This window comes from Eumetopias jubatus, unplaced genomic scaffold, assembly GCF_037043125.1.
Source record: "Eumetopias jubatus isolate StellerSeaLion01/CBP00866 unplaced genomic scaffold, mEumJub1_p1.0 scaffold_8, whole genome shotgun sequence".
In the NCBI taxonomy this organism is placed as follows: domain Eukaryota; kingdom Metazoa; phylum Chordata; class Mammalia; order Carnivora; family Otariidae; genus Eumetopias; species Eumetopias jubatus.
Genome location: NW_028274814.1, coordinates 118616929 through 118689017, shown reverse-complemented (window position 1 = coordinate 118689017; position 72089 = coordinate 118616929).

Genomic DNA, 72089 nt, shown 5'->3' with positions numbered 1-72089 from the left:
TCAAAAAAAAAGAAAAAAAAAGAAAATTTAAAAAATTAACTTTGAAAGACTAAAGAATCATGGAAAAAAAGCCATGAATTCTATGTGCTGTATTACCCTAGTGCTGGAGTTCTGCCATTCTCATTGACTGGTAAACTTGGTCTTGGCTGGCTATTCTTGCTTATCTTCTGGGGTAGGGGCCCGTTGCAGTGATTCTCAAATGTCTTTGCCTGAGGCGGAATTGCCCCCCAACCCTTGCCAGGGGCCGGGCTAAGTAATCTGCCCAGGTTTGCTCTTGGTAGCTTTTGTTCCCTGAAAGCTTTCCGTACAGCTTTGAAGGATGAGAAAGAAAATGGCAGCCTTCCAATCTTCACCCTGGAGGAGCTGGGAACTCGAGGCCCCACTCCTCAGTGAGCCCCCAGAGAAAAGCAGTCAATCACTCCTGTCTCCCCAGTCTCTAGCCACACTCTGTGCTCACCCAGCCTGTGACCGAGTGTTTCTATCTCTGGCACATGACCCCGTTTGGAGTCTCCAAACCCAGCAGATTCCTGAGGTGCATTCCCACACCATTCCTCCCGGGGGAGGAAGGGTAGTATCCCCGGATCTGCCACTTGTTGGGTCCCTGCTTCCAGAAAGTGGTCGCTTTTCTGTTCAAAGAGTGGCCTCTATTCTTTTCTTCGATCTCCTGTTGAGTTTGTAGGTGTTCAGAATGTTTTGGTAACTATCTAGCTGAATTCCTGGGACCAGAAGAAATTTAGCTCTCCTACTCCTTTGCCATCTTGCTCCTCCGCCCACAGTGTAATTCTTGATTGACTTACCTTCTTCTCAAAAAAGCCCTAAGTTTCTGAAGGGCAAGTATCAAAACTATTTTTACTCTATGTCCCCAGAATGTATCAGAGTGCCTGATGCCAAGACACAGCCTGCAGCAATTATTGAATGAAGTAGGCAGGGTAAGTATTAATAATCCCATTTTACAGATGGGCAAACTGAAGTTAGTGATTTTTTATATAAGGTCACATAAGTTAATATCCAAACAGTGTTTTCCTACTGTACTAGAATGCATTCCAATTAGAAAAGAACTATGATTTCAGGCACTTGAATATATCCTTCTGTTCCAAGCTGAAGTTTGCTCACAAATAGATCCAGACTTGTAGGAACAGTGCATGGAAGCCTGCTATGTTAGTTTCCTTCACTTAATTTAGGGTCTAGCACATATTCCAAAATCCTAGACAGTAGCTAAAGTACCCACTGAGTTAAGGAAAGGGCAATCTCAGTCTCTTTAATGTTGAACCACAGTCAGGTTTCTTCCTTTATGTTTATTCTTCTACTTCTTAGCTAAGCAATTTTTGGCAAGTTTTTATGGAGGTGATTGGTAAGTACTAAATAATAACTTTTATGCAACTATAACATTTAATATAAACAAATTTTAACTTTTCCTGCAAGCTGTAGATTTATTTAAATGATATGCAAATGGTTCATTACCAGATGAGCTGGAAAATACGATATTTTATAATATGTTATGCTATCCTAACAATAAACTCAAAAAAGACACCTAAATGTTGTATGAAAACTGGAAAGAAAATTATAAATCTCAAGGTTCACACCACCTAAGAGGGAGTTAGCAGATTTCCCAGAAAAGGTCCACCTCCTTCTCTTTCAACTCCTCTGACTCAGAAGAACCTGACCACATGAGTATTAATGCAACCAGGTATTTAATAGCACTCCTTAGGGTCGGCTGAACTACTCTCTGACTCTTGCCATTCATCCATCCATTTCCTTAGAAGTGGATGCTTCACACAACCAGAATGAACTTTTGCAGGTAAGTCAGAACATTTCACTCCACTGCTCAAAGCTCTCTAGTGGCTCCCATGACCTGCATAGCCCTACATTATCTGTTATCTGGTCTTTGGTTATTCCCATCCTGTTCTCCTACCTATGCTCTCCTCAGCTCATTCCAACCCAGTCTCACTACTCTGCAGGGTCATTGCATTTGCCATTGCCTCTACTAGGAACACTCTTTTCCAGGTACATCATGTCTCATTCCCATGATTCAATTAGGCCTGTTGTGAACAATCATCTTAAAGAGATCGACCCTGATCGCAAATCTAAGACAGCAGCCTCCATCACTCTCTCCCTACTTGCTCTGCATGTTTTTCTTCACAGCAATCATCACCATCTGACATTACATTAAACAGTTATCTATCCATCCATCCATCCATCCATTATTTGCTTGTTCATCAAACTTCTATTGTTTGTTTATTGTCTATCTTCCCACTGGAACATAAGCTTCATGAGGGAATGTACTTTGGTTCTCCTTTTCACTGCTGAACACTGTACCTGGCATGTAAAAGACCCTCAATAAATACTGACTGAGAGAAAAACAATTCATCCAACAACTATATATTCTATCTTAGGCCTTATGAATGTTATCCATACTGCCCCCGGCCTCACAATATTGACAGTTTAATTGGAAAAGAAGCTGCTACTATTTTTAAACATTCTGGGGGAAAAATCACTTTGCTCCTATTGTCAAAGGCTCCCTTACCAACATCAGAGGAACCATACATCTTAGGTTTTACTTGGTCTATTGTGTAGAAGGTTGAAAGAGCAAAATACCCTTTAGGAAGTTTATTTCAGCTTTTTGTTGATTCTTTTCCCTTTATGGTTTCAGCTCTCAGGCTATTAGGTAGGCAGAGACAACTAAGTCATCAAGTGGCTTCTCTTCCAGTTGAAATAAAAGAATTTGATTAACTTTAGCATCTAGTTTTAGAGTTATCTTAGCTGATTAATATTATCAACCAAATAACCAAGTATCTATAGAACACATACAGAAAGCATAAAATAATATAAATAGCAAAGAGGACTCAAGGAATCTTCTATAATAAATATAATAAAAATGACACCTATTGAGTTCTAAGAGCTACAAAAATAAATGCATTTACTATATCACAATAATCTTAGGAGTTATAGAACAGGAAACTGAGGCACAGAGGGATTAATAAGTTGCCCAGTGTCACACAGTATTTATTATATTAAGTGGAGGGGCAGGAATGGCACCACTGTCTGGCTTCTGTTTGTTAAAGTTGATGTATTTGTAGCTCTTCTGTCAGTCTTGGCTCCTTTACCAGTGGGCATGCTCCCACCTTAAGGTACAACTTTTTTTTTCCTGTTCTCTTTCGTGAGTCTTGGGACTTTTCTGTCATTCTCAGCTCTGCAAGTACATTGCTTGGCTGCTCTCGTTAGGTGACTGCTTCTGGCTCCTGGACTCTACATGATATTGCCTTTCCCTCTGAAACACTGATAAAGAGAAGAATCCCTCTATGCGTCTGTTCCAACCTGATTCCATCCCCACCTTGGATTACATTTGAAAGTAAGACTTTTATAGCTGTTAGTCTCTCTGTTACAACAACCAAATTTTGCAATGTTGGCGAGAACTGGCAGGGGATGCAAGTGTGGGGCCTTCTAAAGCATGCCTTCCCCTCACCCCTTCCCTGTGCCTTAGTTCTATTCTGCTGCTTTAGGATATGGATCAACCCATAGCTCCCCACTGGCTGTTCAACACATCACACTGAGAAAACTCTTTATATCCACTGTTTTTGGTGGAGGATGTGGAATGGCTGGCCACCTTGGTTGCTTTGACAAAAATTGTTTACTGTGGTAACTAGGCACATTTTAAAGGTCACCCTAACAAGCAATTAAACTATTATTCTTGGTAGTGCTGCTTCTCCCTACTTGTTTGAGGGGAAGACCAGAAAAGAGAATTCTACATCTTCCCCACATTCTAAGAGGACCATCTTGTCATTAGTTGGGGAAATGAAACTTGCTGATTTTTGAAGTGCACAGATCAGTCACGAAAGCAAACATGTAAAGTTCTCCCTCCTTCTTTCTCTTATACACAAGGTGGATAAAAAACACATTTGAGAATTTAAAAAAATGCATGGAAACAAGTGAAAATGAAAACACAACAGTCTAAAACCTTTGGGCTGCAGCAAAAGCGGTTCTAAGAGGGAAGTTTATAGCAATACAGGTCTACCTCAGGAAGCAAGAAAAGTCTCAAATACACAACTTAACCTTACACTTAAAGGATCTAGAAAAAGAACAACAAACAGTCTAAAGCCAACAGAAGAAGGGAAACAATAAAGATTAGAGCAGAAATAAATGATATGGAAACTAAAAAAACAATAGAACAGATCAATGAAACCAGGAGCTGGTTCTTTGAAAAAATTAATAAAATTGATAAATCTCTAGCCAGATTTATGAAAAAGAAAAGAGAAAGGACCCCAATAAATAAAATTACAAATGAGAGAGGAAAAATAACAACGAACAGCACAGAAACACAATTGTAAGAGAATATTATGAAAAACTATATGCTAACAAGTTGGATAACCTAGAAGAAATGGATAAATTCCTAGAAACATATAAATTACTAAAAACAGATACCAAACAGGAAGAGATAGAAAATTTGAAGAGATCAATAACCAGCAAAGAAATGAAATCAGTTAATCAAAAAACTCCCAACAAACAAAAATCCAGGACCAGACAGATTCATAGGCGAATTCTACCAAACATTTAAAGAAGAATTAATACTTATTCTTCTCAAACTATTCCAAAAAAATAGAAAAGGAAGGGAAACATCCAAACTCATTCTGAGACCAGCATTATCCTGATATCAAAACCAGATAAAGACACCACAAAAAAAGAGATTAATATCTCTGATGAACATAGGTGCAAAATCCTTAACAAAATACTAGCAAACTAAATCCAGCAATACACTAAAAATATCATTCACCATGATCAAGTATGATTTATTTCTGGGTTGCAAGGTGGTTCTATATTCACAAATCAATCAAAGTGATACATTACATTAATAAAAGAAAGGATAAGAACCATATGATCATTTCAATTAAATACAGAAAGAGCATTTGACAAAGTACAACATCAATTCATGATAAAAACCCTCAACAAAGTAGGTTTAGAGGAAACATACCTTAACATAATAAAGCCCATATATGAAAAACCCACAGCTAATATCATCACAAATAAATGGGAAAAAAACTGAGAGGTTTTCCTCTATGGTCAGGAAGAAGACAGGGATGTCCACTCTCACCACTTTTATTCAACATAGTACTGCAAGTCCTAGCCACAGCGATGAGACAACAGAAAGACATAAAAGGCATCAAAATTGGCAAGGAAGAAGTAAAACCTTCACTAATTACAGATTACATGATACTCTATATAGAAAACCCAAAAGACTTTACCAAAGAACTTCTAGAACTGATACATGAATTCAGTAAAGTTGCAGGACACTAAATCAATGTACAGAAATCTGTTGCATTTCCATACACCAATAATGAAGCAGCAGAAAGAGAAATTAAGAAAACAATCACATTTACAAATGCACCAAAAATAATGAGATACCTGGGGATAAACCTAGCCAAAAAGGTGAAAGACCTGTACACTGAAAACTATAAAAAAATAATAAAAAAAAGTTAAAGATGACACAAAGAAATGGAAAGACATGGGCTCCTGGGTTGGAAGAAAAAGTATTGTTAAAATGTCTATACTATCCAAAGCAATCTACACATTTAATGCAATCCCTATCAAAATATAAACAGCATCTTTCACAGAACTAGAACAAATAGCCCTAAAATTTGAATTGAACCACAAAAGACCCCAAATGCCAAAGCAATCTCAAAAAAGAAAAGCAAATCTGGAGGCATCACCATTCCAGACTTCGAGTTATATTACCAAGTTGTAGTCATCAAGACAGTATGGTACTGGCATAAAAATAGACACACATCAATAGAACAAAATAGAAAACCCAGAAATGAACCCACAACTATATGGTCAATTAATCCTTGACAAAGCAGGGAAGAATATCCAATAGGGAAGAGACTGTCTCTTCAACAAATGGTGTTGAGAAAACTGGACAGCAATGTGCAAAAGAATGATACTCGACCACTTCCTTACATCATATACAAAAATAAATTCAAAATGGATTAAAGACCTAAATGTGAGACCTAAAACCATGAAAATCCTAGAAGAGTACACAGGCAGTAACCTCTCTGACATTAGCCATAGGAACTTCTTTCTAGATATGTCTCCTGAGGCAAAGGAAACAAAAGCAAAAATAAACTATTGAGACTACAACAAAATAAAAAGCTTCTGCACAGCAAAGGAAACAATCCGCAAAACTGAAAGGCAACCTGCAGAATGGGAGAAGATATTTGCAAATGATATATCTGATAAAAAGTTTTTATCCAAAATATATAAAGAACTTAAAAAAATCAACATTCAAAAAATGAATAATCCAATTAAAAAATGGGCAGAAGACATGAATAGACAGCTTCCCAAGGAAGACATACAGATAACCAATAGACACATGAAAAGATGCTCAACATCACTTATCATCAGGGAAATCAAAACTACAGTGGGATATCACTTCACACCTGTCAGAATGGCTAAAATCAACAACACAAGAAACAACAGGTATTGGTGAGGATACGGAGAAAGGGGAAACACTCCTGCACTGTTGGTGGGAATGCAAACTGGTACAGCCACTCTGGAAAACAGTATGGAGGTTCCTCAAAAAGTTCAAAGTTCAAAATAGAACTACCCTGTAATCCAGCAGTTACATTACTAGGTATTTATTCCAAGAATATAAAAATATTAATTCAAAGGGATACATGAACCCCAATGTTTACAGCAGCATTATCTACAATAGCCAAGTTATGGAAATAGCTGATGTGTCCACTGACTGATAAAAGAAGTGAGATTTTATATATATAATGGGATATTACTCAGCCATAAAAAAGAATGAAATCTTGCCATTTGCAACAACATGGATGAAGCTAGAGAGTATTATGGTAAGCAAAATAAGTCAGAGAAAGACAGATACCATTTGATTTCATTCATATGTGGAATTTAAGAAACACAATAAATGAGCAAAAGAAAAAGGAAAAAGAGAATTAAGCAAACCAAGAAACAGATTCTTATCTATAGAGAACAATCTGATGGTTACCAGGGAGAAGGTGAGTGGGGGGGATGGGTGAACAGGTGATGGGGTCTAAGGAGTGCATTCATCATGATGAGCACTGGGTGTTGTATGAAAGTGTTGAATCACTACATAGTACACCTGAAACTAATATTATACTGCATGTTAACTAACTGGAATTTAATAAAAACTTTAAAAAAATAAAAACAAATTTTTTAGGGGTGCCTGTGTGGCTCAGTTTGTTAAGCGTCTGCCTTCAACTCAGGTCATGATCCCAGAGTCCTGGGATCGAGCCCCACATCTGGCTTCCTGCTCAGCGGGGAGTCTGCTTCTCCCTCTCCCTCTGCCCCTCCCCTCTGCTTGTGCACGAGCACGCTCTCTCTCTAATAAAAAAATAAAATCTTAAAAAAACACAAATTTTTAAAAACCACATTTGAGCAACAATTAAATACACTAGAAGTGAAAAATTGCAGATAGAGTTTGGAAATATTCACAGAGAATAAAAATTACAGTGGACTACAAAATACAAGAAAGGAAATCAATATAGTGATAAACATTGATTATAGTTGGAAGAAACTCATACTTACAGTTCTTTACAAAAAATAAAACATGTTCCCAACGATGAAATTCTTCCAATATATATCAAAAACATGATTCAAGTGGTTATTTATTTTGCAATCGAATTATGCTATCAAGAAACTGATAGTTTTCGTGTTTCAAGGCTGTGACAGGTTCTGTGCATCTGAATCTATTATAGAATCTCCTGGCAGAAAGGAATCGCTAGAGGTTGTCTAATCCAGGCCCTCTGATTCTGGCATGAGGAATTTTTATTGGACCACCCATCCAATAGATTAGATTACTGATTGCTTATCCTATTTAGTCCTCCAGGGATGTAGAATTGTCAACATTTTTTTAAATAGCCTGTTCAAATACTCATTATCACTTTGGTTCCTGGATAATTCTATGGAGCCACAGTGAAAAGAGAGACAAGAAGATTCAGGGATTACTGAAGTCAGTAACAATGACACAACAGGGGTGGAAGTGTCATGGGATAGAAGAAAATGACAGGAATGACAAGGCTATAAAAGGTTGGAAAATTTAGAGAATAAGTTAGTCTGAGAGTTCATTATCTGAAAAAGGAATAAAATACATGCCTTACCAGGGATAGGGAAAAGGAACCTGTGGAAGTAAATTTATTCTATAATATAAGGACTCAGAACAGGGATCCTTCTATATTTGACTTAGCTGACAATGGTGCTAAGCAATCAAACAGAGGAGGCTGGAAGGAGGAGGTGTTTAATCATCCACTGTTGTATAACCACTCCAGAACTTAGTGGCTTAAAACAATAACCATTTTATTATTAGTGCATGTATTTGTAAGCCAGGAATTTAGGCAGGGCTCAGCTGAGTGATTCTTCTATGTGGTATTGACAGAGGTCACCAGGTAGTCTTCATTCAGCTGGCAGATGCAGTGGTCTGGAGAATCGAAGAAGGATTAATTCACAAGTTAGCCTCTAGGCTGGGATGGTCCAAGGATTAGGCTCTGCCGGGTTTGTCAGTCAGGCACCTGTTATGTTGGCTCTCCAAAACGGTGGTCTCAGGGTTGGTAAGCATCTTACATAACAGCTCAGTGTTCTTCTAGGGTTTGAAGGGGTTCAGAAGGAAACTTCAAGGCATGATTGAGCTGTAGAAACTCCAGAATGTTATTTCTTCTATATTCTATTAGTGAAAAATGCCTCGATGGCCAGCCCACATTCAAGGGGCTTGAATAAATATAATAAAATGACACCTATCGAGTTGTCTCAATTAGACTCTCCCTCTAAATGGGAGGAGTGGTAAAGAATGTATGGCCTTGGGGCACCCGGGTGGCTCAGTCGTTAGGTGTCTGCCTTCGGCTTGGGTCATGATCCCAGCGTCCTGGGATCGAGGCCGGCAGCAGGCTCTCTGCTCAGCTGGAAGCCTGCTTCTCCCTCTCCCACTTCCCCCTGCTTCTGTTCCCTCTCTCCCTGTCTCTCTCTCTCTGTCAAATAAATAAAATCTTAAAAAAAAAAAGAATGTATGGCCTTCTTTAATTCACCATAGTCTTTAAAAATTTTTCTAGAAAAGCTTTTTGTGAAATATATATATATACATATATATTCAGTTATGACCTTAGGACTTAGAGTTCAATAACACCTGCTATGGCTATGTTGGTATCCAAGCAGAATTGCAAATAAGCTAACGGACTTGTGTAATAAATGTCTTTTCACCTGTGATCCCGTGGGCTCACCCAGAGTGAGAGAAGGGAATGAGTGAGGGTGAATGGGAATAATACACTCTAGTCCTTTAGTTGCTATTGAACAATTACTGAGTGCCTCTTCATGCTGGTCCATAGTATGTACTGACGATCTCTAAAAAGCAAAATGGTCCTTATGCCTAATAGTCCTCACCCTCTGTGGTATTAGAACATGGTTGAAAATCATACAGAGGAACTTATGATATTTTAGAAATTCAGAAGCCTTACTGATTTGGGGTATGATTAATCCTGAGTTAGGGTTTAGAGAAAACTTCACATAAAGAAAACACCTACACAAGGTCTTCATGGAGAAAGAGAAGGTTGTCACATGAACCAGAAAAAGCAAACAGAACACGCAAAGACAGTGGAGGCTGAAGAACCAGGACGTGTGTGTCCACGTGTCTCTGTGTGTGCGTGCATGTGTGTCTGTGTGTACTGCAAGTAGTTTCATGGGTTGAGAAAGGAGTGGGAAATGAGAGGAAGGCAGAGGGTTTATATTTTTAAGAATAATCTGGCATTTCATGTACTTGATTTGAAAAATTAGGGAAAGTCATTGTAGGGTTTTTAAGCAGAGATCTACCATGATCGGGTTTTATGTTTTAGGAAGACTTCTCTGGGCCATGGTAGAGAAGTTGGGAGTCTGACCTGACCAGGCCACCTCTCATTCAAAGTAAAAAGGAAGTGAAAGGCAGTTTAGCAATTATTCAGAAATCCCTTCTTATAACTAACTAAAATTCCCCTTGCTTGTAACCAACTTTTCTTGCTGGATTCTTGGAATACTTGCTCTTGATGCATCAAATTGTACTTCTGGTTTCTCTTTACCTCCCCAGATTGAGAAGCCTTTCCATCCCAATTGGCTAAGAATGTACTTTGCAGTCCTATTTTCTCTTCCAAGAAATATATATCTGATAGGAAATGCTCTCATTACAGCTTTAAGACCCCTCTACCCAGTAAGTTTTAAAAGATCAAAACAGAAAGAAATGCTTTGGCTCTGGCACAGAGCAAGTTCAAATGCTTGTTTGTTTGTTTTTATTATAGAATTTATTTCAGTTTGGCATTCTTTATGTTGTTGTTTCCTTCTACCATGTTATAAATCTTTCTTGGGCTGGAAACCACTTCCAAACCCTTCATAAGCTGCTCAGCCGTAAGCCTATGAAATCAGGCCATATGGGCTAGGTTCACATCTGAGGGAAGTTCTTTATATTAAAGATTACTTTCTAAGATTAGAAAGGACTGTGTCCATACAACATATATTCTTAAATGTACATATCAAAATGTTTTTATTCATAAATGTGGTTTTAAGTGAAATAACTGTAAATTCCAGAGGCATGTAGAATATCCTCAATCTCTTTAAAAAAAAAAAAAAAACAGCTCTAAGAAAAGATAAAGATTAAGCCTATATTCAGGCAGCATCAAATAATACTTTAAAAGCATTAAATATCTCACTTATGAACAAGTTCTTATTTCTAATGTTATGTCATCATAATAAAAATACTTATTCTTCAAATTAGCCATTTCAGGAAAAATAAGAACAATATATTTAGTGTAGACAGATATTAATCCTCTGTAATACACAGTCCACCTCAGATAGGAGATGGGAGAACGGCAGTCAGGTGGCTGCCCAGCCCAGCTCCTCCACAGGTTACCTAAGCCACAGTGAGGAAGCGTGGGTGTCTGATGAACTAGAATGGATTTATCATGCTGGACATTTTTCTGTCTGAAATATCCTTGTAGCTGACCCCCTTCAAGGCACCTTTTATTATACGGGAAAAAATTGCATTTGCCTTCAAGTACAATGGAGGATGCTTGGTAGAAAATTAATTTTATTTTTAATTAGGAGCTGTTCACATCGTCTGGTTCATAGCTCACCCTGTCAGCACACCACGGTCTGCATTCTTCATGAGCAGGAAAGTAACCAGAAGAGTTACTTTCTAGCAAAGATATATTTTACATAATGCCTATTGTGCTATGTGTGTGCAACACATTTCCTGAATATCTTATCCTTATATTTCATTCAAAAGAGTCCAAGGAGAATTAGAATAATATTTTGACATTTAAGCAAAAAAATAAGAAATAGAAAATAAAAGGAATTTCAACTCATTAGAACAGTGGATATCAATTTCTGGCTGAACATTAGAATCACCTGGAGAGCTTTTAAAAAATATATCATTGCCCAAATTGCACCCTTTGGTATTTTTCTGAAAGTAACCCAAGAGATTCTAGTGTGCAGTAAGATTTGACAGATCACAGCACCAGAAGGTTCTTTATAGATATAGAAGTTATAGAGAGAAAGGTTTGAATAATAATACTTGAGAAATATTTTTGTCACGGCTTCTTTTATTTGAGGCTCTCAAATAACATGTACAATACTATGTAAAATAGTTCTCCCCAAATCAACTTAAACTGAACAACTATTAGGAGCCCACTGTAAGTGTGACCAGTTACCAGATATTTTAGGTTTATATGAAATGGAGAAAAACTTATCTCAAGCACAGTAGGATTTACCAGAAAGCTGATGAGTTAAATTTCACAGCCTTCATTTGCACCGACCCCTTCCAAAGCCATGGAAAGGCTCTAGCTATGTGTTAACATATTCATATATTTTTATAAAATGTGCAAAAATCAAAAACCATAGATTGTTACCACTACAATCTTGTTCCCCTCTAATTTCCCGTCATACTTCTCCCTGCACCTGGTGGTGTCCGTGGTGGGAGATAACTTGCAGAAAAGGGAAGTTGAGTTGAGAATACATTTAATTTGGTTTAGTAAAATATATTTCCATGGTTTATTGTCATATCTGTGTATACTTAAGTTATTGCTAGCTGTCCTGATACAGGAATGACTTGCAGAAATATTCCTATTGCCTATGCACTGATTCACCCAGACTAGTGACAAAAAATTTCAGGGCTGACAAAAAACTCATCATGACATTGATGAAAAACTGGCTAATGAATGTTGTCAATTCCAAGAGAATTTGTGATTAGTCACTTCCCATGAAAAACTTGAAATGACCTGAAGTCTTACAGCTCATCTCTGGAAGAAATTTAATAGAAGCTTTCACAAATTCAACAATAATTCTAGTAATGTATCTGACATTACCAATAACAAACTTTTAAGATGAGAAAAGCTTTAGGAATCTTTTAATAATGAACACCAGAGGAAAGATGGGATTAATTTTTATTTTTTCCATAGGAAATATTTTACAAAATTGTTGTCAGATTAAAAGTTAAACTATACAGACCCAAAAATGTATGGGGGAAAAGCATTATAGGTATATGTCAGGAAGTCAGAGGTGTTTTTTAGTGAAATTTATTATTTATTTTGTTGGGTCTTATGAAGTTTGTGGGCTTGGGAAATTTTTTAAAATTTTAATCTGTGACTTATTTTCTCATTCTAAATAAATATTCATTTTCCTATGTATTTTTATATCTGTAATTATGAATTCTTTTTCTTAAAGAAAGCCCCTCAAAACTTCAGTCCTCACCTAGATACACCCTTGCCTCAGGAAACTCTCAAGTATTCCCATTTTGCCATATTTGCTTCCTCTCTCAATCTCTCCATCTCTACATCCTTATTTTGATAGAACCATTACAGAATTACAGACATCACATCACTCCAAAATGCAGCTCCTGAAATAAGGACACACTGTTACATAACTATAACACCATTATCACACCTTACAAAAGTAAGTGTAACTCCCTAATATGGTCCACATGATCCATATTCAAATTTCCCCAATTGTCTCTAGCATAACTTTTGGTTTTGCAAATCAAGATCTAATCAAGTTTCATATGCCGCATCTAATTGATATGTCTCTTTCTTCTCGTTCTTCCTCCCATGATACTGACTGTTTAAGAGACCAGGCTCAATATCTTACAGTATATCCCACATGCTGAATTTATCTGATCGTTTCTTAACACTAATTAATTTGTTCTGTTGTCCCTTGACTTTTCTTTAACCCGGAGTTTAGATCTATACACTTGATTGGATGCAGGAATACGTCATAGGTGATTCTAAGTACTGAGTTTGGAATGCAATCTCATAAAATGCAACTTTACCATGTTATTACACTAGTGCATCTTCAACAGAACTGTGAAATTTCTACCCAGGGATTTCTATCTTAAAATACTAAGGTTGGAGTGACTAAATGACTTGCCTAAGGTCACACAATAATGAAATCATTTGGATCACAAAGAATTGGAATAACATGACTCAAGGCTTGTTTTAATGAGTCTTAGTTAAAATGGGTACTTTCCTGAAGTTTGAAAGAGAACATATTGGAAGAAGCAGATCGATATTCCTTTATTAAGACATAATTCAGATGGAAAATACAACTGAATTCAAAAAAATACATCCATAAATAATAAATTTATACAATAAGGATATCACACTACTATAGGGTGATGGTGTGTCAAAGTACTATCTAGGTCAGTTGAATTCAGTGGAGACAGGACCCTGAGAGTTGTCCATGACAGCACCCTCTTTCTTACACCCATGTGTGTGAACCAGACTTGTTCCATCTTGAACAAACCTGCCATGGTGACCATTCTGTGACCTGAAGCTTTCTTGAGCCCAGCCCCCCACCTCCTACATTCTTTTTGTTTAACCACATCCTTATATACACCCCTAGGGCGTAACAAACTTGATCTGCTCTGGAGATAGGAATGATTCTCAAACATTTCATCCTGGGTAGCCTCCTAGCACTACTCTCTAGCCTCTAGGGCAAAAAGGCAGGTCATAGGGGAGGTAGGACTGGGGAGATCTCCTCATCTTGTGGCCACCCAAGACACACTTCTCTCCATAAGCCCCCTTAATAAGCCTTGTCAAGCTGGACTTGGCCTTTTTCTTCTGTTTTACAGCTTCTTTGACCTTTGTGGGTCACTTTGCATATAGCCTTCATTCATGGAACACCATGTCTAAACCTGGTTCCATGTCTAAACCTCCAAACACAGATATGATGTCAGTCCTCTTTTCTCCACAGCTCCCGTCACCACCCTCATCAAAACACACATCCTCTTACTGGGATAATCATGGTGTCTCTTACCGGTGTCCCTTCTTCTCCTTCTATTCTTGGTTCCCTTCCATGGTCCTCCACAAGACTACAAAAGCAACCTTTTTTTTAAATAGCAGATATAAACATGTTACCCTTATCCTTAGCCCCATACACAGCTTTAAATTCCCTGACTGCCTCTCACTGTACTCACCGTAAAGTTCACAAGCGTTAATAGGGCTAACAAAGCTCAGCATGGTCTGCCCTGTGTCTGCTTCTCTCAACCAATTTTATGCCCTTTTATTGTATCATCTTTTGCTCCAATGACTGACCTTTGAGAAAAAAGCCTCATGCTCTATGTTGACTTTGGACAACTGTTCAACTTGTCCTCTCTGCCTGGGATGCATTCCTTCAGGTCCTCCACACAGCTCCACCTACCCAGCAACTTCCTAGGCCTCTTCAGTTCTCCAGTCAAGGGTCTCTTCCTCAGGGCAGAAATCTTTCCTGACTTTGCAGACCCTTCTGTGGACCTCTGTAGTCCCTTGTCATCATATTGGGTGCTTTACTTCCACAGGCCTTACCACTGTCGATAATGTACATTTAGCTTTGTTATTACCTTCACCAGACTGAAAGCTCCATGAAAATTGAGACTATGTGATTCCAGTCACCAACTTAACCCCAAGAAGGGGCTAATAAGTTGCTGTTGAATGGATGCTGTTCTTGGAAGACCAATGGAGCTTTCAGCCCTAAATGCTCAAGGTTGGCCATAGAAATACAAAACAGGGGAAGGATGCAGAAGCCATAGCTTAGAAGACTGGGCCACAGCCTGGTGGGACACAGCCATCATGAAGGCCTCCCTTGGGCAGGACACATGCAATATGAGCAAGGGGCCTAGAACTAAGAAAATACCATAAAACCCTCAAAATCCTGAAAATATTAAAGCCCTTCAATAAGGATTCCAAAACTTCACCACATCTTGATGGGTGAAGATAAAACAAGCAATTAGCAGTGATAGCACCCCTCTCCATCTCAAACTCCTCTGCCTGCACACCTTTCCTCTGATCCCAGAGGACAAGGTACCCTCAATTCCTTGTTCGGGGCCAACCTCTCATCTTGTGCCCCTAATCCTATTCTCTCCCATGTCCCTCAAATTCTCCTCAAACTTCTCTCCTTTTCCTGTGTCTTCAACCTCCTCTTCTCCCTTTAGTTTCCTTCCCCTCTGAGCACACTCAAGTCTCTGTCTTTTGAAATACAAAATTCACCCCTGACCCTACCTCCTTCTCCAGACATGACCCTCTCTGGTGAGAAAGGAGTTGACACTCACCGTCTACACTTCCTCACCTTCCCTTCTTTCAATTGTTCTGGATTCTGTCCCTGCTCTTTCATTAGAAATGCTTCTATCAAGTTCACCAGTGAGCTCCATATCTTAAAAAACTTTAAGGGGCACTTTTTACCATGTTACTAAGCTGCTCTGCTGCCCCTGGCAATGGAGCAGCTCTGGACTGTTGGAAGTACTTGTACCACAGTGTCTCAGTCTCCGAGAATGTGTCATTCTCAGATCAGCTTCATGGCACTCCCTGGGGTTCAAGGAGTGACCTTCACTCTCTCCAACAACCACCACAGATGTGCTAATAACATGCACACTGATACCTCTCCAGAAGGTTTGACTGCTGGCTCCCCTCTTAAAGGTCTCAGAGGCATTTCGAAATTAACATGCCCCAAACTGAACTCACCTTTGCCCCCACGTCCTAATTCTCTTTTGATTTCCCTCACCTCAGGTCCTTGTTACCACACCACAAAACTGAGATAAAAAATACCTACTGAATAGTGTTGTTCACTGAAAACCGAACTGGAGGAGGGGAGTAATCCAGGGTGCAAAACGGAATGCAAATACCGAAAACCCTAGGATTTGCTGAGGCTCTGGATGGGTAGTGTTCATGGATGATCTCATTGAATCTTCACAGCTCTACAAAGGTATAATTATCCTCTATTTTCCATATGAGGAAGCCACTGCTCAGAGAAGTTAAGGTGCAGGCCAAGGTCACCAGCCAGAAAGTGACAGAGCAGAATTTAAATACAGCCTTGTCTCCTTAAACGCCCTTGAGCATTCCACTTACGCTACTGGCACCTAATTATAAACTGCAACCTTGTGCCCTGTTGTCTGCATGGTGCCCACTGCCCTCTCCTTCACTATGCTTCCCACACAGTCCCAAGGCGCCCATCTCTTTGTGAGTTGGGAAGAGATGCAGCATTTTCATCTTATTTGGTTTCAAGGATCAGTGTGTGGTCTGTAAAACAGAAAGTTCCTCTCAAAAGGGAAAGATTGGAAGGCTTCCTGACCTGTCCCGGGTAGCTAAGGGAAAGATTTCAATGGTCTGAATCACATCAACAAATAGGGCCAGAGACAGCGTGTACTCCAGTTTTCTTCCAGGCAATGCCAAGTTCATTCTGCACGTGGGGGTGAGCTAGACAGAGGGCAAGAAACAGATGAGAGGATTGAGAGAGGAGAAAGAGAACACATAAAGCTTCCATTTTAAGAATTCCACCCAGGACCCTCTACCTTGTTAAAATTAGTATTAACGATTTCTAATTTGAAAATTATCAAGCTGAGAAGCCAGGGTGGAGAGAAAAGCTGTATTGTATGCCTACTTCAAGAGCCTTTGCATGCTCAAGAAGAGAATTCTGTTTTGTTTTATGTGCCCTTAGGTTTATTACTTGTTCAATGCAATCAAAATCCACATACGAACACTTTTTTAATGACATCCCCATTTTTTTCTCACTTTCAACATGAATTTAAGACTTTCTTAGGTGAGATATGTCTTAGCATTACCCAGCTTCCAAATAGGACTGTTTCAGAAAGGAAAGTTTCCTAAATATTTAGACTTTTTCTCTGGCCTGGGCCCTGCCCCATGGGTCTGACATCAACTGGAGAACAGAGACAAAAATAAGGAAACAAAGATAAGTAAATGAAGGTTATAAGCACTTTGAAAGAAAAAAATACATAGAAATGATCTCTCCAGAAAAGGCAAGGTTTATCTGAATATGGGTTATTTGACTTCATGGAAAATGAACAGATGATATTTAACATCAGGCTGAAACTCTCAGCTTGCTGTGCCCTAAATGTCACCTTCAATTCCTGCTATTTTTGAGAATGCAAACCCACCCCTCCTCAACTCTGGGCCTTGAGCTCTTAATGATCTTCTCCTTTCTCATATCTTCAACCTCCCTTCTCTGCTGGGGCCTTCTCGACAGCGCTAATCTTACGTGATTCTCTCTCCTCTGAAAAATAAGCAAACAAACAAGCACAACCCGTATCAATCTTGAATTATCTCCCCCTTTCCTCTTCAACCAAACATCCAACTGTGTTCATTGTGTCTCCTTTCTCACCTCCCATTCGCGTCTCAACCCACTGAAATCTGGCTAATCAAATGGCTCCCTTCAAGGTCATCGAACACCTCCTTACTCCCATGTTGCCAGATCCTTAGGACATTGCCAACCGGGACACTTTTGATCCTATCTCTTGCAGTATTAGCCTTTCTGGGTCATTCCTATCTTTTGAAACTCTCCTTCCTCTGCTTCTGTAATACCATGCTTTCTTCCCTCCTCCCAACCTGTCACCATGGCTCATTCTCAGTCACCCTTTTCAGGCTATATTCCTCTGCCTGGACTTAAAAACCGTCTACTAGATTCTCTCCCAGGCTCCCTGCTCTCTTCACGCTACAAAATTTACCTGATGGAACCTTCCACTGCCATGACTTCAGGCACTAGATAAATGCTGATGTCTCCCCAATCTGCATATTTGCATCTTGAACTAAGAGTCAGGGGAAGACCTGGGGTTGAATCCTGGATGTGCCATTTATCAGCTGTCTAACTTAAGCATGACACAAACTCTTAGTGCTCCTATCATCTAGTCTTAAGATTAGACATAAGAAAAATCTCACTTGTAAGGGGGTTGTAAGACCTATCTGCATCAGTATATCCAGCCCTTTCTCAGTCATCTCATCCATAAAGACAGGAGGTCTGACCAAATTATCTGCCTGGACCTTCCTCCACTTTAAATGCAGTAACTTAATGGTAAAAGTTAAATAATAATAATAAAAAATACTTTGATTCTGCCCTCCTTATTATTCAAGGGATCATTGGCTAGTGTCTACTCACACAGAGGCACCAGCCATGTCAAATGTCTAAATAGGTCTTATATAAATCCACTCCAGAGGAGGAAAGGATTTCCCATCTTACTGATTTGGTAAGACAGATCCATGAATCATGCTTGTACCACAGTACTAGGTAAGATGAAAACTACTGCAAATGCCAGTTCCTCTCAAGGTGTTTCTAGAATAGAAAGGGCCAGCATTTTCTTTCAAACATGCTGAAATAAAGTACGTGCCTTAGAAAGAGATGATGTTGGAGAAAAGACAAGAATAGGAGCTATTAGCTATAACCCTTGGGTCCACTTTAGCCATATTTTAGGCAGAAATATTCTGATCTCAAAATCACCTGAAGAATACCACATGGCAGAGCGTGATTCTGCACTGTCCAGAAGGCATTTGGTCATTCATTCAGAAGCTTGCAGAAATTATTTGTTGAGTGACCGCTAGGTTCCAAACCCTATGCTAATAAACGTTTGGGATAAAGGGGTAAGCAAGACAGATATGATCTCCATTTCTCCAGGAGCTTCATTCTGATGCGGAGAGAAACAAAACGTACAGGTAAGACCCGACTGCTAGGAAGGAGCTAGCCATGCCCACAACCAGAAGAGGCACATCCCAGACAGACAGCCAAAGCCAGAGAAGGTGAGGATCGAGAAAAAGGTGGTGTGCCTACAGCAGACTGAAGAAAAAGGAGAGGGAGGAAATAGCAGAAGATTAAAAAAAAAAAAAAAAAAAAGGCAGGCAGGGGCCAGATCATAAAGTTCTTAGGACTTTATTAAGCATGTACTACTATGCAGTGCACTTTTCAAGGAGCAGAAAATTTTGTATTGCTTCTATCACTTTCTACAGTATTTTTCAAACAGTGGGTCAACAAATCAGTTTACTGGACTGTGATCAACATTATTTAATGACATGATAGAATAATGTAGAATACAAAACATCAGAGTGCATTACACAGAGTAAGGACGGATCAGTACTGTTTGTGCAAACTTCATTTCACTTATGGGTGCACAAATGTGTATATATGCACTAGTTCAGTGTTTCTCCCCCTCGGCACTACTGACAGTCTGGGCCTGATAAGTCTTTGTTGTGAGGGATGGTCCTGTGCTTTATGAGATATTCAGCAGCAGCATCCCTGGCCTCTACCAGTTCTTCCTATTACCCCCACACCCACCTGGGACAACCCCAAATGTCTGCAGACATTGCCAAATATCTCCTGGTGAGCAAAATCTCCCCCAGTGGAGAACAAATGCACTAGCTGTAAAACATTCCTGACAATGGATCATAGTCTCTAAATTCTCAAAGTAAACTACAGAATGAGTCTGTATATTCTATATTCATGCTCCTTCTGCACTCTGACACCTCCCTTTGTACCCCTGGATTTTCTCCCTGCTAGAATGAAGGCTTCTTCCGCATCCCACACTTCCTCTCCTTCATCTCATCCACCCTGTCCTTCAGCTCCCACTTCATGTTCTCTACCTCTTATTTCTTCTCGCTTACCTCTTCTCCCCCCAGAAGCAAGACCAAACTCACTCTCTAGATAACATGCTGGAGATGTGTGGATCATTATCTTTGGAGACGGGGCCACTGCGGGAGACGGGGCCACTGCGAGAGGCGGCGGCACCTTGCTGAGGCAGCCCACACCTGCGAACACACGGCGCTCACTGAATGAGTGCCACACAGGTGTGTGCTTCTGCGTCCAGGACCTCTCTAACTCTCTCTCTTTTATTTTTCTCCTGGTCTGTCTTTATGTGTTCTGTATGTATATTCAGAAACTACAGGCTGTGGAAAGAAACTTCATCCTCTGGCAAGGGTTTGGAGGGGAAGGAGTGGGTGTAGTCATCCAGGACACATTTCAAAATATATGCTAGACAAAAGAACCCGAGAGGCACAGGCAGCAGGGTGGGAGCAGGGAGTGACCAAACAGGTCTTTTCTATCCCTAATTTCTGTGCTTCCCCTGCTCTGCAAAGCCTCTCTGCTCCCTGCTGTGTGCATCTGCTGTCTGTCGCACTCTCAGGCCCCTCTGCCTGCAGAGGACATCTCCGGTACTGACACCCGCTCCCACTGCCCTGTGAAGTGGCCACGTTCCCCCCGCTGTGTGCATCCACCATGCTTTTCTCTCTCCTGGCCTGCAGTTCCTGGGTCCACCATCACTCTCTCTGTGATTCCTCAGCTTGGCCCCCTTTATGTACCCTGGATCCTTTCCGTTTTCCCGTCTCAGTGTCTGACCTCACACTCAGCTTTCCAGTTCTTCCTTCCAGCCCCACAGTCTCTGGTCGGGATTTTCTCCTTCCTTCTCCCTGGAATGAAGCTTTCTCCTCCCTTCTCTTTCTTCCCCATAAACATGCATTAACACGTGCATCTGCTGACACAGACTTCCTCACCCTAAATAGTCTATAAACCTACTAGTGGCACACAGACCCCAATGAATAGCTATTCTTCTTCCAAGAGCTTTTGAAAAATGCAACTCTGTTCAAACTTGCTTGTTCTCCATGTGCTTGCTGGTTCTCTAGCAGAGCATAGATTTCTAGAGAGGATGCAAGTCGTACCTCTGTTGTCCTGGATGCTCAAGGTGGCCAATCAAATCTTTTTTCAAAGGAAGTATCACTAGCAATTCGGGTGGCACAGGCAACTGAGACTCTCTAGCTAAATTCCTGAACATTTGTACATGCCGAGTTTTCCTTCTCTTTCTCCCACCTACTCTGCCCAAAGTACCATTAGGCAGACTTCATTGTGTTTCCCTTGCTCGTTTTCCGGTGGGAGAATGAGAAGTCTTTCAAACGGACCATACGTGCAGCCACGGCATCACCCTCGTTAGTGTCCAAAGAACCCAGACCTATAATAATATGATAAGTATAAAGAAATAGATACCGTGGTTACCAAGGATTCTGTCAGAAATCTGTGTTTTGAATTTTCAGGCTTATGTGCCAGGTATAGCCTCCTTCATGAAAGAATACCTTTCTGAGTTTAATAAGTCTCAGAGAAGAGACAATTTAAAATAATGACCAGAACTCAGAGTATAAATGCAAAATTGCCTGTCTGACCTGCTCAGCTGGGCCACTTGGCCCTCTCATGCACATGCACCTGAGAAGCCATCCTGGGAGGCAACTGGCCCCCGAAGGCTGTACAAAATCTGTAATAACCTTTCCTGGTAGGACACACACAGCCCTTGTCTGTGCCTTCTATTTCCGTGTTTATGCCTTTCTTTTCTGGTCTGGAAAGAAAAGGACCGAGATAGTTGTCTTTGTATTATGGGGAAGGAAATGTACCTCCAGCTGGGAGAGACAGGTGAGTGGAGCATTCCACTTAAAACCACTCTGGAAACCCAGGGGCCGTGCTCCTGTGTGTCCACCCACTGGGTCCCACAATCAGAAGCACTGCCAAAGGGAGTCAACAGCATTTGGATCCTATAAAGAAGTTACTTATAACTGCTAATGTGGAGCAAGATAATGAAGGGAGGCCAGGAAGCACTCGGCAAAGTGATAATAGGGAAATTATGACATCTGTGGCCCCGTTTGGTCTCTAGTCAATAAAGCACAAAGCCCAGTAACTCTCCCATTTCCCCAGAACTAAAAGAAATAGGGCTGGTCCCACTAATAGGAAAGACTTGGAAAATTACATGGAAGAATCCATGTTCCAGCCCAGACTCACGTTGACCTGTCACCATCTCCACTCACCCCAAACAGCAGAAGCCCCAACACAATTGCAGACCATCATGTCACAGCCCTCAGGCTTCCCACACACACCTGCTTCTGGGGCCCTTTTATAGCATATCTGATGCAGTATTTTCTCCCCCCTCCCCTTATGTTAAGATCTAACATAAAAGAAGAGGGTTGCTCTCTTTAAAATCGTATTGCAAATGCTCATCTGAGCTTTTCAAGAGTCTAATGTTTGTTTCTCCCCTTTCTGACCTAGTCCAAGAATGTGGTGGCTTTCCTCTACTGCAGGAGGAGAGAGCTTCTTATCTCGGGAGGAGTGAGTTAAATACAGACAACAGAGATACCATCTTTAGAGAGTACTGCGGGGGGGAGCCTCACACACTGGAAGCAATCTCATTTTTTCAGTCTTGTGGAACTGAAATAAAAGCCTTTTTTTTTTTTAAGAACAGAACTCCAACACAGACTTGAGATATTGGGATGGAGGGGTGGTGAATAAGCCAATCAATTTAGCATGAACATGTGGGACCAACTCTTTGTTAATAAAGATCAAAACATGAGTAATGCAGAGTGAGTAGTCATCCGCCGTCATGACATCCCTTCAAATGCATCCTGGGAACAAGTTTGCTGCATTAATGAGAATCAGGATTGTTGTGATATAATTTCTAATTTCAGTCATGTCTAAATATGTAACTAATCAACTAACACAATCATAATATTTCCTCAGCTACAACCTGAATTTTATTTTAACCAGCCACCAAAGAAGAGGTAACAATTTCACGTTAAAGTGATATGCCTTTAAAACAAAATTCAAATTTTGGACAGTCTGTCCCACAAATCGACAGGAGGCGTCCCTTGAAGAGTGACATGAGCTTCAGAACATAAGTGCACTCACTCTCAGATTCAATATAAAATGTAATTCTCCACAGAAACACTGTCCAGAAAAGTAATAAGGTGACATCTAGAAAGAGGACTTTATTTTATTGTGCACATGCATGCACACCACCTTCATTTATAAGCTATTCTATCACAGATGCTAGATATTTTTTACGAACCAAACAAAGAATGTATGGAGAAAGGATATATATACTGAGCAGAACACATAAAAGAAAGGACATATTACTAAGCTAGGAAAAGAACACAAATATATAACTCACACACATCTAATAAAAGCTTGATAGTCAAGAGAACGAGGGAGAAAGCATAAGAAAGAGAGGAAGCAGGAGGATAAGGTATGGAATGTCTGAATGGTCTGAATGACAACAGCCATTTTATCCAAAGTGTCTATTAGGAACAATTTTATAACTGATAACACATTTTAGTGGTGCCCCCTCACCCTGCGAAAGGATTCCAGGGATTATTGAGAGAAGCATGCCAATGATGATAACCCTATCTATCCACATAGCTTTCCATTCCAGCTGTTACTTATAAAATAGTGACATCTATGGTCCCTGAAATGCTCAGTCTCAGAGGTTGATGGGAAGATGGAAAACAGAGGGCTGGATTTGAAGGCAAGTCCTGCATTACAGTAAGCATTGCTCTGTTCAGTAGACTAGAGATTCAGTAACCAGAGACAATGTCAGATTAGGAAACAAAGAGGGAAAGACCAGTTGCAATGGGAGCAGGGGAACAAGAAGGGTGACCACAGAGTAACTCTAAAGGGATCATTTCCTAAGAAAAAGGAATAATGACAAACTATCAGTCTAACTAGATTCTAGCCAGGTCTGTAGACAGGGTGAACATGCAAGGGCAGATCATAGATATAAATTGATAGCCTGAGGGCTGGATTAAGTCTGCAGATATGTTTTGTCTGGCCCGCATGATTTTTTTATCTGGAAATTTTGCAGATTGGCAATTTGGGCTGGGTTCAGCTGGGTGGTTCTTCTAGCCCTGGCTGGGCTTCCTTCTAGTCATCTGCAGGCTGGCATGTAGTTCTGCTGAACTTGGCTGGGCACTGTCACATCTCTAGACAAGGACTGACTCAACTCTGGTCCACATGGCCTTTCATCCTCAAGTAGGCTGGCCTGGGCTTGTTCATATGGCAGTTGGGCAGAGTTTCAAAAGAATGAGAGAATACACAACAACTGACACCTTGGCACTTCCATCACATTCTATTTCCAAAGGAATTCACAAGGCCAGTCTGGGATTTAAGGGTATATATACAGAAACAGATTTCACCTCTTGATGGAAAGATGTGCAAAGGGGAGTGGATCCTGGGAGGCATGAACAACTGCAGCCATTTTTGCATGCACTCTCCCACATCTGATGACTAAGCCCAGATCCAAGTTATGGTTGCACTTCCTAGATGACTACACCCACCAAGGTTCCTGGCATTCCTAATTATCCCCCTCTTGTTACAACCAACCAACCTGACACATTTCTTGCTTGTGTCCTATTATCTTCTCATTTTATTAAGGCAAGAGAAGGGAAGAAAGTGAGGTAATAAATCCTTCCCAGGGTATTAAGGGATCTATCCTTTCTGTAGATCTCTTGTTCTTTTTCCCTCATAACAAAATCTTTCCTTGGATGACCATCTCTTTTGACCCAACTTATTTAAACACTGCTTATAAATTCTGACATTTAGTAAAAACTGATACCATTTCTAGGTACTGCCCACAAAGATTCCTTCAAGGTATCATGGCCTAGGTGTGGTACATGGGAACCCCAAAACCAAAAATGTAAGGCTGATTATCCCTACAATAGTGCATAGCTGTCTACTGATATGGAGCAGAAAGGCTAAGTACATTTCAAAACACTTTTCAAAGTCCTTGGACTAGAAAAAGAAATTATTCAGATCATCAAGTTCCTGACCACCCTCTCCCTCTTCTACTGCTAGTTGTTTTATCAGTGATTCCAGGCAAGGGAAATCACTTCTGCCGTGGAATTCCATCCCCAATTTAATTCCTTTCTCCTCTGCCCCTCTCACCTCAAAATACAGGAATCTCACTCATCTTTTGAATTCGACTCCAAGGCCATCTGAACCTCCCCAGATTTCTCCCTCTTTCCTATACCTTGTGCCTTATATCTTCAGAAGACATGATGCCAGTATGCCTACATTTGTAATTTTATGTACCGACCTCCCCTCTCTCTGCTTACCACCCCATAAATGGCAATGGTCCTTGTAACTTGCTAATGTCTACAACAACGTTTTTCATATTGCAGACTCTGAAAGATTTGTCAGAGGAACACGTGAATACATGATTTCTATCTTGGTTTAACAACAAGGAACATCTCCAACTTTACTTTAATTCACATGGTACTTTTATCTCCTCCAAAATGTTGACATGTGTATTATCTCACAGCCCACCCCCCACCTCAACCATGAAACTTTGATAAGAGGACTATGATCCCATGTTTGGATTATGAAATGAAGGATTAGAGTAGTTAAATGATTTGTCTAAGGTTATGACTGATTGGGCTAGGATAAAAACCCAGATCTCTTGGTTTTTAGTTCAGTGTTCTTTTTGTGGTCATGGAATCAGTGACAGCACTCTAAATTTAAAAATTAAATATAAATTATATGGCATTGAAGGGGGAAAGCTCTTAAGAAGCCGAAGGTCACTAGGACCCACTGTGCCTCAATTATGGGATATTCCTTGGGCTGGCTGCCACAGGCATCCACATTAGCTAGCAGTGAATATAGTCAAAGGTCCTCCCCACACAAAGATTCCCACTGATAGTTAATCTTTAAGGGGCTGCAAATGGAAAGCTGCCAGTTCCCAAACTAGTTTCCTTCTGGTCTCCATTAACCTAATGATTTTTCCCAGCTAAAATAGATAACAAAACAATGGAAACTTGCAAAGAGCCCTTGACCATACTTTCATTTGAATGGAGTCTCAGAATAACCATGAGGGGTGGGTTATTGTCCCTTTCATTTTATAGATGAAGAAGTCAAGGCTCAAAGGTTAAGTGATTTGGCCCAAAATCACATGGAGAACAGCAGAGTCAGACCTTGAACCTAAGTGTCACTGTGTTGTGTGCTGCCCACCCACCAGCCTTGGAATACTTTCTAAAATTCACCTCCATGAAGATCTCAAGGCAGTTCTAGGACAGTCTTCAGGGAATGAGATCGCTCTCTGCTCGTTCTCCCCTCACTGCCTCTCCTGCAGTCATTGGTGACTTGATGCCAACATTACTCCCTTGGCCAAGCAACACATCTACCTTCACACAGTTCAGTGAGGCAGTCAGAAACACTGTCTTTCCTAAGTATCAGTGCTTCCTGGGGTGGTTGTGGGATTAAATGAGATGGTTTTCATAAATGGTGTGGTACAGTGTCTGAAATATAGTAAGTTCTCAGTAACACTGTAAAGGGGAATAGATTTGCCACTCCAAAATATGTCTCTGACACGAGGATTATTTTAGGTTGATCTTTTTTTTTTCTTTTTTAAGAAATAGCAGACATAGGGGGTGCCTGGGTGGCTCAGTCAGTTGGGCACCTGCCTTCGGCTCAGGTCATGATTTCAGGGCCCTGGGATGGACCCCCACATCAGGGTCCCTGCCCAGCAGGGGGTCTGCTTCTCCCTCTCCCTCTGCCCCTCCTTCCTGCTGCTTCTGTTCTCTCTCTCTCTCAAATAAATAAAACCTAAAAAAAAAAAATAGCAGATGTAGGAAAAGCCTCACAAATGAGGTAGAAGTTACCTTTTTGTAAGAGATATTTATATTTCTAAGGGAAATCTCTACTAGTAAGGGTGTCTTCCTCTCTGTACTAGGAAGAAAATGACTGTAAATCTCTAGAAACTCCTTATCAGTGGAGAAGGCAAGGACTTAAATTTGCATTAACAACCTTGTTTATTGTACTTTTCCCGGTAACCTCACATAACTGGCCTCCAGGCATCCCCTATTTCTTCTGTCTTTAGCTGGAGAGGTTATTTGAGGTGGTGGCTTGGGCCATTTTGGGGAGTTACTTGGTTTTCCTGGGTTTCTCTCTTGTATACAGGGCATGTACATGTTGTTAAACTTCTGTTTGTTTTTCTCTTGTTTATCTTTTTATTACAGGGAGTGTCAGGCAAGAACCAAGAAGGGTAGAGAGAAAATTATTTATCCTCCCCTACAGTTGATAATGATGATGATGATTATATTGTTGATGCATTCATAAAAAGCTACTTAGAAGCTTTAACACTAAACAATCTAGATGAAAAACATTTCATAAAAAATAGTATAAATCAGTCATTCCATTTGTGTGAGAGTCAGTAATCACAGAATGAATCTGTAAACCAAAAAATAATCATTTTAGATACAGTGTAAGATAATGGTGGATTGCTGACTCATTTATTCAGTATATATGTTAGGAGCTGGTGATGCAAACATGATTAAGATATAGACCTGATTTCAAATAGAAAATATTTGGCATAGGATAATAGATAACATTTATTAAACACGTAACACTGTTCCAAGAACTTTATGCATATTATTTTACCATTTAACACAGAGCAATCCTTTGGATTAGGTCTATTATCCCACAATTTACAGAGGTGGAAACTGAGACAGATAAAGCAACTCACTTGGGATCACACAGCTAATAAGTGATGTGAGACCCAAACCCAAGGAGTCTGAATGCAAAGCCAGAATGCTCTTATCTACTACGGTAGCCCCCTTATCCATGGAGGACATGTTCCAAGACTCCTAGGGGATGCCTGAAGCTGTGAATAGTCCCCAACCCTATATATACTGTTTTGTCCTATACTTACATACCTATGATGAAATTTAATTTATAAATTAAATACAGTATGAGACCAACAACAACTAATAATAAAATAGGACAATATGCTATAATATAGGTCATGTGAATGTGATCTTTCTCTCTCAAAATGCCTTATTTGTACCGTATTCACCATTTTTCTTGTGAAGATGTGACATGATAAAATGCCGATATAAGGAGATGAGGTGAGGGGAATGACATAAGTACTGTGCTGTAGCATGAGACTGCTACCTAACTTCTGACGACTCCTCAGAAGAACCATCAATAATCTGCTTCCCGGCTGTGGTTGACTGTGGGTAACTAAAACTGTGGAAAGCAAAACCTCAGATAAGGGGGCATCGGGGGAGACTTCTGTACTTCTGTACTCTACAGTATCTCCCAGTAGGGGCTCAATAAACGTATTTTGAAATAAACTAATATTTACAATGAGAGAACTAAGTGCTTGAGCAGATGTGGCCCCAAAGTGGGAAGAGACACTGTAAAGTCAGTAGGTATCGTTTCTCAGTCTTAAGACTAGGAGGGGGATACCCTGACACACAGCAGGGAAGGCATCAAAGAAAGGCCTTAGGAATGTCCCAGGTGATCAAGGAGGGAAAGGGCATCTTAGGGGTAAGCTACAGTCTGCAAAGATTCCAAGTACCTGTGGATTCCAACTTGGGAGGCCTGTAACATTTTCCTTTACTCAAAAGGGGCTTAGAAGTTCCCCTTCTAGAATGAAGTTCCCCTTCCATCAGAAGGAGAGGGGCCAAGGATTCTTCCACCTGTCCCACTCCCTCTAGCTATGAGGACCTCTCAGAGCCTACTGTCCCGCCATTGCTCTGTGCTCTGTGCTCAATGCGGATTAGTACGTGCTGAATGAATGAAGAAGCCCCCTCTCCCAACTGGACTGGGGCTAGAAACGAAGTGGGAACAGAATCTCTGAGGTTAGAATGTGTGCCAAAAGTAGCTACTTGTAGAGACAGGGGATGGGGAAGAAGTGACAGGAAAAAAAACTGGAAACTCTAGTAGCCAGGATCCCCTTTATCCAAAGTGTTACTAGAACATGTTTTTCCCCCAAGCATCTCTCCCAGTCCTAGGGAAGCCAATTTACTTTACCGTCCTCATTCTATCCTATTTGCTTCTAATGATTTTTTTTTTTTTTTTTTAATCTTTTACACTGAAGAGCCCGGACATTTGAAAAAAATAAAAGCTCTACATTCTCCAAAGCACAGTCTACCCCCACCTAAGCCTTTTGCACCAGCCCCAGGTGCACCCTTCACTTTTGAATGCAGAAAAGCAAAACAAAGGCACTCTGAGATGCTGATCCTAAATCTTTGAGCTCTCAAAGGACTGTTGAGAGATACATCTACATTTCAAAGGAAAATCAGACTCGACTCCCTGAGCATTTGTAGGAAGATCTCAGTTAAGAACTTTAGGACTGTCTGAATTACTGGGAGAACGAGTTCAATCCACAGAAAGAATGGGAGATGGACAGAATTCGGGAAATAGGGAAAGTAGCCCAGCAGCCTCTGTGACTATGTTTGTGGACCCCTAGTGGTTAAGGAAACCAAAATGGAAACCACCTTTCTAGTGAGATTGTCTTAGCCAATGCCAGGCTGGGCAGATAATGATGCCAGTGAAAATTCAGCCCCCTCTCCAATCACTTCTTGCCACAGCTCCTAGACTCCAGTGAGTACACCCAGGACAGCCAGCCAGCCAGGGTGGATGTGAAGCCTGTAGCTTTACAGGAAGCCCCAGACAACCCTGAGGTATCTCTTATTGTCAGGGATTTTACTTCTGCCTCCTGGAAGACAGACGGCTCCAAAAAAAATTAAGTTCAGTTATAGAGAAATAAACACAAGTTCCTTGTACATGGGAAATTCTGCACCGAGATTCATACCTATGAACTCCTCCTCCTTCATCCAACAGCCAGTCTGTTAGACTACAGGATTCATGCTCTTTCAATCCTAATATCCTGTCACTGAATATGGTCACTTTTGAAATGTTTGCTTGGAGTCCCCAAACATCTCCATTCGCTCTGCTAAATTATATTGCCCTTAAACTGTTATAATCCATGCCATTGGAGATCTTTGTTTAAAATGCAGATTCCTGGCCTTAGGGATCAGCCTCATCAGGTCCAAATCCCTGAGCAACTTCCTGCAGCCCCTGATCTCCCTTCTCGAAGCTCCGCCTTCAGAGTGGGTACTTCACAGCTCAGTTCATAAGCTTAGATGATCATTTTGTTTTTCTAGCTAGAGTTTTACTGCCTCAAGGGGAAGAACAATGCGTAAACATTTTTAACCCAGGAAAGAGAAAAAGAAATAAGCATTATTACGTGTCAACCACTGTGCTAGGAGGGTTTCCACATGTGTTCTCATTTCAATTCTGACAAAAACTCTTCAAGGTAATATGTCAAAGCATAATTTTCTGAATGCTAAAAACATAATTCTTATACAAATATATAGTGAAAATGTGTCAAATTTTATTTAGCTCATTATTAAGGAAACTAGCAGGACAGCAAACCAGTTCTCAAGAATTATGAGAAACAAGAATTGTAGTAGGTGGGGGAGGGGAGAAGGAGTAGAGGAAGAAAGAAAACGAAATACTGAGAAAGCACTGCTTAGTTGAAAAACTAGTTAATGTCCTACAGGTCAATACAACCGTAACTCTGGGGGCTATCTACTCTATTGGACGGAAATTATGTCATCACCTCTCATCAGTTCTACAGAATTAGAAAATATCTGAACCGTAATCCACTGTGCAAATTTATGTTTCCCTAACAAGTCAGATGTCCTTCAGCTGTACTTTCTAGAAAATGTTCTTAACATGGCATTAAAAGATCATTTTATGTCCTTTCTGCTTGACTTGCTGTTCTGGAAGTTTTTCTGAACAATAAGTATAATTTATCCCCATTTTATAGATGTGAAAACCAAGGTTCAGAGTAGTGAAGTCCCTTGCCTGAGACCACAAATAAGGACAAGAACGATGTATCAGTGCCAAAATTTGTCTAATTCCAAAGTCCAACCTTCTACTATATTACTCTACCATTAGGTACATAAAAGGTATCCAACAAATTTTCTAAATTGGTTGACATAAGAGTAGCATCCAAATGCTTAATTTATAAAATATTAGCAAAGTAACCTAGAATATTGATACCTGTCCCAAAGTGCTTAAATTACTCATTGGAAAAGTTGACACACAGAGAAAGGGGAATCTGAATGATGGTCCTTCAATTCCAAGTCAGATCCTACATTTCAAAGAGGAACGCAACCATCTTGATTATCTCTCTACCATAAGCAGGATTGTCTGAGATGCTGCAGATTTGTAACCCCTAACTTTGTGGCACTGGTCTTTAGATAACCATTCAACAAATATTTTTTATCACCTACTGGATACCAGGAACCCTAGTCCCACCAATACCACAATTCATGTTACGATACTTTAAGGCATTTAAAAATAATCATTTTATTTTGAGAGTTGTAAGATTTTATTTCAGATCAAGAATAACGACCTAATGATAAGTAATTATGTCACATGTTAAAGACTGAGAACTTTCTTGGTAGTTTAGGAAATCATGTGGAGTTCCTTTTTTATTTGTAGCAATTTCCTATTCTATTGAGGAATGCCTTCAAAGGTGACATTTGGTAACTTGAAATGAAAGAGAAACAGTGTCATTTTTCTTTTCAAGACAGATGCAATGCATTTAATTTGGGAAGAGCCAAATAATTTTTGCAGTAAGCCATGCCACTTTCCTTTTCTATATAACTTCAGGAACTCCATTACTTTCTTCTTACTAACAATAACTAATTCCTATGCGGATGTGTGTGGTCGCAGTACTGCTTTTGGACAGCAGAGGTCACTATTAACAGGTACACTGGATTACCAATTTTAATAAATGCAAAAGAGCTATAGAGGAAGAAGCAGTTTTACCTAAACTGTCTACTCTGTGGTCACTGAACAAATGACCAATAACTAAAACTGAAATAAAAAAATCCTCATCTTTTCCTGATAATATAGCCACCAAAATCAGAATGATATTTTCTAAGAGCCACCCACCCCATCATTGACTTAGAAGTCACCCATTAACCAGTTAATATAACCAAGAGAAGTTTGGTGTTTGAGGTTCCCCACCTTTCGTTTGACCAACGCTGGTAATAAAACATTCAAGTCATAAGTAAGAGATCAACTCCAGGGTACTAAATAGTATCTCTTAACATCTGAAGAGTAAAATGTTGTGTCAAGCGGTTCTCAAGCTTTAGTCTGCATTAAAATCACCTAGAAGTTCTTGTGAAAACGCAGATTGTATGTCCCCTTCCCAAAGTCTCTGATGCAGTAAGTCTGAAGTGGGACCCAATCATCCCAATAATGTGCAGTCCTAACTGCTGTGGCTGCTAGTTTAGAGACCCTACTCTGAGAACCACTGGTCTCTACCAAAGCTTGAATTACACACCCAACACAACACCATGGCCAGATGGGGGGTGGGAGGAGGTGGGGTGAGCTTTATTTTAGAGCTCAAAAAACCACATTTTGGGTAGCTGGAACTCAATCTAATAATGTTATTCTGCTGATATTATAATCATATCCCATGTCATCCCATAATTTTTCTTCTGCCCTAATCTTCAAGTTATTAAATGTTTTACAGGTTATGTCACTGCTTCCTATCCATCTGTCCAGCACCTCGATGTTTGTGCCGAATTCTTCATCTCAAGTTAAACAGCTTTATAACAGAGTTACATTTTCTGGAACATTGAGTTTAGAGCAATGGACAAAAATCATAAAAAGACAAAGGGAGTAAGTCAAGCAGTGATCGAATGAGAAGAATTTCACTGAGAACAGCCAGAAAATGTCTCACTAACCCGGATTTTCTAGCGTGGAACTGAGATCCCCCTCCTTTGGCCTGTCGTTTTGCTCCATCATTAGCAGGCAGGTCGGATCTTGACTGGGCATTAAATAGGATGCCGTGATATGACATAAACTTTCATGCTAATACAGAGACCTATCAGCAGTAAAAATATGGAGAGTGAATATAATGCAAATGCCATTCCAAAATACCACTGACTCATGAATTCGTCTCTCAATCTCCTGGAAATATATATTAGTGCCTTTATAGTTACATTCATTGGGTCGGATGGAGCTATAGGTGAACAGCCACAGTACAACTGAAGGGTCTTTTAGTGCCCTCATGAAAGAATTCACCTCATTTCTCAGGGCTATGAGTGAATGAAAATAAGAAATTACAATGGAAATCACACTGCAATCTTCACTCTAGGCTAGGTTACAATGAAGACTATAATAATACATAATAAATATGCAGCAAACCATGCCCCCGTTAAAGGAGACGCTCCTGCTACTGGCACAGGGCACATATCCATCATGGCGCATACAATAGGCCAACTGTTCCACGTTGCAGGAGGAATGCTACTAGCCAGGAACGACAGGCTCGGGAATTTCCTGTGTGTACCGAGAAAGGAAGTAGAAGTGCCTTTAAGGGTATAGACCCATGTATACTTGTTTTGTATGCAAAACTGTCCTGTTATAACACTGTCACCCTTGGCTTTTGAAATGAATATTTATAAAGAAGCTTTTGGAACAACAACTTCATTTGAGACCCAGACTGCAATCAAATAGGTTAGGTTTATGGGGCCAAGACTGCAGAATGTTAGGGTGTCCAGGGCTCTGGTGACAGAGAGGCAAGATGAATTCTAATCATCACTTCGACTAAGTACTTTAAAAATAATATTTTATTAATTCAGTCCACATACAGACTTCTTGAGGCAGAGAGAAATTTGCATTTTAACTAATTCACTTTGTGATAAAGATCAGAAATGGAGGAGTGTGCCTCCATTAGTGATGAAAAAGCCTGGAGAAATTCCTGTCCACTGGATTTGGGGATGGCACATCACCTCAGCTCTGTGACCATCATGGACTGTCAGCAGCTTGCTGCAAAGCACAGAGCATATGGCATCCTCCAAGGATTCACTAACCATTGTTTGTTTGTTTGTTTTTTTTTAACATGTGAGTCAGTCGGTTACTCTAGCTCCTCTGTGGGATAATTCAAACAGCTGATCCCAACCAACTTGAAGGTGGGAAAAGCTCTTTGTCTTGCTTTCGATCACACTGGTTTGTGTGGGGTTATAGCATTTTGTCTGTGGCGAATTTAACAGCGCCCAGCGAATTGGCCTCATTAACTCCAAAATAAAGAATGGAACCATTTGTTCTGTCCACATCAGAACCAAACAGGCCTAGTTATATTTTTATGTAACCCAAAATTAACTTTTATTGGATGGTATCTTAAATGAAAATAAATGCCAAATTTGTTTTTATTTCACAAACACTGAGAGGTATTGGGAATGCCAGCAATTCAAGATCAGCTCTGTTCAGAGAAAGACAGAAAAATCGAATGGACTTTTAAATAGTTTTAGTCTTAAGTCAAAATCTTGTGATCAAATTATTCTATAATATTTTCCTTCAATCTATTTTTTTGCTTTGTTTTGACCAGACCAGGAGGATGTCTATTGTAATTTTACTAACTAGGATACTCTGGAGACTTAACACAGATCAAGGTCATGAATATCAGGCTTCTTTGAGTTCTTATCTTTCATGGTTCAGAGACCTCAACTTTTCTTTGATCATCAGGGTTGCTCCCAAATTGACTCTGTTTTTCTCTCTCTTCTCTCTGCAGCCCAACTATTGCATTCTGGACCAAGAGATTAATGGAATCATGGTTAAAGTGAAAAAGAACCTAGTGAACCAAAGGATGATAAATGAGTAAATAAATTTCAAAGAAAAAAATTTAAAGAGAGAAAAAAATATGCCTGAAAAGGAAGGTGAATAGAAATACAGATCTGGCAATCAAATTTGAGCATCATATACACTTATGGATAACAAAAAAAAAAAAGAAAAGCCTTCCAAAGAGATAGTTTAACCCTAAAAGGAATCTTTCAAATGAAAAGATCTTTTCACAGCACTTTATTGACACAATTTTCAAATTTACATTGAATTGCAATTAAAATGCTAGATGAATTCTAGGTTAGACTCGAAGTATGAGTTGAGTCAAGTATGGCAAAGACAAGTGAGTTCAGAAAAGAGTAACGTCCCTCTCTTTCTAAACAAGGGCTGCTGTATCATTAAAATGTCTTAATCAAATAACAAATAAATGATGTGATATAGAGTGACACCAAGGAGAAAATCATGACACTCTTCTTAATTATCCAGCTGTCTCCAAAAAAGGTACATGCTGACCAAGTGTTTTCTGGATTCCAGTGGCTGTTCCAGATATCTTGGAGGGTCGGGAGACCCAGTGCACCAACACGATTTCTCAGGGTCTTATGTGGCATCACCAAGTATCCAGCCACCCTGGTCCAGTTAACAAAAAGAACGGAGTCTCCGTCCTGTTTTCCTGTCCTGGCCTTATTTGGAGCAAGGATTCCCTTGCCTCAGCCACTGTGTTCCCCCACCCTATGCCTCATCGGCCATCTCCCAGCTCTCAGAAAAGAAAGGAAGTCATTTGCTCCAGCTGAGAAGTGAAGGGAAATTTGTAGGAGAAAGGATGGCAAGGTAGCAGAGAGAAATTATAATGATTAAGTAGAACGAATGGTAGCGGGGGGGGGGGGGGGGAGGCAAGACAAGTAAAAGGATGCCTAGCTACAGAACAACTAGGAAAGAGTGGCTCACCAGAGCCAGTCCCAGGGTTTACTGAACCTGAGAACAAAATCCAACAGCAAGTTGCCATCACTGAGATTGTCATAGGCACTGCAGCCCAAACTTTCTTTAAGCAGCTAGCCTAGATCAGGAGCTTCCAGCTGGAACACATCCAGAAACATCAGCCTTGGGACTAAAACCAATGTCCAAAGGCCTCCATTAATGTGCCTTGTGTACAATTCATGGGAGAGTGACACCACCAACTGTGCTCAAATGTTCTACTTCGTCATACTACACATGCAGTGCTTACTAAAAGAGACAGCATTAAATGTGAAAACAGAGGGTTGTTTAAGTTGAACAAGTGCAAGGTATTACTATCATAATATTTAATAAGATGATGGTCATTTTTCTGAATTTGATTTATTAAGAAATAGGCAATCAATATTTGAAAGCAGCTGTCAGTAAAAAATCTTGCTCCAAAGAGTGATCTTTGCAAAATGCAAATTGTATTAAAATCTATCCCTTTCCACTTCTCTTCTACTTGCATTTCCCTGCTTACCCTTCATTGGTCTTCCATTATTCCCAGGAGAGATAAAACTCCCTGAAGGCTCTCTACCATACCCCTGTCTCCTCCTGCAGCCCCATCTCACACCCTTCTTCAGCCAAAAGAACTGAAAGTAGTGTAGTTGGTTCTTCACTCCTCTTTTAACTGGTCAACTAATCGTTACTCTTCCCTCAGATTTTAGTTTCATAGTCACTTTCTCAGAGAAGCCTTCCTTGAACTCCCTGATGGAACTAATCCCGCTGGTACAGGCTCTCAGGATCCCATGTACCCCTCCCTCCTTACTATAATCAACACAATATATTTAACATTTGAATGATGTTTGTCTCCCTCAGAAGACTCGAAGATTCATGACAGTAGTGATCATGTCAGTTTTACTCACCTTTTGTCTCGACACCAAGAATAGTGTCTGACACTTAGTAGATGCTCAAGAATGAATGAATGAATGAAAGAAAACAGACCCATCATAAAGATAGTCATCATGGTTCATCTCAAAGAAAGAAAGGAAGAGAGGGAGAAAGAAAGAGAGAAAGAAAGAAAAGGACAAATGTTTGGATTACAGTTCCTCATCAAATATTGATTCATTGATTAATATATTCAATAGGCATTTATTGTGCTTCCTACTAAGTAGAGTAGATAGAAAAATAAACAAAGCACAATTCCTGCCTTCGGAATACTTATTCCCTAAATTCTGCAGAGTGCCAGATTATAAATACTTTCAGTTTATAAGCCAGGAATCTTGGTTGCAACTACTCAATTCTGTAGTACAAAATGCATGTTGTGGTTGAGTGACTTGTCCTATGTCAGACCTTCAGCTGGGGTGGGATGGTGGGATCAGAACCCAGGGGTTCTCCCTCCACACCCCGGATTTTGTTCATAACTACAGAAAAGAATACTCTTCCAGTTTAATGTTGATTTCTCTGTTAGAGGTTGTGCCAATAAAATCATGCTTACGGGTGACTTACATCAGAATATGTAAATGAACAAATCTGGCTGTGTTCCAGTAAAACTTTATTTGAAAACTTTATTTTATTTATTTTGGTTGTTTTGGCTATATTTGGTTGGGTGACTATAATTTGCTATCCCCTGCTCTAGGAGAAGTAACAGTACATATGCGTAGATATATATTTTAATTCACAATAAATATTTTGATTCTGCAGTCAAATGATGGGTCCCTACTATGGACCCTGCACTGGGCTAGGGTTTTTTTGTTTGTTTGTTTGTTTGTTTTTTTGTCACACAAGATGAAGGCTGGCCATGCTCCAGGGGAAGCTCATCATATAAGGAAAAAGACTCTCATGTCCATTCATTTTAATAAAACAACTTGAAAAGGATTCAAGAGGAAATTCTCTATGTAACACAGTGAAAACAAAGTTTTCTAAAAGCTCAGAGGAGGCAAGCATGCAGGTATTGGTCTCCTGAAGATTCATCACTGTAAATGGCACATGGAAAGCCATGCTTGAGAAAGAGAATGTGAACACCTTGGGTCGAGTGGAGACCAGGGAAAGGGGCAGGGAGCAGGGGCCATGCAAGAGCCCATGAGTGTAGCTAGATAGAAGGTTCTCTGGTAGCTGCTAAAATGTGGAGGAAAAAACAGATCCTAACACACTGCAGAGGTTTTATCTGTGAGATCGATCTGCTAATTGGTTTCTACTGCAGTGATATGGCAGGACTGTCCTTTAACTCACAGAGATAGCGCCACATATGTGCAGTCAGAACATGGGCACAGGGTTGTTTACCCACCAGTGGTGATGACAGGGGGCCTGAGACATTAAAACTCCAGCTACCAAGTTTCCCTACGATTTACACACATTTATCAATAAAAGACCAAGTTTAGGAACAGTAAACAGTTGAGAAACAGTTTGCCTGAGTTTACACTCTTCGGCTAACTAGCCTACAAGCACAGCATCGTTGATGGATAAAGCCTCTTCTAGATAAGATCCCATTTCACCTTTGATTCCCAGGCTAACAGGAACCATCTCTTGGTCACTGCCATTAAAAGCCAGGCCTTCACTGGGAAGACCCAGTTCTAAGCTTACGAATCAGAGCCTGATTTGCAACTCGTTTCTCCCAGGGTCTGGGAGCTCTGCTCTGGGGATGTTAGGTTATTGACTCAAGAGGCCTGAGGAAGAACTCCTTGGTACTCCAGAATGCACCTGCTTCAAGCAAGGGACCCAACAGCTCCAGCATTCATTTCCTCTGACACCCTTTGCTGGAAGTGCTAATGAGCAGTGAAAACCTGGACGAGAAGGCAGGCAGGCAGCCCCCGGGGGAGGCTGAGAACTAAGGTGGGGCTGGTGGAAAGCACCACTGACTAATCACCCCTGACTCATCCGGATCTCTTGGACCATCTTTCACAGCTCAGTTGTTTTATAGAGCTCTGTGAGAACCTTCATCTAGGCTACTCCATCTTAGAGCCCACTACCTGCCCCCTGGCAGGCTGTTCTTCACAGCCTAACAGTCACTGAAAAAGGGGTTGGGCCTGGGGGCACTGAGTAACTTATAACAGGTTATTTTCTCTCTTGAAATTTCCCCTCACCCTCAGAGTCTCACAGAAAGGGTAGCACCATTCATCACCCTTAAGCATGATTTTATTGGCACAATCTCTAACATTAGAGAAATCAACATTAAACTGGAAGAGTATTCTTTTTTGTAGTTGTGAACAAAATCCGGGGTGTGGAGGGAGAACCCCTGGGTTCTGATCCCACCATCCCACCCCAGCTGAAGGTGTGACATAGGACAAGTCACTCAACCACAACACGCATTTGTATCTCAGCTCTGGGATGGGAACAGCGTCTGGGAGTGTGGAAAAGGACTTTGGAAATAATAAAACTCTTTCGGCTCCTACAAGAGAAGCCATGGCTTACAGAAAATGACACAGAATATGGAGCGAGATTCAAATCCATGCTCTATTCTTTAGGGGGAAATCCTAAATGACCTCTTAGAATCTTCATTTCTTAAGTCAATCAGAGAAAGACATGTATCATATGATCTCACTGATATGAGGAATTCTTAATCTCAGGAAACAAACTGAGGGTTGCTGGAGTGGTGGGGGGTGGGAGGGATGGGGTGGCTGGGTGATACCTTGGGGAGGGTATGTGCCATGGTGAGCGCTGTGAATTGTGTAAGACTGTTGAATCATAGCTCTGTACCTCTGAAGCAAATAATACATTATATGTTAAAAAAAATGATAGTAGGAAGGGAAAAATGAAGGGGGGGAAATCAGAGGGGGAGACAAACCATAAGAGACTATGGACTCTGAGAAACAAACGGAGGGTTCTAGAGGGGAGGGGGTGGGGGGATGGGTTAGCCTGGTGATGGGTATTAAAGAGGGCACGTATTGAATGGAGCACTGGGTGTTACATGCAAACAACGAATCATGGAACACTACATCAAAAACTAATGATGAATGTATGGTGATTAACATAACATTAAAAAAAAAGAATCTTCATTTCTTCTTCTGCATATTGTGGAGAGCGCCACCTCCAGGGACTGTTACAAGGATGCAGTGCCATAATGTATGGAGAGGGTTTTTGGAAACTCTGAAGGCCAAGGCAGATGTGAGTTGTTGTTCCCATAACAGTATTTGATAAATCACTAGCCAAGTTCAACTCTGTGTTTTGAGAAAAGTACAGAAAGGACATAAAAAGGAGACAGAGACAACAGTGCTAGACGCTGAGGAGATTATGAAGATTATATTTCTCTATGCCAGTAAATTAATTCTTAATGGAGAGCTCCCAAGGAGAGAGATAGGCTAAACCTGAGAGGCCAACCGTAGCGCTTTCCAAAGAGAAAGTCATTTTCCTCAGATCAAGTCTGAACTTTGCCAGGCATGGTTCACTGCATATTTGAGCCTTGAAGAGGCTCCGGTCCCATTGTATGGTTGTAATTTGCCTCAAAAAAAGAAAGAAAGAAAGAAAGAAAGAAAGAAAGAAAGAAAGAAAGAAAGAAAGAAAGAAAGAAACCCACAACAAAAAGTCAACTTTTTTTTTCTGTCAGCAACATAAGGACTCTGAAACTCCAAGAGTTGCAATTGTTTTTGTACGACATTCTGCAGACACTTGAACTAAACCAGATGACGACGAAAGAATGTAATTGTTGGAATTAGATCAAATTTAATTCCAGGCCACTGAGAACTTGCACAACTAGGGACACACTGCTCAACCTCTCTGCGCCTTTTCCCTCAGCTATACATTCACTCCTCATAGGTCTGCAGTGATGGTCATCATGCCAGCCAAACCCTCAAGAGAGTGCTAATTAGCCTCAGTAAAAGAATCCCCCCAAAAAGAGTCATTTACTGCATGAAAGTAAGAATGGGGATCAGAAAGAAGTCTCTATGTGACTTTAAATAACAGGTATTATTAGTGGTTCATGGATTAATAATTTATAGATATGAACTGATTTTATAGCTAATCTCTTATTTGTTTTCCTTTTCCTTCTCTTTTAAGATCTCTGATACATCTACTCATCCCCCTCACCACCATGCTAAAGGATTCAATGTACATCCTTCCATTTCACCTTCTACACATGCATGCCCTAGACAGACAGAGATTGAGATCGAGCTTTTGATTGTTTGCCTTTGTTTTACTTATCGATTCCCCTCGTGACAGACACATCAGGGCTTACCCAGGGCTTGATAGTCCACAAACACCATTGCATTGAACTTCCATATGGTCTTGAGCTGGCTTGTCAGAAGTCTGTTCTCAGGAGCTGGATTTCTAGGTTATGAGACATGCACATGCTTAATTGTACGACATACTTCACATTCTCTCTACAATGGCTGTTCTAATTACGTTTCACTCTGAAGTGCATGAAAGGTGCCTGCATCCCTGCAACTTTGCCAGCACTTGATATGATTTGGCTGTCTAGTTTTTGCCCATTTATTGGGTCTGAAGTGGTATCTTATTTTAATTTGCATTTCTGTTTACTAGCAAAGTTGAATACTTTGTCATTTGTTTATTAGTCAATTAGATTTCCACTTTGGAAGTTACCTATTTATCTCCATTTTCCATTTTTCTATTTTTTTAATTGCTGATTTACCATAATTTCTTGCTTAATTCTAGATAATTAACCCCCTGTTGTTTTTAGATACCACAGATATCTCTTCTATTGTCAACTTTGTCCATATGTCCTGAGTTAGGCAGAAATGTTTGGTTTTGCCATAGTCAAATCCATCAGTATTAGGATTCTTTTTAGGGTTCTTGTTTAAGAATCTCCTGCTTACTGAGATCACAAAAATAACCCATTACTTCCTTCCAGAGTCCTGAACCATCAGTAGGCGACACTTAACTGCTGTGTGAGCTACTAGCCTCTCCTCTTGTTGTCTTTTTATGTCCTATATTGGGAATGCTTCTATTTCCCCTTTACTTATTAGGCACTGGCCTTTCTCCCCTCCTGTTTCAATACTTGTTCTTAACTGTTTTCAGAAGAGCATGGATAAATATATTTATATATTATTGGCTGTTAAGATTTAAGTGCATAACACTTCTCAAGGATGTCTTCAGTTTGAACAGAGAACATTTTAATGAAGTACTCCAGTACACACGAGTGTGGTATTAAAAAGAAAAAAAAAAAAAAGAGGGGTTGGGGGAGGGTATGAAGCTCTATGTTTAGGCAGACTTGAGTTTGAATGAATCCTAGCTTTGCCTGTGACTTTGTAATGTTAATCAACTCACTTAACTTTTCTGTTGGAAATAGTAATAGCTGCCATATAAAATTTATTGGTTAGAAATAATAATGGAAATAGCTACTACTACATAGCTTCTACTGGCTGAAAAAGGCTAGATTATACTAAGGCTGTAAATGAATGCTGAAATCTCAAGGGCTTAACAAAGCAAAGGCTTCTTTCTCTCTCACGGAGAAACACGTCCAACATGGGTTAGCTACACGTGGTCACTTATGCTGACAGACTCTGGCCAATAGAAGCTCCCTGTCTAGAATGGTGCTGGTCACACAGCTGAACATCAAAGATGCTGGGGTGCATCTCCTAGATTCCTCACTCAGGATGGAGATGCTCACTCCCCCAGGGGCCAGGAGTGTTGACTGGAGCGGCTTAAGCCTGAAACGTTCCACAGCCCTCAGTGAAAGAGAGATGCCCTTCCCAAGGCTTGCCCCTCCCCCAGGGCAGCCTGCATGGATAATGACCAGCTAATTTAGGCTAGAAAGGCCCGGCCCCCTTTCCTCAAATGAGGACAACACTGAGGGCCATCCCCATGCCAGAGCTCCATAAGGGACTGGCCAAGTCTTCCACTGCAACACAACTTCATCTTCTCTCTTTCTGCAATCCTGCTTCCCTTATACCTTCACAGGGGTGGTTCCTGAACACACCCACCAATGAGATGGCTGCATACAAATCCCTGCCTCAGAGTCAATCTCCTGGGAAATGAGACCTAAGAGAGTTGGTACTGGGAGGGATTCTAGGAAGCTGACTCTGACTTGGGACTTGGGAGGACAGTTCGCCTACACCAGGAAAGCCCCATCACTTCTGGTAATTGTAGGACGGATGTCCCCAGGCATGCTGTAGTGGTACAATTTTTAAAACTTTCACTGATGGCGAAACAGAATGGAATAGAAGTGGAAGTAAAATCCACTGGCAGAAGTACTAGCTGAGGAGTCTGAGAGGTTTGGGGAAAGACTGTGGAACTGAGTGGCTCTTACTGGGTGCTATCAATGAAATGGAAAAAGACAAAGTCTGAGGATGGTTTATCTCCAATTGAAGGTGAATTGTGAAAGCCAGAGGGCTTTCTTGGCAGCACCAGCAAAGGCTCTTATCTCCTGTAGCCTAGGCAGAAGAAGCTGAAGATCAGGCCAGGACAGGACGATAAAGAGATAAGAGCTCCAGTAAAGGCTGAATTCTCAACCCCAACAAGGCTTCGGTACCAAGGTCAGGGACCTAGTTGGAAAGAAGTAGGACCCCAAACCTGGGATGGGGACATTTGGATCAATGCACTTGAAAACCTTGAGTTGTCAGATTTCCCTAAACCTCTCAAGCCTGCAGAAATGCCCAGAAGTGGTATCTTTGCTAGAGCAGGTCAACAAAGCTTTGGATGCGTTTTTCCAATCCTATCAGGAAGTCAGATCTGAAGCAGTATTCAATTCACGTGGGACAAAAAAACAGTGTATATTTATGATCTTACCTCAGGGCTATGTAAACTCTCCCACCCTCTGTTATTACACAGTTTGAAGGGGCCTGGACCATCTGGACATTCTTTACAATATCATATTGGTCAGTTACATCCATGACATTCTGTTAATTGGTTATGATGAGCACAATATGGCAAGCTGAGGAGGTATTAGCAACTATGAGGATTCAAGGGCTCCCTGACTTAATGAAATTTTAAGAGCCTAGTGCCTGGAACTTGCCAGGGCAACTCCTTCAAAATAAAGGGCAAATTATGGCATATCCTACCCTCACCCATAAGAAGGAAGCATTTTGGAGATAGATCACCTGAATGCCACCTGTCAAGAAAAACCCCAGGGTTTTGGGTTCTAGAGGCAACCTAACCTATGCTTGGAAATTCTGCTCCAACCCACTCACGAAGTGACATGGAAGGCTGCCCAAGCTGGTCCGGGCTGCAGTGCAAGGAGTCATACAACCTGCTGCTTGGGTCATAAAATCTGCCAGTCTCTGTGGTAACAGAGATATCTATGCTGGGGAAAAAAACTCTGTGTGGAGTGTGTAGTAAATAAATTAACCCTGTACAAAGAGGTTTCGTCTTTTCCCTGGCCTCCTGGAAGGTAATCCCTGTTTGTCTGGGAGTCTTGGGCCAGCCAGACAGTAACAACGTGATTTCAAGTGAGGGCTTTGAGTCATGTGGTATCAGTTGGCCTGGAGACAGACTGAGCATGTGGACAATCAATCAACCTTGTCTTTCTAATGGATCCCAAGAAAAACTCTAAAGACTGAGGTTTGGATGACTTCCCCAGTTGGCAATACTGTGTGTGCACTGTTACACATCAAAGCTGGGAAAGTAATGCATCAGGGTTCCTCAGGATGAGAACAGAGTAAGTTCTACATTTGGTACTTCCCCAAACTCTGCCCTATGTACTTTTTTCCTTGGCTGCTTTTAATCTGTATCCTTTCTCTGTAAAAAAGTCCTAACTGTGAGTATAACAGCTTTCAGTAAGTTCTGTTAAGTCCTTCTGATAAATTATCAAAACTGAGAGTGGTTTTAGACCCCCCACCCCCAAAAAAGACATGAAGTTGAAGTCAAAAGTGAGAGTAGTTTTGTGGGTGGGCTATTCCCTGTAGTAGGCCTCAACTCCTTACATGGAGCTATGGGGCAAGGCCCAATAGGAGAACCACAATGTAGACCCCTTAGGATTCTGGAGCAAGGCCAAGACATCTGTATCAGAGAATTATACACTATCCAAAAATAGTTCTTGGCATGTTACTGGGCCTTACAGATGAGTCTCCAAACACAGGGATCATGTGTCTATGCATCTAGAACTGCTGATCATGAGCTGGCCCAAATCGTAAGGTTACACAGCCCAATAACAATCCATCACAAGATAGAAATAGTACATTAGGGGTCAGTCACAAGAAGGGTCACAGAGCACAAGTGAGCTGTACTAGCAAGTGGTCCAGACCCCCATGTCACTGCCGTTGCATCATTACTTCCCCTCACACCAGTGGTCCCACAGTGGGGTCCCTTACAACCAGCCAGTAGAAAAAGAAAAGACCAAGACAGAGCTTGGTCTACAAATGAGTTTTGGTTTGTGTAAATACAAACCAAAAACAGACTTACACTGTCCTGAAAGACAGTAGTGAGAGAAAATCCTCCCACTGGACAAAACTGTGGGTGGCTTATGGGGCCATCTGCTCTGTGTGATAAAAGCAGATATAAACACTTGGACAGTTGTGAATATTTACATTGGTTGGTTAAGGGCCTGGAAGCAAAAAGGTTGGAAGGTCAAAGAAAAAAGTTCTTGGAAAAAGTCTTACATGGACCTTTGGGACATATACAATATAAATGTCACTTACTGAGCCATCCACCTGGCAAGAGAGACAGAAAAGGACATAGGATGGCAGAGTAAGGATAAAAGTCAGAGAGAGATTTGGGGGTGCCTAGGTGGCTCAGTCAGTTAAGTGTCTGACTCTTGATTTTGGCTCAGGCCATGATCTCAGGGTTGTGAGACTGAGCCCTGCATCAGGCTCCATGCTCAGTGGGGAATCTTCTTAAGATCCTCTCCCTCTCCCTCTGCTCCTCCCCCCAACTCATGCACGCTCTCTCTCTCTCTAAAATAAATAAATAAATCTTAAAAAAAAAAAAGTCAGAGAGAGATTTGAAGATGCTATAATGTTGGCTTTGAAGATGGAGGAAGGGACCATCAGGCAAGGTATACAGGCAGCCTCCAGATGCTGGAAAGGTCAAGGAAGCAGATATTTCCTAGTGCTTAATAGAAATTTCAATCAGGGCAATGAACTCTTCATTTACAAGGCATCACTAGCATGTAGCATGAGATTTTGCACAAACTAGGCACTCAATAAACATTAATGGATGAGTGAATGAATCACTGAATTAAATCTTCACATTCATGATTCTCTGCAATCGTGAATTATGCATGAGCTCTTTTCTGTCTTTGGAATGACCTTCCTCCAACCTGATAAATCTACAAAAGTTCAACCCATCCAAAATAAAGTCATCTCTACCGTAAAACCCTCCTACTTCTCAACACGGTTAACTTCCAAATGCACTCCCTTTACTGTTTGTACATACCTCCTCCACAGCATTTACTACAGTGAACTGTGTTTATTTATATACATGTATATCTCTTAAGACTGTGAGTAGCTTAGAGAAAAAGGGTCATGAATTATTTATTCAAATATCCCCTAGAGTCTTAGCATCGTGCCTAGCACATAATAAATTGTTGAACATTTGTTGAATGAATAAGCGAATGAAGAACGAAGGAGAGACAGTTTCAAGTCTATGCAGAGTGAGTTCAAAACTCAGGGGATGAAATCCGTATAAACCAGATAGAGAAGGGATTTCCCTGAGAGAGAACCCGGGACAAGATTTGGATTTCTGGGGCCAGCCAGAGGAAGGTCAGAGAGGCAACTTTACAACAGCCTAAAACTCAGGAGAGTAATGTCTAAGGGTAGAAATGACAACTTGAGCCTGATTGGTCCATCTTTGGACCATGAGATTTAGAAAGGAACCATGGACTGCATCAAACATCACAAAGCTCCCTGGCCTCAGCCCTCCAGGGGCTATACCTGAGCAGTGGTCACTCTAAAAGACAGGGAGACACAGGCTCTAAAGCCAGGCTGCCTGGGTTCAAATCTTACCTTTGCCACCTACTAGTTGTGACCTGGTGCTCAGTGTTCACATTTTCTATGCCTCGATTTCCTCATCTGTATATGGAGGTAATAATAGTATATATAATAGCATATAATTATTAATTATAGTATATTATAATATATAATAGTATATTGTATAATAAATATATATATATATTATACAATACTAAAAAAAAAAACACCCGATACACAAATATATAGGGTGTTTGTTTGTTTATTTGTTTAGTTTAAATAGGTCCTGTGTTTAGAATACTGTCTGGCACATTACAAGCACACAACTAGGATTAATTACATATATAAAAATTTAGGCTGTCATTTAGAATCATCTAAGAAAGGCTCTTAGGATGATATAAAAGAGACTTCTGAATACTATCTAAAAAACACCGAAATGCTGACTTGGACTGTTAGAGAACTTGGTAAGATTTCTGCAAACTTTTTAACTCCCCAGGTACTTTTAATTTTTGCTCACCTTTATATATAGTCCCACAGAGGTCAGCGGTAAAGTCTCTAAACAGTCTCTCTGAGTTTATCTGGGGGGACATTAATAAAGAGCGGGGCCAAAAAGAATCATTCGGCTACCAGATCTGTTGTGGAAGAAGAGCAGCCCCCTCACATAAAGCAGATACTGCTAGTTTTATAACCTTCCAGAATCTGGCACAAAGGAACATGCATCAGGCATAGATCTGAGTCTAAGCTCTACCCCTTACAAGCTGTGTCACCTGAGAAAGTCTACTTAACCTCTCTGAGCTTCAGGATCCTCATCAGTAAAATGAGAATCATAGTAACATTTCCTGCTGAGTTATTGTAGGTATTGATCTCATGATGAACGTCAAAGTACTCTGCCAGCTAAAAAGCACTATGCAAATATTGTATGGGATGTTCTCTTTCCTCTCCTCTTGTCCTTGTTGAAATTGACCCACCATTAAAGATTCAACAATTATGTCTTCCATGGACCCTGAAGCTTCCAGTCAATCTCTCTGTACCCTTGACTCCTCTTGCTATTTTAGTCAGCACCACATATTTTGGGCTGGAATGACTTTGCAGGAGTGAGTTTAATTTCTCAAAGCAGACTCTGAGTATTTTGAAGGTAAGATTATGTCTCATATTTTCCTAGTGTCCTCTGAGGACCCAACACTCTGCTTGACGTCATTTAGAACATTCTCACATATTCATTGCTTATTGAGCAGAGTATGACTAGCACAGTGTTAGAATTCAATTATAGAAACACTGTCTTGATGGTATTTCTATATATTTCTGCCAGAAATTTGTTATGAAATTAAAATGGCTGCAAAATACCAGCAACACCTGAACATCTAATGTGTTGTTAAGTTGACGTCAAATGAGGAATTAGAAGTTCCAGATTTTGACTTATATTCCCTATCACCGACTGCATTCCCTCAGACAAATGTGGCCAGATGCCTCAGTTTTGACACGTGCAAAATGAAGTCATTAACTGCTGTCTATCAATTCTGGAAAAAAAAATTGTCAATATGTTCTATGAAGAAGGCTTTGGAATGCCATGATCTCCTAGAAATAAAGAAAGCAGTCAAACATTGGTCTGGGAAGACCTTTTTGGATATGACACCAAAAGCAAAGCAACAAAAGCAAAAAGGGCAAAACCAGACAAGTGCAATTGCAACAAGCTAAGAAGCTTTTGCACTGTAAAGGAAACCATCACCAGACTGAAAATGCAAACTATGGATGACAAAAATATTTGCAAACCATATATCTGCTAAGAGGTTAATGTCCAAAATATATAAAGAACTTACCTCAAGGGCAAAATAATAATAATAATAATAATAATCTAATTTTAAAAATGGGCAAAGGGCCTGAATAAACATTTCTCAAAAGAAGACCAAAGAAAAGCCCACAGATATACAAAAAGATACTCAACGCTACTAATCACCAGGGAAATGCAAATCAAGACCTCAGTGAAATACCACCTCACACTTGTTAGAATGGCTATCGCCAAAAAGATGAAAGATACCAAGTTGTGACAAGGATGTGGAGAAAAGGGAATCCCTATACACTATTTATGGGAATGTAAACTGGTACAGCCATTATCAAAAACCATATGGAGTTTCCTCAAAAAATTAAAAATAAAACTGCCATATGATCCAGTAACCTCACTTCTTGTTATAGATCCAAAAGAAATGAAATCGATATCTCAAAGAGGTATCTGCCCTCCCCCATTCACTGCAGCATTATTCACAATAGCCAAGATACGGAAACAGCCAAATGTCCATTGGCAGATGAGTGTGTGTGTAATATATATATATATATATAATGGGATGTTATTCGGCCATAAAAAAAAAAAGAGAGAGAGAGAGAAGGAAATCCTGCCATTTGAGACAACATGGATGAACTTGGAGGACATTACTCTAAGGGAAATAAGCCAGATACAGAAAGACAAATACTGCATGACCTCACATATATGGAATCTAAAACAATTGAACTCATAGTAACAGAGCAGAATGCAGGGGTTGGGGGGGAAATGGAAGATGGAGAGATGTTGGTTGAAAGGGTATAATGTTTCAATTATACAAGAAGAATAAATTCTGGAAATCTAACAGACAGTAATGTAACTACAGTTAATAATACTATAGCATATACCTTAAATATGCTAAGAGGGTATATCTTAAGTGTTCTCACCATCACCACCACAAAAAAATGGTAACTGTGTGAGCTGATGGATACATTAATTAGGTTGATGGCAATGATCATTTCACAATGTATAACAATATCAAAACATCAAGTTGTATACCTTAAGAATATACAAATATTATTTGTCAGTTATACCTTAATAAAGCTAAAAAAAGAAAAGGAGTCAAATATATTCAAGATATCCTTATAATAATTACTGTTTCTACATTACCCCAAATTATGTGCAGATATCATCATACACATCCACCAACTCCATGGACGAGGTGAATTCTTAAATCTGTTTTACTTAGTCTAATTTAGTCAAAAAAAGTGGAAAGGCTTGTGGGGGCACACATGGAACTGGGAAGAGGGTAGCAAATGCTGGTAGAACAAAGAAAACTTCTGAACCTCCTATAGAAAGCCTCATTTTCTCCAATCCACATTCCTTCCTATGCCCCCTAATAGTCAAGCTTTAACATCAGAAAGAACAAATCTCTGAATGCCAGGAAAATGTTGATTCCTTTCTCATCATTTTCCTTTGATTTTATGATTAGCAATTGGTAATCTAAAATATACCCTATACATCAGAGTCAGAATACTAACTTTTAATACTTTTCAGTTGTTCTGCTTTTAGTATCCAGAGTTTGTCTATATTTTGAACAGTTCACATTGACTATTGGTGTAACTCCAGCCATGCACGAATTGTTGTTAAAGGCAAATAAATAAAACACTGCTGTTAATTAATTTGACTTACCATTTCTTAAACAGAGTGGAGCAGAAAAAGGTTAAGATTTATAACCAGAAAGACCGAATTTGAAATCCATTTACTTATCATCTAGATCATGCGCAAGTTACCTTCTCCAAGACTCAATTTTCCCACCTATAAAATTTATAAGACTGATGTAAGAATTAGAGTGAATATCGGTAAAACATCCATCACGGTATTTTCTGTGAATAGTTATACAATGAATGTTAAACGCCTAGAATGCATGCTGGCAATTTACGTTAAATTGTCTTTAATCCAGTTTTCTGTACTTCTATTTTAACTGGCCTTGACGCAATACCAGTGACTGGGGGGATGGAGGGGTAATCAGAATATCCGGGGAAATGAGGAAATAGTAGAATTTGAAGAAAGCATATTCAATATCACCATTATTTTGAATTGGATCAGGTGGATTATTAGGGACATGTTTCCAGGTTCCCTATAGGAGCCATGGAATAGCGTCCTAGTAGTTTAGATTTTGTTTCAGGTGGGCCGTGGGTTTTGTTGTTTTTGTCACTGTTGCTTTAATGAACGCCAGCATGGATCATCGCAGAACAACTTCCAAGCAGACATACTTTAACAACCAGCATTAACTACGGCGATAGATTTCCTGGTTGTGCCTGTGCTGCCTATGCTTATAACGCTAGAGTTCATGAAGGTGAAGAGTGTCTGACAGCATACTTGTGGCATTTGAAGATTTCATTTGACAGTATCGACTGCGGTGAACTGAACACCCACCAGACAACACTGATAAGAGTATCTCGTGTGGTTTTTGCGAGGTGGTCTGATACAATGAAAAGAGATTTGGGCTCAAAATTCACAACAGCTGGTCCCACCCCTGATTCTACATTGGATTTGCTCCGTGACCTTGAGCATTTTATTAAAGCTCTTTGGCACGGGGCAGCATCTGTAAAATTGGGCCAGTATCGTTGTAATACAGCTTCAACTCACAGTTCGGTGGCACGGCATTTCTATTACAATCTAGTGCACACCAACAATGGGATAGCTCTACCGAATGCAGAATAAATCTTTGGCTGATAAACTGAGCTGGGAAGGCAGGTCACACACCCAGGGGAACGATGGGGAAATAAACTCAGGGGAATTACCATGCATTACAAAGAATTTTATAAATATAGTTTTAGATAGACTTGTATAATAATAATTAAGAGACAGAAGGATGCTGTACTCAAATCAGAACAGGAGGACAAGGAGATTGGGTACTATTGCTAGCCTCCATTTTAAGATTTAAAGCTACAATTATGGTGCTTTTGCTGGACATAACAGCCAGTTCATTTGTATTTTCCTCTCTGATTGGCTGAACCCAGGCTTTGCCACATGGCTTTTGGCTGGAATGGTAGGCACATCCCAGGCTATCAAGACAAGTCACATATGCAAATTACCCTCAGATTCTGGCTCTTATCTGCTACAAACATGGTAGGGGGTGGGAAGAAGAGTGGTGGAGTGTCTGTTTATGAATTCAATGGCTTAGAGCCCAGGGAAATATGAGGATGCTTTATTGCTGCAGCTACCACCTCCTGATAAAGAGAAGAGAGATTGTGACCATGACAAAGAGAGCAAAGTTACTGCAATAAGCAAGGGTACCTCCCAGAAGAGACACTCAGTAGGAGCATGTGCTGGGGAAAGCACATGGACAGGACCAGAGGATGGATGAGAATCTTGTCACTGTCTCTGTGAAACAGGAGAGCAAACCCCAAAATGCAAGCAAGGTGCCATGAGAGGATAAAGGTGTAAATCAAAGTACGGAACACAGTATCATTTCTGGCCATGGTGCATGGCCCAGGTCAGCGGCGTTCAAGGTGTCCTCTCTACACTATGTCACCACCTACAGCAACACACATATAAAAACTGAAGCTGAGTATTTAGAAACTTTCATAGCAGTTTCATAATTATGTCTACTGAATCCAATACTAAAAAATTTAGGTTTAGATTTTGTATGCCTTTTAAAAAATTTTATGTTTCTAGTACTTTATTTTTATGATACTTCACAAAAGTATTGGTTTATGACAGATTTGGAAATGAAGTGTTAGAAACAGTTCTATACCACATATAACATGTTGAGAAGAAATAGTCTAGTTCACAGCCCACATTAGTCTCTTTCGATTAAAGGGTTCTGTAAATACACATTCATCCAGGGATATGAGATCTCATTAAGTACCTCTTAAACACCCAAGAATACGTTGGTAGCAGATTCAGATACAATAGTATGTTGGCAGGAAAGGAAGCAGATAAGTGTCAGAGGATCCAGAGAAAAGCATATAAGCAGAATGTCTGAATTATTAAGGAGTAGGTTTAGACTCAAGATATGTACCAGTCTGGGTTCAATCAGGAGACAGAAATCACCCAGAAATTTAAACAGGGGCAGTTTAATATAAGGAATTCTTCAACGATTACAGGGGAGTCAATAAAGAGATGTTAAAGAGCACTCTAAAGAGTACCCAAAGGCTAAGTGAGAGTCCCTACAGCTGGGGATCAGACCTCACTGGAGGAAATGGGGGAGCAAGAAGCGTGGTGGTTGCCTGAGCCAGAGTTGGCCCACAGTAGCCGAGCAAGCAGGAGGCAGCCCCCCAGGGGCAGGTGAGTCAATGCTGGGGGAGGGCACAGAGACTGAAGTGGGCCCTGCTATAGGCACAGCCTAAAGTAGGCAGTGTCTGCATCTTGGCGGGGGGGGGGGGGGGGCAGGTCACCTGAATCATTGCACCATGTCTGCAACGTGGTCACCATGCCCAGGCCAGGCCAGCAAGTTGGCCAAGAGATTGCACAAGATTGCACACACTGTGCCCATACCTGGGACAGGGCAGCACCAGAGCGCATGCGTGCCCACCGCCACCGCCACCACCAGCCACCACCACCCCCTTCCCCCCCATTCCCTTACCCCTCATGGGGTAGACAGTAGGCACAAGAAGGAAAAGTCATCACACCGGAGCCAGGAAGAGACGCCCCCTACTCCTCCCGCAATGCTCCTCTAGCGCCCTCTACTGGTAATGGTTAGCAGTATGCTCTCTGTAAAGGAGAAAGGCTCAGTGTCCATCACTGCACCACAGGACCCGAAGACTGAATTTGGAGCTGAGCGCTGAACACTGATAACTGGTGCAAGGTTAGAAAGAACAGTGCCACACATGAGCTAAGGAAAAATGACTCAGGAGGCAAGTCCTCATAATAACTCATGGAGTCTGATTATCCCCATGTTACAGATGAGAAAACTAAGGCACAGAAGGTTTAGTAACGTGCACAAAGCCACATAGCTAGAAAGTGGGAGAGTAGGGATTTTAACCCTGGAAATTAGGCTCTAGAATCTTTGCTTTTTAATAACCATATGATGATGCTCACAGTTGTGGACTAATTAAACAATAATAGCTAACGTTCACGGGGAATTTACTATATGTCAGACATTATGTTGAGTACTTTATATCCCTATTCTCTTTAATTGTTGTCACATGCCTATGAAACAGAGCCTAGGGCTACCCCCTCTCTTTTGGAAATAAGGAAATAGAGCTTTTAGGGGTTTATCACCTAGCCTAAGGCTACACAGCTAATAGGCAGTTTTGTTTTCAGGTATTCTGCTTCTGGACCCTGGATACATACATAACCATCTGGGTCTCTTTGTACAGAAGAGTCAGAGAGGAAAGAACACAGCAACGAAAATCATCAAAGAAGGCTTCAGAAGAGAGAGGCGGCCTACACTGGACTTTAAGGTTTGGTAGGATCTGAATAAACAAAAGGTACAGAGCAGTTTTGCTTATTTGGCGCACACACAAAATTTTTTTTTTATTTTGTTTTAGTGTACTTCCACACCTTTAAAAATCTAGAGATTTCACACAAAATCTGAATTTCTAGCTTCTAAATATGTAAAAGATATGTCAATACTGAGCTACACTATGACATGGCGTCCATTTGCTAGGGCCTAGTAGCAATGGGGCCCTTTCGACCTGCTGTGCCCTCCCCAGTTTGCCCTGCTCCCCACCACTCCCTGCTGTCTCACACCCATCTGCTTCACTCATTTACACTGCATGGCACCTGTGGGAAATTGAGACTGCACGTGGAGGCAGAGAGTCTCAGGCTGGGGAGAAAGCATGATGGAAGGTACGAAAGCAGAGATTATCATGTCATGGGCATGCGTGTGTGTAGTCCAACTCAAGAGAAAAAGTAGAGGAGTAAGAAGTAAGTGATGGCACTGTTTAGAGCTGAATGGAGAGATAAACTGGGAGTTGAGCAAAGGAATAAGGGAAGGACAGTGAAGGATTTCAGCAGGGAGATTCTATGAATGACTCCTCTCAGAGCTGTGGCCCTGGGGGTGTGGCATTTCAAAAGTTGAGTTGGGTAGGAGAGATTAGACAGGGGAGAAACAAGTGGGACAAGACTTGAGGGAACACTGCACTGAGCCACATGAAAAGCAGTAAGAGTTTTAGACCAAGAAGGAGCCCCTGTTCCTGCCTGGTGCAGCCAGGAAATATTTAGCACCTTGTCTGGTTTTATTTACTTAAGTAGTCCGTGGTGTAGTAAACGGAGTGGGAAAAGGTGATGTTTGGGCTAGAGGGTGATATGGGAAAGAGATGATTTTTCACTACTAAACAGATGGGGAGACTGAACAGGAGAGTGCTGGCAAATAGAGAAATGTCACAAAAAGAGTCTGCAATAACAGCCTTACTCCGTAAGTGTCTCTTTTCTCTTTTCCTTCCACATAGTCTATACCCACTCCTTGTAAATTCCTATACACTTAATAAAAATAGTATATGTGAAAGCAGTTTGCATAGAGCAGGGGACATAGCAGGTGCTCAATAAATGAAAGTCTGACTCAAGACAGACATGTGAGTTTGCCAATCTGCATTTCTGTCAGGCCTGCAAAGACCAACTTCAGCTGTAATAGATTCAGTACTTTGAGGGCATTACTGCAGCTCAAGAGGAAGGAAACCACTAATGAGAAGAAACTGCAGCAAGAGGAACAGGATGAAAGAGTAACACATATTTTTATTCCTGCAGGAAATAATTGCCTAGAAACCGCATAAACACTCTCAAGTTGAAAACGAATACTGTACTTTAAATTCCCTCTAAAGCCCATGATCTAGTGACCGAATTTTTACCCTGAGCTGAGACATGTGACACAGTAAATACAATTACAACCAAAGTCAATATACTCTTTCCATTGTGTATTTCCTCTCATCAGTGGGTTTTCAATGGGTGACATCAGTATAGCATTGAAGTACTTCAGCCCAAAGCATCTCAGTTATGGGGTCATGAAGGATTTCTTGCATGTTAAAATTTTTATGGGAACAATATGATACAGTAGAACAAGTAATAATATAATATGTTAATATAAAATACCAAGGATTCTAATACTAATCTTGCCAGGTATTGAGACTGGGCAAATCACTTTACCTCTCTGGGTCTCAACATCTCCCTCTAAGAGATGAGATCAGAGAGCAATGGTTCCTAAATCCAGCTGAATAACAGAATCACATGGGGGGGGTGTTGCAGAATTTTAGAAACACACATTCCTGGGCTCTCCAGCCTATTACTCAGAATATCTGGAGACAGACCCAAAATCAGGCCCTTAACAAAGAACCACAACATCTCAGTGGCTTACGTCAATAAATATTTAGGTCACAAGTCCATAGGTGAGTCAGCTGGTCTTGGCTGGGCTCAGCTGCATGGCCCTGCTGATCCGGGCTGGCCCAGTCACATCTGGGGGCCAGCAGATGGTTGCCTGATGGGGGCTGGGCTCCGCAGGGGCAGCCCAGTTCTGATCCACGTGCATGGATGTTATTCTAGTCCAGGGACCAACGTCCTACGTGATGGATGATTTCTCATACAACACCAAAGGTGCAAAGCAGCCAGCTGAATTCCACAAGCTCATTTCAAGCCTTTACTACCTCATGTCTGTGGAACATCAAATTGACCACAACAAAGTCTAGGCTAACATCGAAGGGGAAAAGTATGCTCTTCCCATGGAAATTAGGAGGAAAGATAGACACTTTTGAAGAATAATCCCATCTGTCACAGGATGCCAGGAAAGTTTTTTTTTTTTTTTTTTTTTAATCCCAAGGTGACTTGGATACAGAGCCAGGAATAAATGATCCAAGGTATTTTCTAGCTCTATCATTCTAAGATGCTGTAAACTGATGAAGAGAAAGTGAAATTGGGTTGAGAATAAGGTGATCTGGGCGGAGAGAAATGAATACTTACCACCATCAAGCAAAAGCCATTACCCGTGGCACAGCAAGTGACTTGTGGAAAATGAGACTATCCTTCTCTTCCAAGAGCTCATATGAGCTTCCTCACTTTGCTCCTGACAAACCCCTACCAGTAAGCTGTTAGGAGTCTCATCCTTTTCTCATCTTCTTTTAGACAAAGAAAATGGCCCAGAAAGATGAATCCTCTTGCTTCAGGCCACACAGCTCAAACATGGCAGCATCAGGATTCTAACCCTAGTTGGGCTCCCGAGTCTCGACTCCTTTCACTGCGGCTTTACCTGCCTTCACACAGGGTTACAGCGAGGACCTAGCCAAGCACAACAGAGTCTGGAGACTGAAAAACTTCCTGAGACGTTTCTCATCTATAAAGTGGGCGTCACAGAACCTGCGTCGAGGGTCTCTATAGGAGTAAATGAGTCAATGTTTGTAATACTATGCAGTGTGTGTGTATATATATATATATATATATATACACACACACAGTCTGGCACATGGCAAAGGGTAATTAGGTGTTTGTTAAATAATGGTCTCATTGGGACACACGGCTTGTGTATAGGATAGAGAACAGTGATTCTCAGGGTATGTTCCTCAGACCATATCCACACTGACTGGGACAGGCAGGGCCCAGCAACCTGCATGTTAACAAGTCCTCCGAGGGATTCTGATGCATGCTGAAGTATCTCAGGAATCTTGCTGTCCTCTGCCTCTTATTAGAAAACTCTGTAAGTCAATATCAAAATAATGGTATTTGCCATTTATTGAACCCTCCAAAGTATTAGGCACTGCACTAGGCACTTTTAATCCTCCCAACAGCCCTAGGAGGCCATCACTATTATTACTCCCAGTTTGTAGATAAGAAAATTGAGGCACAGAGCAAGTAAATATAAATAGCAAACTGGCCACTCTAGGATTTGAACCCATTCTGTCTAAAACTTAGATCTACACTCTTCAATCTCATACCACATGACTGGAAGAGGGCTGTTGGATACATCAGGAACAGCTCTGAGACACAAAGCTCTGGCTTTAGGCACAAACCTGCCACCATGAGCACCCACCCTCCAGGGAGACGTCAGAGAGGCAAAGAGCAGTTGCTCTTTCCTGGAATTGGAAATCACACAGCGTCTCTTATCTGCTGGTGCCTCAGTCTCTGCCTTGCTGGATGCTAGACCCCACCTGCCATAATCTCCCCAAAGGAGAGTAACCCTTCCAGCCTCTACTGCCTTTCTAGACTCACTCTCTCTGTTTTTAGACCTTGGATGTTCTGGATTCTACCAGACTTGCCTGTTTCTTCGGTCTCCAGCTAGACCTGAGTTTCCTACCAGCCCCTCCCGCATCTCTGACCTGTTGCCCAGCCAGCCCTGCACACACCCAGCAGAACACACATAAACCATTTCCCGACTGCTTGGAAATGCATACACGCCTACGCATATTAAGAGTTTTGTAAGAGAGTCAATGGGCCGGCTCGTTTGGCAAATTTTAAAAACCGCACTATCTACGCTGTTTGTGCCTTGTTCTTTTTTTTTTTTAAGATTTTATTTATTAGAGAGAGAGAGACAGCGAGAGAGGGAACACAAGCAGGGGGAGTGGGAGAGGGAGAAGCGGGCCTCCCACGGAGCAGGGAGCCTGATGCGGGGCTCGATCCCAGGACCCAGGGATCATGACCTGAGCCGAAGGCAGTCGCTTAACCGACTGAGCCACCCAGGTGCCCCTGTGCCTTGTTTTTAAAACAGAAAATAAAATATCCTGGTTTTTAGCAAAGAGGCCATCTCTTAAGGGTAGCTGCCAAATCTCTGAATGTGTATGTCTTCAGGGACAGTGACAGGAGTCCCTGCCATTTGCATCTGAGCTATTTCAGCTTTCACCTGGATTCGGAGGGCCTCGATGCAGCTGTCTAGAGCACATGGTTATTTGTAAAGCGCCCCCTGCCAAATCCATGTGCTGGGTGGAGAGTAAAGGAAACTTTGATCTCACCTGGGACAGAGGCCAGCTATGCTAGCCAAAGAAGCAGAGAAGAGAAAGAGCAGGGCTCAAAAGGGGCACCACCCACCCTCCGAAAGAGGCCGCAGACAGAGGGAGGGAGACAGACAGAAAATGCCTGTGCACATATGTTGTCAGGAAGGGCTGGTGGGTTCGGAGAAAGCCCCAGAGAGCAGCTGCTTTTGTTTCCTTGGAGGCAGAGCCCAGTAGGGAGTGGGGAAGACAGGAGTCCCGGAGACAATTACTAGAAAGGCATTCCCTGGTGTTCTAATGAGGTAATTAGAGCCACTGAGGTTTCCACTGTCAGAGCAGGACAAGGCTCCGAAGACCCCAGCCCAACCCCCTCGTTTTACAGAAGAGGCCTCCATGGAGGCCCAGAAGAGGAGACTGACTTGCCCAAAGTCACAGTGCCAATTAGGGCTGGGACCAGAACCAGGTATCCAGACACCATGGTGCTGTGCCTCTGCTGGAATCAAAACCCCACCCATCGGAGGGCTGCATCTGAGGGCGGGGTGGGGGTGGGGGGGAAATGCTCATGGCAGCAAGAGGGTTTTCACTCTTTGAAGCCTGGGTGGGTTTCCTTCAGGGGGCACAGTCGGTTCAGGGGGAGGCCTATTGCTGAAAAGAAGCCTGGGTCAGGGTGGGGAGGGAAAGGACTGGATCAGGGGTGGGGGTGAAGTGGGGGGCTGGGGTAGCCCCCAGGAGGCTGTGACTTTTACCTGTCTGAGCCAAATACTGCCACCTTGAACAAACACATTGATTCATCTCTGCATTTCTAAGGAGACCATTCCCAGGGCTCTCAGGGTGTCCTAAAAGGCACAGAGCCCTGAGATGCCTGGGGTTTCAAATTTTGAAGGGCCTCCCAAGCCCAGAGGCCACCAAGCCTCACAGTGTTTCCTCAGTCCTTAACAAGCCCAATAAATCCGCTAATAAAAGGCAGAAGAAAGAACCTGAAGAATGCACCCTGCCTTCGCCTCCCTCCTCCGCCCCCCTCTGCTCCCTGCACACTTGTCCTCCTGAATTGCCTCTTTGTCTGCCCATCTCCCTAAGCAGGCTCAGCAATTTGCATCTTTGCTGTTCTCCTTTTTTAAAATGACAGAAAAACATTCAGCAGAGTGGAGCCTGCCCTAGCAGGGCTTCTGCCCACAGAAACAGAGGCACGGAAGTCAACTTGACATTTAGCCAAGTGTGACCCCTCCCATCCCCTTACACATACCCCAAAGTAGACTTTAATAAAGAAGGTTCTGAGAACAGGCAGTAAGGGACTGAAGGAGAAAAGGCACAATCTTTTCACTGTGCACAATTCAGTAGGCATCTCTGCACAAATTCTTGTGTATGAGTCACTGGAGCTGATGGGGTTCAGGACACACTACCCCCAAATATGGCACCTTGGCATACTGAACACTGTAAGCTGAGGGTCACCCTGACCTCCTCCCCTGCCTCACCCCTCTCGCCTGAAACAGGTCACAGAACCCTCACCAAGAGGTGCCCTCCTGATACCTGGGGGGAAGGGAGAATCTGAACAAACAGGCCCTTGTTAAGTTCCCTCCAGTTTATTAGTTTACTAGACTCATAATCCTTAACTAGCACAGTCCTCCACGGCTGCTCACTCTTCATCAAATCTGGCATAAAAATACACATGTCTGTTTCTTTGTTCTTCATTTCCTTATGAAGTCTCCTGTGTCCTACAGAACAAATAAATTTGTATGCTTTCCACCTGTTAATCTTTGTCAGTTTAATTTTCAGACCCAGCCAGGGACCTTAAGAAGTCACGGAAAACCTTTCTCCCCTCTAGAGATCAATGGTAAACCCTCAGTTGTGGGTTTTCTACCCCTCTTTTCCTAGCCTTTAAAGGGGAGAGAAGGAAGGGAACCATGTGTCTTATGACCTGTGTGCTTTATCACAATTAATTCTACAAAAGCCCAATGTTCTTATGTTATAGACTGGGCTGCTGTGAATCTGAGGTTAAATATCTCACCCAAGGATACCTGAGATTCAACACCCATATGCTTTCCATACACCTGGTGGCCCTCTTTTTTTTTTTTTAAGTGCTATATTTAGGGAAATGTAGCAAATATTGTCATCAGAGGCCTACATTTTCTTCCAATTAAAAAGATATGCCAAAAGGGCCTCTTCTATTCATCTTTTTTTATCTAACACAGACTCGAGCACTTTCTACTCTCAGTTATATTGCTCACTATCCATTCGCAGACAGGAGGAATTCACGGGAAGGGAGAGGCAGTGCACAGCCACATTAGAAGAACCCCTATGGTGGAACTGAGGACTTCATCCATGTTAATGAGGCAGGCATGGAAGGGGCACGAGTATTTAGAGTGTGGCTGAAAGAAAAGTGGTTCTTCACTTGGAGCTGCATGCAAAATACGGACAGTCATTGGGCCTGTGGGTATAACTGATGTTTTTTAAAATGATCGTTTGTTCTTCAGGGTTCTCAAGCCCACCAACATAATGTTACAGACTATAAAATGGATAGCTTCGATGAGGTTCAGGTGGAATCAGGCTCCTTCCGGTTTATATAAACAGTGGTGAGCCCCACTGTCCATTCTACCATCAGCCAGGCTTTGTCCTCATCTACCTCATGTGAGGTGCATCTGCATGTGTTCTTGGGAGCCAGAACCCTGGGCATCATGGCGGCTGACACTAACAACCAGAGGCTGGACACTACTATTGGGGTGTCACCTGGCCTGCTCTTCAAGGTCTGTGGGAGATTCTGGGAGCAAGACTGGGAGGAAGGTACAGAGAGTTCCCACACAACCCCTGCCCCCACATGCACACCCTCCCCCATCTGTACATCAATTGCAATAAATGCATTATTCTGGTGGGGAATGTTAATGTGGATAATCAAAGAGGCTTTCTTGATTTTTTATTCTGTCAAGTGGGAGATGATAGGACTTGACACTTCCAGATGCAAAATATTTTATATTTATATATTATATAAATGCCATATATATAGGCAAATTATATAATTTGCCTATAAGCATGGGCAAAGATCTATAAATTTTTTTCTTTCGTCTCTAGACTGATGGGAAATCTGAAGGAGCTCCAAGTGCGTCCGTCTTGAATATAATACGAATATGGTCAACCCAGGACAAATCCCATGAAGAAAGATGGTAGTTAAGCTGATAATATAAACTCTTTCAGAAGACAGGTGATGCTGATTCCAGCCAGCTTGGAAAACCTATATTTCAAACCTTCCTTTGTTTGGTAAGATATGGAGGCTATTTTTAAGAGATTTTTAAGAAAGTGAGGGCATGAACCAAGCTGCTTTAAAGTGCTGGTGCCAACAGGTGCCAGTGGGGAGAGGACACCTTATCCCTCTCTAGGGACTGCAGCTCCACTATTGTAACTTTACAAAGATAGACTTTTGGTAAGTGTATGGAGAGAGGAGCATGAGCAAAGATACTGGATTTTTATGAATTTCTAACATAGCACTTGGCACATGTAAGTACTCAACTAATGTTTGTTGTAAGTATAAATGGCTGGGATTCTTAGCAAGAGCAGCTGGGAGCATTTGTCCCAGGTAGAGGCAAGTAAATCTGAAAACAGAGAGGAAAATAGATAGACCATGATGAATGCAACTGATAGGCAAGAGGGTAAGCCTATGCGAGGCATTCCTTTATGGGCCTGCAGAAACAAAACGGGCACATTTTAAGGGAGTAATCCGCTTGGTTGAGGGAAAGAAGCTCAAACATTGGTGACTGTGGCCAGGTAAAATACAAGCCCACACATACACACGAGTGTGTGTATGTGCACAAACACACACATACACACATCTTTTTCAGGTTTCAAAGAGTGATTGTCCCTGAGTCCTACCTTTTCAAGTTAAAAATAAATAAGTACAAGCTCAACCTTGCCACAAATATATTTCAAATCCATTAGGACAGCAATTTTCTCTCTCCAGGAATACTAAAGCTTCAGAATATCAAATTACCAAAAACCATTAAAATGTTTTAAATTATATCTGGCACCGAAGTATGAAAGACTAATGAGACCAAAGGTTCTAAAATGTCAAACCTGAAAGTGAAATAATAATAATAATAATGATAACGATAATAATAAAGTGAAAGTAAAAAGTGATTTTCAACTACTCTATAAATTATTTTCTTTCATCTCTAGACTGATGGGAACTTCTTTAAAAAGCCAAGAACCAGAATATCACCCCAAGACATCTGGTCCTCTCATCCTTTGGTGAAGTGCAGATGGAGACTCCTATGTGGTCTTGGTAAGAGGAATTGGTCACGCTCATTAACCTGGGCAAATTTAGCTTTCAAATAATAAGCTAAATTGAGAACTACCCAGAGACCAACTCTTGCAAAAGCTGCACTGTAGCCTGAAGGGGGACATGCCAATTTTGGATTAATTAAAAGGTTATTAAATTGTTCAGATGGCATGTTAATGAGCAATCTGCAGGGCACTCAGTCAAAACCACGCCTCCCAGCCTTAATTACAGGACCCTGATACTGAAAAGAATCTGGGCAAGCCCGCAAAGGAGCTCCAAGTGCATCCGTCTTGAATATAATACGAATATGGTCAACCCAGGACAAATCCCATGAAGAAAGATGGTAGTTAAGCTGATAATATAAACTCTTTCAGAAGACAGGTGATGCTGATTCCAGCCGGCTTGGAGACACGGAGATGTTAGAATTAATTTGAGATATAATAGATAATGTGCCTTTATAATACATTTTGGACCCAAGAGGTCCAAGTGTTTGGTATATTTTATTAACTCACATTGCCCCCAATTCCTGGTGATAAAATTAGAAGCCTTCAAGTATTGTTTCTATTTCATAAAATTTAACTGAATTTATAGATTGAGACATTGTAATGTCTACCATCTACTTTAGAGTCTGAATGCTAGAGGAAGACAGTACTTCTCAAAGTGTGGGCCACATGGTCTCACCTAATAACCCTCAGGCTGATCTACAATTGCAGGTTTCTGCGTCAATTCTTTTGGGTGAATTATCCATAATTCCGTAGGCTTTATTTTACATAAATAACCAAGGTTTATTTTCTAGTAAATTCCTAAATCAGTTAGCAGTCACTAAAATTGGGCATCCATAAACTAAAACTAGGCACCTCCTAGAGTTTACTGAGGAATATAATTGAATGTTCTTCTGAGACACCTGACTGCCACACAGCGTTTGACAGGGATGAAAACCTCCTATTGTGGATGATCACTTGCAGATTACTGGAAATCCCACAAAATTCAGGAAGGGTAACTTGTTTTCCTTGCATCACGAATTTTCTTGAGTTGGTCATGATTTAAATAACTTTCAGGATTCCTTCTGAACTTAAAATTTCTATGTATTTTTATCTTTATCAAGCTAGTTTGTTGTGGGTTAACCCTATAGTGTTCTTCCTGTGCACTGACATGATATATATTTTTTTAATTATAAAGTGGAAATGGGTGGAGTAAATGGACTATGGGTTTTTTGCACTCCCTTGTGGAGTACCGTCAAGAATGATGGAGCCACTAGTCAAACCAAAGAATAATGGGAAAGCAGTGGAAAAATACCTTCAGACTTTTTTGACTATTTCTTATACATGAAAAAAAATTAAGGAAAGTCAGAAACCAATACTTTTCACTGTCCTAAATTTATACCCTTAGAACAAATGAACTGATTGGATAAATAAACATTTACTAAGCATTTATTATGGGCTGGTCCCATGCTGTGGGCTTTTTCAACTATGTTATTTCAATTAATTCCCTCAAATGAGGATTGCCAGATTTTGTAAGTAACCAGTGAAATATGAATTTCACCTAGACAAGAAATATTTTCTTAGCGTAAGTATGTGTCAAACATTGCATGGGACATACTTAACACTAAAAAAAATTGTGTATTTGAAATTCAAATGTAATTGGGTGTCTTGTATTCTATCTGGCAACTATATCCCAAACAATTTTGCGTTTTTATTAAGAAAAGCAAAAGAATTTGGTAAAATAGGGTCTGTCTCAAGTGCCAAATAACCCTGATGGGTACTGCTTGTCTGGAATGTTCTGAGACTGTAAAGTCTGGGTTTAGTCAGGGACAAACACTGCCATGATCGATTAGTGATGCCTGCCATGGATAAGGCAAAGGATTTACTGATACAGATGCCGAACTTCTGCTATCTCTGCCCTAGAGGCTAAAGTAGAACCTCTATCGTGCAAAGTCCTGCTACAAATGACCTATTGATTACGTTACAGCCTTGTGTAAAATCTTAAAATCCTTTAATGCTTCCATTGCTCTTAAGATAAAGATAAAATAGAGTTCTTAATGTGGTTTTCAAGCGCCTGTCAACTTCTAGAGCATTGTCTTTGCTATGTGCCCCCTTCGCCTTTTATGTTCCAGCTTTCCTGGCCTTGGTCAGCCTCTTCAAGCAGGTTTTTACCTCTGCCTGGAAATCTCTTTCTCCTTTTCTTGACACAAATAATTTTTGCCCATTCTTTAGATCCCAGCTGAAACACCCGTCCTCAGAATAAACTTCCTGGCATCCCAGAGAACGTCAGGAGCTGTAGACTCACAGAAACTATCACAGTTTGTGAGAATTGTTTCTGTCAATATTTGATTAACATATATATATATTTTTTTTTTAAAGATTTTTATTTATGTATTTAACAGCTAGAGAGAGAGAGCACAAGTAGGCAGAGCGGCAGACAGAGGGAGAGGGAGAAGCAGGCTCTCTGCCGAGCAGGGAGCCCGATGCGGGGCTCGATCCCAGGACCGCGGGATCATGACCTGAGCCGAAGGCAGCCGCTTAACCGACTGAGCCACCCAGGCGCCCCGATTAACATATATTTTTATTCTCTGACTACTAAACTATAGAATTCTTGAAGGCAGGGTCAGCATTTGTCTTATTCACCATTTTATCCACAGAATCAGTGTCTGCCATATACTGTGTTCGCATTATATATGTGTTGAATGAGTGAATTTATTGACTTAATGGGTTCTGTATTATGAAAAATCTTAGTGGTCCATTTAAAAGAGAAATTAATCTCATTTTTTTCTTTCTCAGGCCATCATAACAAATTTAGATAGAATTCTGGAATGTGATAAATACAATAAGATTAGTTTTGCCAGTACAAATCATAACTCTTTAATTTATATACTTGCCATCAGTATTTTTAAATGCTTCCTTAGAAAAAACACTTCAGGGGGCACCTGGATGGCTCAGTTGGTTGAGTGTCCGACTCTTGGTTTCATCTCATGTCATGATCTCAGGGTTGTGGGATCGAGCCCCATGTTGGGCTCTGCACTCATTGGGGAGTTTGCTTGATATTCCTCTCTCCCTCTGCTCCTCCCTGCTGCTCACGTGCAAGCTCCTTCACTCTCTCTTTCAAATAAATAAATAAATAAAATCTTTAAAAAAGAAAAAGAAAAAAAACCACTTCGGTGGAGAGTTTAATATACTAGAAGGAGATTTCTTTGGTATGTATGTTTCCTTTTTTTGTCATAATTTAACTATTAAAATTTTTGTTAAAATGCATTCTAACCATCATCACTTGGTAAACATTTTATTTGGTTTATTCATCTACAATGACTTCTTTGAATATGGCAACTTGTATAGGTTACAGTCCCCAGTTATTCCGTCAAACACTAATTTAGGTGGTTCTGTGAAGGTACTTTGCAGATGTAATTAAAGCTCCTAACGAACTGACTTTACATAAAATCTAAAAATATTCAGGACTTAGTCCTGAATAATATGGGTAGAACTGTTCCATTTCTTCTTCTTCTTCTTTTTTTTAATCAGGGTTGAAATTTCTCTCAAAAAGAGATGAAATTATGTCTGTGAACAGCCGCTTCAGCCCTTGCCAAGAGTGTCAGCCTGCCCATGACCTTCCTATTTTGTAGAGTTCAGATGTGCTTAGCCAGCCTCCACATTCATGTAAGCCAATTCTCTGTAATAAATCCTTTATTTATAATATATATACATACACACACATAGCATGTTAAAATTAATAGCATGAATTAAAATTCATCTACTTCTCTGGTTGAACCTTGGCCAGTACACTATTCATTGGTCCTCATAACCAGTTGTGTCAAGCATATTAAATAACTAAATAGATACTAAAATGAATAGGATGGAGCTAAAAGCATTGCTGATTGCAGAACTTTTATAGTCCAGGTCACTCCCTACCTCTAACCCACCTCAAACCAAGCACAATTACAACAAAATCCAAAAAATCATTTAATATACCTTTAAACAAAACTAACACAAAACTAGTTTTTAAAATATTACAGTACTAACAATATGGGAAAAAATGTAGCTGCTGGCTCTAGAGCTCATTTCAAGAAAAGCCTTATCTTTGTTGGAGAGAGATTTTGATAAGCCAACTTAGAGTAGATATTGAGCTCTGAATGTAGATAGAACTTTTCTGTATGTGGGAAATGGGAAAACTCAGTTATACTGGAGGATATACTTGAGGAAGATGAGTTCAGGAGGAAGGCAACAAGAAGGTCAACTTTCACATCCTCTATGACCAAACCCTATTTCATCCCCTGCCCCATTTCCTGACTTTTTAATGAAGTCACTAAACTCAGGTTCAAGTGAATTTCTTCAGAAGCCAAGGAAGGAGCTGGGCATCATGCAAATTGATATGGCAGCTCAGCAGAAGGAAAAGGAAGTGGGGCAGGGAAGAGACAGAGAGAGGGAGAGAGAAAGAGAGAGGGGGAGAAGAAGGGAGTGGAAGGGAGAGGGTGGGCGGTACGGAGAGAGGAAGAATATGCAGGAGGAAGTAAGCCCACCCCCTTCAACTCCCACCACCGTCCCCTACCACCACCATTACCACTCCCAGCCAAGCGTGGAGGGCTATGAAGGCTTCCTGGCCCCAGAATTGTGATTCTTGGGAAATTCATCCAGATCTCCTAGGTGGAATGAGGAGGATACTGATTAACCCAAGTTACCCAAATATGAGGTCATCATTTCCTTCTATCACATACTTACACATTTTCAGGAAGCTGAAAATTTTACTTACTTGGCCTAGTCTTAAATTGTTAATAGGTCATTGTAAATTCTCCAAGGCAGCAGCCAAATATCAAATTGGCTAATTAGCAATAAAATATTTTAAATTTTGCTAAAATTCATAGCAGGTTGTCAGAAGGGCAAATTCTGCATTTCTTCAGCATACACATTGAGATTCAACAACTTATGTCTTCATATGCTTAAAAAATAAATATTTACAAACCACTAAATACACTGAAAATTTCCAACTTTGGTGCAAACCTTTGGAAACTGTTGCCTGTTAAGGTTTCCTAGTAAATAGTCATCAAAAGAAGCAAGAAAGAGTCTTCTCTCTTCTAACAGTTACGGCTACATTCACTAGAATTTTCCAAATGAGTTTTCTCTCACCTGGTTCCCCTTCCAGTTTTATAGATGGTGGCTTGGAGACAAGGTAAAGAACAGACAAATACATTCCTATCTGTGATTCCTGGCAGTGTTTTGTTGTTGTTGTTTTGCTTTATTTTGTTTTGGTGCCTATTCAGTCCTATTCAACTAATATTTATGATTCAGACTCTGTGCTATGTGATAGCAACACAGAGATGATTAATATATAGCTCCTGTGCTCTGTGAGTTCAACATCTAAATAATTAAATGCTATTCATGCAATAGGAGTATAACAGAGGCAGAGAATAGTGGAAAGAGTGGTTGGCTCGATCTGGGGTGGGTAGGAGGTCAGGGAAAGTTTCACAGAGGTAGCCTCATAAAATGACAGAATTTGAACTCAATAAATTAGAAATTGAAAAGTGAAGGTGCATTTTAACTAGTACTAAAAGGCCAGGGATGGGATGTACAAGGAAACCTTAAACTAGAGAATATTAATGGACAACTAACTGCTATTTAAGCTCAGTAACAGTCATGAGGAATGGGAAGTAGCATGAATAAACAAGAAATGGATAAAGTACCTTAGTCACTTCGGTGGCTGATAATTTTAAAACTTCTATTATGACAAGACATAGCACTGCACAATCAACTGTAGGTCCCATGGACAGCTAGATGGCTTGCAAGTCAGCATATGAGATATGAGTAAGAACCTGGAATGTGTGCCTTGAGGGAACAGCATTTCTGTGTTGTTCTCAGACCTAAACTAGTGTTGTTATATCTAGAACTGCTGTTCCCTGCTGCATTCCCACCACATCACACATAGAAGGTACTCAATAAATAATAATAAGAGCTATTATTTACTGGATTCAGCTTTCTATGTGTCAGGACTGCTCTCTCGATATTAACATATCTGACTAGGTAAAAAGTCTTGAACTAGGAGTCTCATAGAGAATTTACATTCCCAGAACTTATATTCAACATGCAAATACACGCTCTCTGTGGGCAACTTCACCCACTGTCATGGTTTTAAGTATAACATAGTTAAAATAATCTTCAAATGTTTATATTCCCAGCAAAACTACACAGGAATATCACTTATGAGCTTTGTTTTTCAAAGATTTATGCATGACAAAAATGATGAAAAAAAAATTAATTGCAGCGACAATGGCAACCCACATTATGTGGGCTTTGCATGGAGGATTTTGTAGGTCTTGTTATAGAGCATCATGTTTTCATTTAGGACATAGAAATCAGGACCACAAACATTTTAGTATCCTACCCGTAACTGTTTCTCTCCCTCTTTCCCCACGCCACCCTGAGACTAGACACGTACAAAAGGTTAAGTGACCTAAATCATGTCAGAAACCTTGCAAATGAAGCATAAACATGACATGACATGGACATATAAAACATTTTCTACTTTGACGCTGACCTTGCAAACAAAACAGCACAGTCTGAATGATAAAAGCAAGTGAGAATATGTTTACTGAAGTAGGTCGATTGAACACCTCTGGCCAACACCCATCTATTTACAAACCCCACTTCTTAGCTTGCTTCTTTTAGCTTGCTAGACCTGGTAATCTGGAATCCAAATTTAGGAAAAATAGCTCAAAGGAGGTTTTTTTAAAAAAAACTTAAATACATTTCAAATTATGAGTTACAAGGGTTACTTGCTCTTCCTATGGAACCTTCTAAAAAACTAAATTTATGGAGTAGAAAAAATATAAATTAATGGAGAGGAAAAAAACAACAGAAAGAGAGGGAGGGAGCTGAGAGGTAAAGTAACTTACCCAAAGCCCCACAGCAGGAGAATGATGCAGGTAGGATTTAAACCCAGGTCTGCCTGTTGAATATGAGTAGCGAAAAAGAGCAAAGGATCTTTGAAAACTGAGCAACTTGACACCTTGGGCATATAGCAACCTCAGTTTGAATCATTTCCCTTCCTAGGCCTTTTTTCTCAAAAGACTTGTAAGGAACACCAAGCAAAGGAGTTACTTTTGCTCCCTCCCTTCTTTCTTTCTTTTTCCCTTCCTTCCCTTCCTTCTTCTTACTTCCCTTTCTTTTCCAATTTTTGGCATAGGTACTGTTGGAAAAGAAATAGCTTTAAAATGCATCTATATAAAATACCAAAGGATGGGATGCCTCGGTGGCTCAGTAGGTTAAGCGTCTGCCTTTGGCTCAGGTCATGATCCCAGGGTCCTGGGATCGAGTCCCAAATCGGGCTCCCTGCTCGAGCCTGCTTCTTCCTCTGCTCCTCCCCCCCCACACTTGTGCATGCTCTCTCTCTCTGATAAATAAATAAACAAATATATGTATCTTTAAAAAAAAATCAAAGGAAGTTAAAGCAAGAAGAAACCTAATGACCTATAAGCCAAAAAATTAATTTCCTAAAAAGCTGTTGACTTCATTAAGTTAACTTGCCATCTACTCAAGTGTGTTGGGCAGAATACTAGTCCTAAAGATGATGCATGTGTTCGCTGCATGCACGTACATACACACACACACACACACACACACACACACACACACACGATTCCACTGGCAAAGAAGTTTGGGAAACACTTTTGATTATAGCTCTTCTCACATTCCTCCTGGTGATTCATTAGCATTACACCTTTTGGATGTTTTGAACTTGAACTCAGGGTTTCCCAAACTTACTTGACCATGGGCCTTTCCATAATACACACACATGGTTTTGGCTGTTTTTTTGTTTGTTTTCAGAAAACCTATTAAACTGTGGAAACTATGGGTTTGTGGAATACCTTAAAAAGCACTATTACAGCCTGCATGTCATCATACACACACAATTTGATTTGAGGAAGGTATAAAAGTCCCTCCTGACCCCCTGGCATAATGCCTAAAATGACAATAGCTCTAAGAGGCTGTTGGACTTTTGTGGTCTTCCTTAATAAACAAATGTCCAAGGAATCAAAACCAAGAGATACCAACTGGTTAGTGCAACCAGCTGATCAATGGGAATCCTAATTAGGCCCTGAGCTGTCTAAATGCTCTCCATTTCAAATGAAGAGAAGGGGCTGTCCCGGGGCAGAGGCGAGCACAGACTCTGCTGTTATCAGTTTGTTTAATCAGTCTCTGCAAACTGTGGATTTCCTCATCATAAATATTGCTCTAATTTATCCTTTCCACTGCACCCCGTCTAGCCCAGATTTTTGTCATCCCATGTCTCTCTTCCAGGCTCTCTTTACATTATCCATCATGCGCACACCCATCAAACAGACTCCCCCAAATACTACTTCTATCCTCTGCTGAAGGATCTAGAATGATTCTCCATTTGCCTGTCAAGTCACTATCGGCACTGCAGCCTTCAACAGCCTTCAGAAGCAACTATCCATTATCCCTTTGCCTTTATTTTTCCTTGCTCCCCATTCCTTTCACTGCAGAGAGGTTCTTCAGTCTGCTCTGTGAGCTCCAGGCTCTTGCTACCTTCCTTTATTTTCTCTTTATATTCTTTCTTTCTTACTTCCTATCCAAACTCCATTCACCTTTCAAGTTCTACCCCCTTCAAGAAGGCTTTTAGTAACTTCACCCAACACTGATCTTTCTGTTTCCTGTACCACAAAATTGGGGGTGTTATTAAACGTATTTAGCACTTGCTTCTATAATTGTATTTTGTTCTCCATTATAATTGTGTGTGTTTGGTTCCTTCTCACAACCCCTTGCTTCTAAATACAAATCTCTTAAGAGAGTAAACCTTGTCATAATCTTAATTTGTATTCCCTACCACATTTATCATGAATAAAGAACACAAGAAACACTTCCTCAATTATTGACTGGAATGAAAACAAAATGATAATCATAAATGAATACCATGCAGTTGTTAAAGACTGCCAGATAGGAAATTTTCTAGATAATACTTTATTTGCATTAATTTTAAGATATTCTTTAAGTAGCAAAATTATATGCCATTATACTATTCTTATAATTCAGGCCTTTCAGACTAACTTCCTCCAGATGAACTCAAATACCTCTTTTCTCTTAGAAGGGATGGAAACAAAGAGGTTTCATACCTCCAAAGACCAGGGATGTGTGGCAGAAAGACTAAGATGGCCCCCAATTATCCCTGCCTCTTGATATTCATGCCCTTATGTAATCCTTTTCCCTTGAGTATAGGTGGGACCTGTGACATGTTTTTAACAAACAAACTATGACACAGGAATGGGATGCCACTTTCATAATTATGTTACTAAGATTGTAACTTCTATCTTGCTAGTTGACTCTTTTTTGCCTTCTCAATTTGCATGCTTTGATGAGGCAAGTAGCCATTCTGGGGAGGATCACATTGCAAAGAACCATAAGCTAGGAACTGAGGCCCTGTTCTAACAACGCTTCAGAAAGAGAATTTTGCCAACAATGTGAGCTTTCGGATGAGTCCCAGCCCTGACCAATGCCTTGATGGCTGCCCATGAAAGACCCTGATGCAGAGGACCCAGCGAGACTGTGCCCAGATCCCTGACACACAGAAATTCTGAAATGATAAATGTGTGTTATTTTAAGTCACAAAGTTTGTTATAACTGTTATGCAGCAATGGATACAAAATATCAGATGTTAAAGTATATCTGTGTGATTCTTTCCAATGGCTGACTTTAAGATGTATCTGTCAAAAGAACCAACTTTGTGATTCAAATATTCTGTATGGAATCTCACAACATGGAAGCTCATGTAATCATGCTGGGCAGATTAAGAGTGTCTTCTATATCTAGTTATAAATTTAACCAAAAGAGAGTGCCCGGATAGTTCAGTTGGTCAAGCATCTGAATCTTGATTTCGGCTCAGGTCATGATCTCGGAGTCATGAGATGGAGCCCTGTGTCAGGCTCTGCACCGGGTGTGGAGCCTGCTTAACATTCTCTCTCTCCCCACACTTCCCCCTCCCTCTCTACAATAAATAAATAAATAAATAAATAAACAAACAAACAAACAAACAAACAA